A 72,089-nucleotide genomic window follows, 5' to 3' on the forward strand; every position below is an offset into this window, starting at 1 on the left:
AAATAATGAAGGAAAAATAAAGAACCTATACTTGGAATGTATAATTGCTCCTTCCATACTGATACCTGACAATAGTCCCTAATTAATGTACTTTACCTGTGTTAGGATGCTGTGTTGAAAAAATATTTTGTTCATTAGGTCATATCAATTAATGCCAGGAATGTGCTTAGATGTTAGGTGATTATTTCTGGAAATTCAAAGATTCCAGGCTTTTGAGTGTGGTCACTGCTAATCCCAATGAGAAGGGTAGTCTAAGTGAGATTTGGAAACTCTTTTGGCAAGTCATCGCACCAAAAAGGCAGAGGCTAATTAACAGTTGTGACAGAAGAGAAGGAATAACTCCAGATGGAAAGAAAAAATAATAGTAACTATGGTATAGCAGAAAGCGTTCTAGGGAACTATTTTTGGTTATTGAAAAACTAGTTATCAACTAGGTTTATTCCTCATTGCCTTTAGCATTCAAAATATCCTAGGTTAGTTCTTAATCTCTGTGTGATAAATGTATCTCGTTCTATGTTGTTCTTTCATACCTGATTTCCTTTGCTTTCTAAAAATCTGTCTTTCTATATTTCTTTATGAACATTTTCTGAAATGGGATGCTAATATAAGAGTCCCATAGCTCATGAGTCATTAATGTAACAAAATGGGAAAGGATGACATATTTATTGCTACCTCAATTATTCTGAAAAGCTTCAATGTCACATCATTTGGTTCAGATTTCCATTCTTTGTCTACATAGTGACATTAAGTGCACATAAATGCAAATATGAGCCGGGTGCTAGTGGCTCATGCCTCTAATCTTAGCTACTCAGGAGGTTGAGACCAGAGGATTTTGGTTCAAAGCCAGCCTGTTCAGTAAGTCCATGAAACACTTATCTTCAATTAACCCCCAAAACCCGGAAATTGTGTTATAGCTAAAGTGGTAGAGTGCTCAGTTGAGCTGAAGAGCTGAGATACAATGCCCAGGATCAATGTTCAATCCCCACAACCAACAAAAAAGTGCAAATATGGCTTTAAGTTTCCCCCAAAGGAATGTGAAGTCAATAGTAATCGTCCCAAATGATTTAGTAGTGCACCTACTTTGGCTGAGTTATTTGTTATGGCTTCTTTGCTTAACATTTCTCTTCTTTAAAAATGGTCAGATATTAGCTATATAATAAACTTTATCTAATATTTCTTGGTTCAAAAGAGAAGTCCATACAGTTGATGTCACTGAGCTTTCTTACTGTCTTAGTTCAAAGCCAACCCAGGCAAGAGAGTCTGTCAAACTCTTATCTGTAATTAAATATCAAAAAATCCAGAAGTGGAGTTTTGGCTCAAGCAGTAGAGTAATAGCTTTGGGCCAGGTGGGAAAGAAAGACTACTGTTCAGGAACATTGGCCAGTCTCTAAGTTCAAGCCCCAGAACAAGCACAAACTAAACAAACAAGCAAACAAAACAAACCCTGGGTGTTTCTTTGGGACTCTCCTTAAAATAATGGTGATCTGAGAAGAGGTTGCTTTTGCTGATCATACTCACTGGATCCTGCTTTTCTGGAATCCTTATTGTTATGGAAAACACAGGACCAGAATAAAGGACTTGATAACTGATTCCTGCAACAAGAGAATCATCTCAGGAGTGAAACATCCATCCATAAGACACTTTAAAACCTCCATATCTTTGCTTCTTTGCAGTAGAACACTTTTAAAACAAAGTTACTTTCTTTTGTTCTATGCTGGCCTTTAAATGGTACATTGTTTCCTCTTATAATACTCTCAACCGGAAGTTTAAAGACAAGTTTTACATGAGTAAAGGACACACTCAAAAAAGTCAGAGACATAGTTTCCTTCAAGCCTTGGCTTCTTTTCTTCTGCAGTAAAAAGGAAAGCAATAGTTAACTTCAACTTTGTCATTTCTCTATGTTCAATTTCTCTCCTGGAATCAGTTTCCACATCCATTAACAGTTACTTCCATTTTCTTCCAGTAACAAACTATGGTGCTGCTCCAGGAAAAATATGAATGTTTTCTTGCTTCATTGAAATAGCACAAGGACACTTTTGGAAATGAGGTAACACGTGTTTCAGAGCAAACTTAGTGAAGAGAAATGAAATTTAAATTGCTTATAAATACATTATCCATGAGAACATTTTGTTCAAACTTCTTATGTGCTCTGTAAATTAAGGTGAATTTTAAATGGGAAGAATGTTCTCGATCATTTTTTTGAGTCCATGCGCTGTGCATTAATTTCCCAAGTGTACATGAGTTAACAGTAAGAGAAACAATAGCAATTATAGGAGAAAAAGAAGTTCTGTGTTTATGTATAAATGTTCACTACAGTATAGAAGACTCTACAAATAAGATAACGATAACATTGAAAAAATAAAGCCAAGTCCAGTATGTAGATTTATGGGAGTGATATAGAGAAAGCATTATTGATAAGTGGAACATGAAGCATGAGGCCACTCCTTTTCTAAATCACGCTTGCTAATCACCTAAATGTGCAAAAAGGAAAATGGAAGAATGATTCGGTTTCCAACGCAAGTCAGATATGGGAGAATAGATTTAACTGGAAAAAAAGAGTCCATCTTAGGAGAAAGGAATTATACTAGCAATGAACCTGGTGGCTAAGATCACATTTCTTTTTCTTTCCTTTTCTTATATTCTTTTTTTTTTTGTTCGTGGCACTTGAAATATGGGCCAGGTTGCTGTCCCTCCGAAATGCAGCTCAAGGCTAGTGCTCTTCCCTTGAGCCACAGAACCACTTCCAGTTTTCTGGTAATTATTAGAGAAATGAATCTCCAGGACTTTCCTACCCATGGTGGCTTTAAACCCAATCCTCAGATCTCAAAACAACTGAGTTTATGATCACATTTCTAACAGTGTACACTCAGGATATGTAATGTATATGTTTATCTATCTTTACATGAATTCTCAAGTTAAAAATCTGGGTTACAGGTTAGACTTTACACTCACAAAAGTGTTTGAAGTTTAAAAATTGATACTCCTGGAAAATAAAACCTAAGAATGTAAAGGAGTCTGGGAAGTTCAATTTGCATCTAGCTTGGACAGTATAGGCTTTGCGACACTACCTATAATTAACCAGGCAAAAGCTGGAATACCACTCACGAGCAAGATTGCTGAATAACAGCTTTAGGTTTTTGCATACATACGTACAAACATACACATACACACAGAGGCACTTATAGGTGCACACAAAAATACACAAATGAAACAACGCTCAGAATATGTAGAAAACATAGAAAACAATAGAAAATAGGTCTTGAGTAAGATTAGAATCAAGTGATAATTTTTAATATTAGCAAGCCCTCAAATGAACTTTCCCCCAGAAGTTGAGAATATTACATTGGGACGGATCAGAGATTGTAAGAGAGTCAAACAATCATTATTAATGGGATAAGATCCATGGAGGAATGAATCAGGGAACCCTGCAGATGCATCTGAAAATGTTCATATCCTTTGTCAAATGTTAAAACATCTTTGAAAATAGTACATAAACAGTCTCAGCAGTCAGTCTAATGGATAAGATCATAGGAGAAGTTCAGAATTGCTAGTCTGTTATAGATTAAATAAACAAACTATGGCAGGGCAATGTGCTACAAGTCTGGAATTCTTGCACTCAGACAGGAGATTAAAGAGTGGAATTACATAAGGATACCTTCCCTGGAACACGTGAATAATTTTGTCTCAGTAAAACAAACCAAACAAAAAGAAAGGAATATAGAGTTGGAAGTTTGGGCTAATTGTGTCATTATGTTTTGAGAAGTCAAGGTTCCTAATGAATGCAACTCATATATATCCTCACTTGTGTTTTAAATATTCTCAGCATTACAGAACATTCCTAGATGCAAAATAGCTCATGATTCCCATCCAAAAATTTGCAAAAGTAAGAAAGCCTCATTCTGTTGGATTCCAAATAAATGTTGAAGGATTACAAAAGCTTAAATCTGGAGAAATAGTAACGTACGCCTAATGTAGGACTTTGTAGACCTTGTTTAATTAGAATTTAAATTTAAAATATATTTTTTGGTTTTGTTTGTAATTTCATATTCTATAGGATACTACAAAATTCTTTTTAAGTAGAGAGATTAAGTGAAAATTAACAAATGATTCTGGCATTCTATTTGCCTAGATATTCTTTCAAGAGAGTTATAATTAGAACATAGTTAATAGATAATTCACCCAGTTCATGTATACCATGTTCATGTGAATAATCTAGACAGAGTTGCCAACAAATGGATGACATTAATTTATAAATTTAGAAAAACCAATATTTTAAGGGTTTACTTTAATATGGTATGAACAGAGTAATTGTGTGACATTTACTTTCTTCTACCTCTGTATACATGGAGAAAAATGCTAGGTTTGGGTTTTGTTTTCAGTTTTGTTTTTGTTTTATTGGTTCGTCCTAGAGCTTGAACTCTTGGCCTATGCAGTGTCTCTGAGCCTGTTTATACTCAAGGCTCGTGCCTTACCACTTCAACCTCAGTGCCACTTGAGTCTGGCTTTTGTGGAGTTTTCTGGAGATAAGATTCTAAGAAAACCTTCCTGCCTGGGTAGGCTTTGAACCATAATTTTCCTATCTTTGCATCCTGTATATCTATGATAGTTAAAAAACTGTAAATATAAATAATATTTGCATGTGTTCTGATCTCAAGAATACCAGTGGAGGAAAAATGATGCAGTTCAGTTTATTGTGGTGTTCTTTTCAGAACAAGGAGGACCTCACATTAGCAGAGGTATAGTATCTTTTCAAAATAGAGATAAGGTATTCATGATGTGAATTAAGGAATTTTAAGGTGCCCCTTACAAGTTGGAAACTGTTGGGCTAGGATGACTTTATCGCATAAATCTTGGGATTGAAGGTCATAGAAGTAATAGCTTACTCTGATAAACAATTGTTTACTCTTGAATTAATTATTACACATGCTTCATAGTCTTATCCTCTACCAGAATGTGGCTATTTTTCTATTGACTTCTCAATCTGTAACACCCCATTAGAAAATGCATCTATTGCAGAATTACATAACAAGCAAACAGATACTGTTTTGAATCTCTCAGGAATGTTGCGAATTTAAAAATGAGTAGTTATTAGTCATACGAATTTTGAAGAACACATATATTCTGTCCTCTTAACAACTTACTTACTTTTAAAAGTTATGGGTTTCCATAGCATTAAACTGTTTTCTGTTTTAGAATGAGAAAGTACTAAATTTATTCTTTTTTGAAAAATTTGGCAATTATATTGTGAAAATATTTTCTAGTTGGATAACATTCAAGTTGATGACCCGCTGATAAAGAAGGGGTAATTAATTCAAATTAGATGCCAAATATTATTGATTTTTAAAATATTACTACATAAAGAATATTATTTACTGTGCCAATACAGTGAAAGTATATTTTACGGAGCTTATTTTTTTCAATTTTATTATCAAAGTGATGTACAGTGGTGTTACAGTAATTGTACCGAATTAAATCATAACTTTTCAAACTTGTTAACACTCCCTCATTTTTCTCACAGTTTTCCTTCACCCCTTCACCCCTCACAAGTTGTAATGTACGTTTCCAACATATTGTCTTGTGAGTATTGCTATTGCATTGGTTTTCCTTTTGTCCTTTGTCTCACCATTATGCTTTTCCTCTTCCCTTTGCTAATTAAGGTAAATATATACACAATACAAAATGAAATACAGCAGGGATAAATCATAGGGGAAAATCCCAAAGAAATCAGAAATCACATAGTTCATCAAAAACAACAACCACAAATGAAAAAAATCTAGTTCCATATATTTGAATTCATTTTGCTTAGCATCAGCTAATATGTTTATATATATGCATAACAAAGCCACTGAAAAATAATAGCTGCATGGATACTATATCATGAAACAGCATGTTAACTTTTTGATGATAATGGTGGAATTAAGATTGATGAATTCATGGTTCTGGTAAAGGATTTTCAAGACTTTTAAAGTTATGACAGGTAAATTTTAATTGTTCAAAATTTTAACAACTTAGCATATTAAGAAAATTTAAAATGCAAAGAAATCCAAGGAAATTTAGTAGAGAGGGAGCAATGTGGATGAGGATGGCTCTTTTTCACACTAAACAATCTGACCTCAGAAACCTTGCTGTAAATCCTGTAGGTTCCCTTGGAATTGTCTTTACCCAGGAACTATATTCTCACCGTTTGAAACAAGGTTGTATTGCAATTTATATTCAAAGTTCTTAAAAAAATGAGGCTTCAAAATTTTTGAATTTACCTTTAATTTCCAAGCAGTTATTCTCTGAAAAAGATAATTTGAGTCAAAATATTTAGGGAGAAAGTGCCCTTCACAATGGAAGAAGGTGTTGGGATTACACATTTCTTTTCATAACACTTTCCACCATGTCTTTGGACGTAAAGCAGTGAAACACAGAAAAAAATCTGATTGTATACTTCAAACCAATGATTTCACATTTCTAAGTGACCCACAAAAAATAATATCCTTATTAATATCAGATAGTGAAGACTTCTGTTATTACATATGCCAAAAAGTTCAGAAAAGAATTGAGCAAATGGAAATATTAATTAAAAAAAGTTTTCTTAGAAGCCTTAGCTAAGTGTATTGTCTTCAGCAGTGAAGGGAGGCCAAAACTTTTTTATATAAATTGTCTTAGGATTTTTACTCCCTAAAGTGATTTTAGAGAGCCCATTTGGCTCACTACAATGCAGAACTGATTGAATGAAGACATGAAAATAAATTCCACATCCAAATGAGGCAACTTAAAGAGTTTTAAAAGAGAAATAATGAAGATGTAGCAGTGGTGGAGCCCATATAGTCCTTCAGGTTCACTAGACCTGAAGCCAAGAAGCTGTGATTAATTGGAACTCCGGCAAGAGCTAAGAGGAGGACATAGAAGTAGGACACAGAACCATTGTCCTTTTGTAACAGACAATGTCTTCCAAGGTATGGGTGATTTAACTCTATTCTCCTCCATACATCTTGGTGAAGAAATGCAAGACCAAGAGAAAAATAATCTATAGAAATAATTTTGCATGGAATAACTTCAGGGTTCCTGATATGGTATCTAAGGAAAATCTTAACAGAGAAGATAAAAGTGCAGTATTTTTTGGTTTCCTCTAAACATCTTGTTAGCAAAATATATCTTTGAGGTTAGACAATTCTGATTGAACCAACAAGTGATGGAGTACTTAATTTTGACTTTAGACACAAGAAGTCTTTCAAGGTCAAAGAAACAATATAGCCAAATATTTGTGATCACAGCTTCTTGGACGGTTTTCTGGAGACATTGTTTTACATTAGATTTCTCCTCATTAACATAGATGTTGTTTCATGGCAACCAAATGCAAGAGGAGTTTAATGGACTCACTTGGCCAATTAAACAGCATGAAAGAAGCAAAGGGCAAATAATATTTAATGAATTACTTTGACTAACAATTACTTTGCCAGAAGAAAGAAGGAAAAATATAATTCAAAATCAATTGACTTAAAATATGAAGAAAGAGTAGTGAAGAGAGATTAGAGAAAATATAGAGGATTGTTTTCTCTCCAGTGGAGTAATGGGTTCTTGATCTTGTTCCTTCTATTCTATCCTCACAAGCTACCAAGTGTGTCTCAGGATTGTATTATCCAGTTTAGACAGAAAACTCGTAGAAGAAAGATACTATTTGCAGCAGATGTAGGTGATTTATAACCTTAGATAATCTATTTAATTCTGTTCAAATTTCTCCCCTATCCCAAACTTCCCATTTTGAACAGCTTTGTTTGCTTTTCCCAATACTGCCCTACTTTAACTGATTAAAATTTTGAGATGTCATATTCATATTCTCTACAGATTGTTGTTAGGTTGTAATTTTTGTGTGCTTTTGTTTCTTGTTGTGTTTTTTAACTGAATTTTAAAAGGTTGTGCAATTGTGTTACAATTAAATATATCCAACTAATTGTCTAATGCTCCTAGATTAGAGTCACTCTTTCCATCATTCCTCACCAACCCGTTCTCCAAGATTTATTTCCAATTTACCACTTCCTTTATCATATGTGCACATTGAGTATTCTAACTGTACTTGCCACTTGTTCATTATTCATTCATTCTATGTCTTTTCTATAATTCCTCTCTGGTTTGAACTTCCTGATTGTCATTCTGTTAAACTGTGTATTAATACTTTGAAAGGTTTATATACATTCCATGGACTTTCAATCCTGCATATTCTTGAACTGATGTCAGCTTATATTTCCATAATTGATTCATCTGCAGCAACAATTTGCAAGACTGGAGACGTGAAGCACCTAAACATGATTTTATTCTCATTCATTTAATAGATTAATCTTTAGTCAAAAAGAAAGTTAAAAATGGCTTAGAACGTATTCCTAACTACGAATTTTTATAAATGGCTTTGTACAATGGTGAGATTCTTTTATTTTACATGGAATAATATTTTCTACTACCTATAAGTTTTGGAAAACGAAGAAAATATAATTTATTCCTAGAGAGGAATATGATAGAAATAGAAGACAGATATTAAGTTTGTCATATCTCTGAAGAGTACCGATATTCAAGACTTAAAGTCATATTTCTTACTATGTTAGACAGAGGGAAAACATAAAATAACATATGATAAGGCAACTATTTGTGACTTTTTAAAATGTAACTTATTAAATGATGTAATTTATTAGCTAATGTTTGGGTTTGAAATTTAGGAGGCTGATCTATTTATCACATTTCTGGAAGGCCCTTACTGAAAAACACAAATTGTGGGTGGTACTATTTCTACACTTTAATGAAAGGTTTAACGTGTTTTGCATTAGTGTTGTGTAAATATTTCAACTCTATTGTAACTTGCTCCCTACACTTGAAAAGCTTGTAATGTCACTAAGTATCATCAACTTGTCAAATGTTATTTTGGCGAATGTGATTTTGAAAAGTTTATTTGAAAAGGAATACACTTTTAGGAGATTCAATGTAGATTATCATTGGTTTGAGAGTGACATTTTTATACCACAGAACCATGTTGTACTGAAGTCCCAGTGTTTTGAAGCACTTCTTAGTGCTTCAAATGTTTTTTCTGAATTACATTTGACCACTAAGTCAAGTTTTCTGGGCTTTGGTAGATCAATTATGGATCAATCCTTCCAGGAACTATTTTTTGGCCAATTTATGTTGGAATAAAATCTTTCATTAATCATAGGCGTGGGGTATTAAAAATAATCTTATGACATTTTGTGAAATTGTTCACTCATATGGGCTGGTCATCTGTAAGTTGAATGTTTGAATTACAGTACTTTCTCTCAAATTTTGTGATCTCATCCTTCATTTTAAATTGCCTTGCATTTCACAATTGCTTACTGCTAATTCCTGCATCTCAAGGAATTGTGGCCCTGAAATGTAGGAAATGAGAAATTGAGATGGGTATTCAATTACTTTGTTTTGACATGTTGCATGGGCCTTGGTGGGAAGTCTTGCCCCTACTATCTGATGATGCAGGCAACTGGGACCTGGGATCCTAGGACCCGTGGTTACTGCAGAAGAATAATATTTTTTAGACATCTTAGCAAAATTTGGGCATAATCAGTAGGAATGCTTCAGAAATATGGAGAAAAACAGCCTGGGACAAGAGAGTTAAAAGTGTAAACTGAGCAGCAGAATAAAATCCATTTTAGATTAGAGGAAAACATTTTTTTTTACCATGTGGATTCAGAAGACCAAGAACAGTTACAATGTATCACAAGTTTATACTAAAAACATTGCATTGATACTTTTTATAGTTTAATATATATTTTAAACCTAATTATTTATATTCCAACTCTATTTATTGGAATAAATAAGTATCAATTTATTTGTCCAATTATCAACTAATTCCAGTAAGTTTCACTGTGTGAAATATAAAATCAGCACATATAAATAAAAAATATATAACTATATATAATATAATTAAAAGACACATGTTTTACATTGTTCTGTTGTAGTTACTGTATCAAAGGCAACTTTGTTTTAAAGTATTATTCCATTATCTCTACCTCAGTGTTTGATAGAGTTAGACCTAAAACTTTACCATTTGTAGATTTACAGCATGGAGGCAATAGGAAACACTGTGATTAAAACATTATCAATTTAATGCCTAATAATGAGGAGAAATATATGGACTTCTGAAAATATTTGGTGATAAAAAGGCAGTAGTGTAAGTTCCTGCCTGGTTGGATGGTAGACAGGCCAGGACATTAAGTAATCATGCATCCCAACAATTTTTTCACCTTCTTGGCTTTAGCTACTTTTGAAATGGAAGGTATAATAAACAATTATATTTTGATAAAATACCTTCTAGTCTGAACAGTTCTGTTTGAACTGTTCATCTCTCTATGATCCCTTGTAACCAAGATTAGTTTTGTTCCAGTAAGACAATCTATGCTGTCAGGGTAAGATATTCTGGTTTGTCTGTTCCCATATGGAAAAAGGGTAAAGGCTCAGGTAGACATTTGTGCCAGTAACACCTCATTTGGGAAAATGTCAGCTGAAGAAGTTTAGAAGTAGCTCTCAAGCAACGCTTACTTTGAATCCATTAGGTCCACAAAGCTAATTCAGTTGGATAAATAAATACTTGAAAAAGCCATCACTTTTGGACCTATCTATAAATAATTAAGAGTATGATCAAATTCCAAATCAAAAGACTTAAGATAGTCATTCACAAAAAAATTTGCAAATGTGAGTAATCAACTGTTCAATATAATTTTTTCCACTATTCACAGAATTTAAGGGAAATAAGATCGATAGCATTGTTAGGAACAATAAGGTTTCCTTGTTACAAGTAGGCACCCATAGGTATAAGCCTGTATAAAGATTGCTTCATTGACTACATAATTTAGAGGATACTACATGCTTCAGCAGCATGTATACTCAAATTACAATACAGATATTAACATGGCACTTGAACAAGGATAATATGAAAATTTGAGAAGTATTCCATATTTTTCATTCTTCAGATGCAAGAAATGAAAAACAGTTATTAAAAAGTTGATTCCTGCCCATGTAACTGTAACTCTTCTGTACAGTATGTTCACAAATAAAATTAAATTAAAAAAAATACACACAATTCATATAATTAAATTTAGTTTGACATCAGTGTATTAAATCTTCACCTCAGATAGGCGTTTACATAATATAAACTTTACAAAAATTTTCAAATTAGACAACATTGTCATTTTATCCCAAAGAAAAATAATATTAAGACCTAGAAAAAAAAGGAATAAAACTGTTTCTATATGGAATTCAATCGGAAAGGACATGTTAATGAACCTATATATTATAAAATAATGTAGTATTCAAAGTATATCTAGGAGAAAATAAAATAAATTATGAACATTATGCAAAAATAGAATATAGAATATTTTAAAATATACATTTTCATGCAAGCACCAGAAATATTTTATCTTCTGTACAACTAAAAAATCACAAACCCCGAAGAAATCATTGTACATGTATACAAAAACTATTGAATACATTTTGACATCCAATGCAGGCAATTCACTTGGAAGAATTCTGCGGAATCCATGAATTTTTACAGTAAAATATTGGTGTTGCCAGGCACTGGTGGCTCATGCCTATAAACCCTAGCTACACAGGAGGCTGAGATCCGAGGATCACGGTTCAAAGCCAGCCTGGGAATGAAAGTCTGTGGTACTCTTATCTCCAATAATCCACTAGAAAACTGGAAGTAGAGCTCTGGCTCAAGTGGTAGAGCACTCATCTTGAGCTGAAAAGCACAGGGATAGCTCCCAGGCCCAGAGTTCAAGCCCCATGACCGACCAAAAAATAAAAAAAGATATTGCTCTTAGGACTTAGGTGAACAATTTGTGCAGCCTTCCACAACTTCATAGAGGTAATGATACATACTTATCCTTTTGGCAATATCAAATGCAGTTTCTTCTATGTTGTTCTTCAGGCCTGGTTTTATATAATGGTTCAAAAGAAGGAGATCAAGTGTATCTTTGCTATCTCAATTCTCAGCAGCAAGATGTGAGGGTGTCAAGAGGCCTTTAGTTTGGGCATTGGTATCTGTATCATGATGAAGTAGGAAAGAAGCCACTCTGATATTATTCCACGTATATGCACTATGCAGGGATGTCCAGTCATCTACAGTTATTGCATGTGCCTCTTGAGACACCAACTCACTGACAATGCCTAAGTGTCCACTGTAGGCTTCTCGATGAAGAGGGGTATACACATCGTCATCCCTACTATTCACATGAGTGGCCTTTTGGGAAAGAAGTCTCCGCACTGTAGTAAACTGAATATTTTCGGCAGCCCAATGAAGAAAATTGCTTGGATCCTTCTCCATTTTTTTCTTGCAGTTGATACCATTCCTTACTTTTTCATGTTGTTCCTCATATTCCGAAGAATTGTCTAACCAGAGACTTTGAGTGCCAGTGGGAATGAGGTGTCCATGTATTTCCCTAATAGTTCATATTGTTTGAACTGGTCAGAAATATTCGGTGAATTTTCTGCATCTGTTTATTCACCATTATTTGTTTTCTGTTTTTCCAATTTTACTATTCGAAATTATTCTAACTGGAGAGTAGGGAATTTATGGAGAGCAGAGGAAAGATGTTCCTCCGTATTCAAACATACACACTGAAAATGAGGACCAGTGATGTCTTCATGTGCAAATTATTCTAGGAATGAGAAAATAGGATCTAATGCCTTCTATATAAATGATTTGGGAAATGGCAAAGCAAAAAGTGAAATGATGCAACCAAAAATATAAAAGCAAAATAAATTAGGATAATTATGGAGCAATCATATTATCCATGAGAACCAAGAAAGGGAGAGAGAGAGAGACAGATGTGCAGTGACCTAGCTAGCCACAAAATCTATGCCTCTGATAAATTTATAGAGCAAACAAAATTTTATTTTTTAAAAAAGATGGAAATAGAATTCATGTATTTACTTGAAATTAGTAAATACATTTTTAGTAGCCTACATAAAGAGACATAACTTTGATCAAATTACAGAAAATCAACTAAATCCTTAATAATTCTAGTAACAGATCTGACTGAAATCAGTTGAATCATGCTTTTCCTGTACAATGAAGGAATAGGAGGGTAGTAAAGCAGCTAGAGAAGGCAGGGAGATGGTATCTGACAAAACTTTGTGGAAACAGGCATTGAGGATTTCTTACTCATGATTCACTTGCACTGGAAGCATGATTCTGAACTATTGCTTGCTGATTCTGAACTAATGATTTGATCATTATATTCTCCAAGAAAAAAATGTGAATTGATAGTTAAGGACTACCAATACATTTTGACCTCCTCACTTTCAATCATCAATATCACATGAAGACGATAGACAGGCCTACTTTTTATATGAAAGCAAATGTCTTTTTAAAAAACAAGGAATGTATGTAGTCATGCAAAGGACTTCTATTTTACCAATGCCTCATGTATTTTTCTAATGTTGGGTACCAATATATAATGGATCTATTAGAAAACTCTTAACGCTCATATGTTCAATAGTGATTCTCTTACACTATATCATGGTATTTTTTGTGTATGGTCTTAAGAATAAATTTACATTACTAACTTGTATTTCTGACAGGACAGTATCATCACTGTACACCTTGCTTCTATACTCTCATTTTTAAATTAATATCTAAATATGTGCATTAGATACCTATAGAGGAAAAAGTAGAAGCCACACTCATGGCTTATGTCTTTAGTAGTAATTAATCAGAAAGATTAAATGTGAGGATTGTGGTTTGAAAGCAGACCAAGGAATAAAATGTCCATTAGATTCTGATTTGAAGGTAACCAGCAAAAGCTAGAAATGAAGCTGTGGTACAAGCAGTAAAATGCTAGCCTTGAGAAAACTGAAACAAAAAATAAATACTGGGACAAAGCCAGGTCCTGAGTTCAAGCCCTAGTATTTGCACCAAACAAACGAATTAATTAATAAGGCAATTAATTAATTAAAAATAAATTAAGTGGTCACATGTGGAGAGGCAGATAAAATGTAACATGTGTGGTGATGGTTTATGTATTATTTTGCAATAAGGCATATTATCATTTGTCCTAATCACTAATATTTTATTTGAACTTTTTTGTACAATAAACCCTGAATTTAGCATGCATGTATATGTGTGTATACATGTGTGAACATGTGTGTATGTGTATATGTGTGCGTGTGCTGTTGCAATGTTGCTTGGCAATGTGGACAGGGTGAGGCTGAAAAGAGCTAACTGTGTTGCAATGTTTTTATTTATCAGTCTTCTGTCATGTCATTTCAGTGGAACCACCGATCTGTACATATTATTTGTCTAATAATAACGTCATCATAATCAAAGCATTTACAACATTAAGTTAGATAAAGAGACTGCTTTCAGCTCTTATTGTATGTTAGGTAAGAAGATACAGACATAATTAGGTAGTAAGTTATTGCTGTAAAATCATTTTCAGTACAAAATATATATTTGACCTCTTAAATTGGTTATACTTTTTTTTTTTTTGGTCGGCCATGGGGCTTGAAATCTGGGTCTGGGCGCTGTCCTTCAGCTCTTCAGCTCAAGGCTAGCGCTCTACCACTTGAGCTACAGCGCCACTTCCGGTTTTCTGGTGGTTTATTGGAGATAGGAGTCTCACGGTCTCTCCTGCCCGGGCTGGCTTTGAACCGTGATCCTCAGATCTCAGCCTCCTGAGTAGCTAGGATTACAGGCGTGAGCCACCAGCGCCCGGCTTAAATTGGTTATACTTTTAAGATACACTCATGGAATGATTTGGACCGACTTTACCAAACAGATATTACTATCTGGTTATTCTTGTAAAACACAAATTGGATAAACTCTTTCCGGATTTCTGTTGAAAATCACTTTCTTTGCAAGATCATATCTATTCTCACTAAGAGATAATCAAACCCATATTACGTTTGAATATCCCATCTTATTGATTGAAAGTAAGTATTGTGGATATGCTTGTTAGATATTCCTTTCAAAAATGAACAAACAAAAAGCATGTGTCATGTCCAGATTGTGCACGTATTTGAAAGTGTTTTGTACATGCACAGGGATCTTTACTAATGGCTCTTTTGTGGGAGTAACTATGGCAATTTTAACAAATAAGGCTTACATAACATCCCAGAGCAAGTCTTGCAATTTCTGAAAATCCTTTGAATATTTTAGTTTTATTTCAGTTCATTGACTATAGAGATAAAATTTCTGAAATAAAAGTTGTTAAGATCTGTAAATGTAAGTGGGTATATAGGCTTTTTTATGCATCATTTTATGAAAACCCAGTTTTTATGAAAGTAAATGGAATAGAATAAAAGAACGTAAGTGAATTGGGTAAGCTAATTATTAGTATAACTTTGTTTTCTATTAACAGTCCATTGGAGGTACATGATGCACTTAAATTATTTCCTTTGTGTCTCTGTACTTCAGTTAGTTTTAGACTGTCTTTAGTTATGAGTGAACTTTTAGTATAAATAATGTTCTTTTAAAATGATTAGGATTAACCTTGTGTTTTGTGTCCTACTCGCAAGAAAATGAATTATTTTTAAGTGTTAATAGTTTATCATTATCATTATCATTATCATAGGGAATCATTATTATGGTCATAGGGAATTTAAAAATGCAGTAGTATTGATGTCTTTTTAAACCAATTGTATTCACAAGTTGGAGAGTCTTAAATTCATACTTAGGTCTTGGTGTCTATGATTTTTACCCTCTCGTTCCTAACATTAATGATAGGTCAGACTGCATTTTTGGGTATATGAAGGGTAAAATATTTATCTGGGGTCAAAAGTGATTTTTATATCAGTCTTATTTTAAAAACATTTTAAAGTAGTACATTTCTCTCAAAATGTTGGGTATAAAAAACAATGAAAATACTTCTAATGGTAAACAATTTAGGTGAGCTACAATGTGGAAACGATTGCTCCAAAAGACCTGCCGTCTGTTTTCATCAGGAATTGGGCAGGTCATTCTTTCAGTAAGAATGGGGTAAGAGATGGGGTCCCCAGGCAGTACAGTGTTGAGTGAAGGAATAAAATATGATTTCTACTATTTTGAGCTAGAAACCAAGAATGTTATAGTTTAGTAGTTCCTTTCACCAGAGAGGTATAAATTGATTATGAACTTGGAATTTTCGTATTACAGTTACTTATTTTCTTTTTTTTTGTTGTTGTTGGTCATGGGGCTTGAACTCTCGGCTTGGGTACTGTCCCTGCACTCTTCCACTCAAGGCGAGCACTCTACCACTTGGACCACAGTGCCACTTCCAGCTTACTAGTGGTTTATTAGAGATAAGAGTCTCACAGTCTGTCCTGCCCGAGCCGGCTGTGAACCTCAATCCTCAGATCTCAGCCTCCTGAGTAGCTAGCAGTATAGTTATGAGCCATTGGTGTCCGGCTTAATTACCTATTTTCTAAGAAAGATAATGTGAAATATTATTAGAGTGTGCACAATAATTTTGGGAAATTTTCCTAGAATTAGTAGCCTGAGTTCTGTTATTTAGTTATAAAATAGAATGAGGTTATTTGATATGGATGGAATGGACCGCAGGCTAACACTTACTATGTGTGCAATGTTGTACTAGTAATTCCAACTCTGAAGACTTAAATATCATCAACTTAGAATTAAAAATAGAAGTAGTTCCACTTTATGGGATTATTGTAAGGATTAAATTAGATACCAAAAGTAAAGTACTTGGAAAAACAATCAGAGTTTGATACTTTGTACCTGTTATTTTATCATGTGATATATTCTAATATTTTTACTGTGATTTTTATATTGTGTCTATTTAGGATATGCAAAGAGATGTATTGACATTCATTGGGTTGTTCACATTTTTGTCATTATGAGGATAATACCTGCAAAGAAAATTTCTGAGAAGGAAATTATCATATTGACTCATGGTTTAAGATCAGATGTCTCCATTGTTTTTAATTATATTTTTATTAAATAGTTGTACGAAAGGTTTTCCATTCAACGAATCAGTTTATAAGAACAATGGATCTTTACATAACTTTCTCACATCCTTCCAAACCTCACCCCACTTTCATTTTTTCTAGTTTCATACTATCTGCATTGAATATTATGGCTTCACTCTCTACTTTCAGAAGTCCCTTTATTCCTTCCCTTTGACTTCCCCTCACATTTTCCAAGTGATATTTTCCTGGTATTCATTTTGTTGCATTAAAAGTTCAATTTTATAAGAAATTACACCTTTCAAATACTCCTCTGCAAATATCATGCTTTGATTAATATTGTTGTTTAACTTGCATAAAATTCTGGCTTCCAAATAAGCGTCCTTTGTGTGTCTGGCTCTGACCTCGTTTATTTAAAATAATTTTAGATCTATCCATTTCTTTGCAACTGCTGTAACAGTCTTCATAATGGATGGGTGAAATCCAATTGTGTATATGTGCAACACTTTCTCCAACTATCCCTCCGCTAAAGGGTTTCTGAGCTGTTTCCATAAGTTCTCTATGGTTAATAGTGCAGTAGAGAACATGATTGTGAGAGTGATTTTACTGTAAACTTTTGGAAGAATTCACCACTATTTTTCTGGGAGCAATCCTCTAGCCAATTTTCCAGAATAAGCACATCCCTTCCATCATCTCCATCACAATGTTTTTCAAGACTTCAAAAACACACTACCCCCTACAGTTCTCAATCAGCTAAAACCGCACTGTGCCCATATTCTTCGTTGTTGTTTTTTTTGTCCAGTCTAGGGGCCTGAACTCTGGGCCTGGGCTCTGTACCTCAGCTTTTCTGCTCAAGGCTAATGATCTACCACTGGAACCACAGAGCCACTTCCAGTTTCTTCTTTTTGCTTATGTGGTGCTGAGGAATCAAACCCAGGGCCTAATGCATGCAAGGCAAGAGCTCTACTACTGAGCCACTTTCACAGCCCTGATGTGCCCATATTCTTTTAATACATTTTTTTCATAATTTTACACATGATTTAGTAAGAACCTTCTATGTACTTTCCTAATGTGGGAATGAGGGATATGATAATAGAGTAAAAGTAAGAGATATGGAATTAATTAGCTATTATCATATTTAAAATAATTTTCAGCTCTAACTCATAGCCTCACTTACTATTATTTTAATCTTTATTTCATTACTTCACCTATCCACTAAATTATAACATGTGATTTAAATACAAAGGCAAAAAAAATGTGGTTTGACTTTGACACTCATGTGTGAGCATGTACAATATGGGCAAATAAAGGGATTGGAATTAAAGCCATTATCCATTTTGTTAAATTGTTTTCTGAAACTGATTCTCACAATTCATATTTCATTCAACAACAAGAAACGTGACAATTCCCTTTGCTTTGCTCCTCGTTAAAATTGTTTCCATGTTATTTTATAATGAAGGATGATTTCATAAATGTACTGTAGATACAAAAATATGTTAAAATATTTCTATATGTATGCATTGATATAAATATACACACATATACAAGTTATAATGATAAATTATAACTTCTGTAACTGTAGAATTTACTAAATTATTAAAAACATGGACGGCTCAGGTATGGAATCCTGGCTAATCAGGAGGCTGAGATCTGACGATCATGGTTTGAAGCTATCCTGGGCAGGAAAGTCCATGAACCTCTTATCTCCAAACAACCAAAAGAAAATCAGAATTGGAACTGTGGCTCAAAGTAGTAGAGTGATAGCCTTGAGAGAAAAGACTCAGAGATATCACCCAGGCTCTTAGTTCAAGAACTAAAATCTACCCCAAAAAAGTATTTAATTTACACTTGTGAAGAGTATTTCCTTCACCCAAATGCACATCCATGCTCATTTGCAAGGTAACTCTGTTATGTCTGGAGTACCACATAATATTACCACTTAAGTAGAAAACATTGCAACATGGGTAAACTCTCTCTCACGGATTTTTCTCCACTCAAATATTCAAATCTTGCAATTATTCCCATTATTTAAAGTCATAGCTTTTTTTCTTTAATACCCATAATATTAGAATTTGAATTGAGTGTCTTGTGTCTTGTAAATGGATTTTCTTACCACTTTGGCATGCCCCCAACCCTAAATTATCCTGATTAACTTTCAGATAGAATCTCGCTTCCTACTTGTGTATGATCGTGGGCTCAGTCTACTTCCTGTTATTCTTCCTGGAATTTAGAATAATGGGTGCCCGGCATTGTGAACAGATCATTCTGACCAGTCTGAGCTTTAACCACTATCCTCACAACTGTAGACTTCCATGTAGTCAGGATTTTCAGAAGCTTATCATAGCAATTTTTTTAAAAAAATCTTTGCGTTTCCTGCAGGTTCTTGAGTACTGAGTTAATTTTTGTTCTCTTCGGTTGTTTTGTTTCTTTTGAATGTATGTGTTGAGTTGTTCCTAATTTTGCCTTTTGTTTCTTTAATCTTTTTTTTCTTACTCTTATAACTGTTATTTTAGGTGAAAATGTGTGTGTGTGGTTTTTTTTAAAAAAGTATCTACTGACGTTTTGGTCTTTTTTGTTCCTTCTTTGTCATTCTTTTTACTTTGTCATCTTTTGTTGTTTTTGCATGAATTATTTGCCGGGCGTGGTGGTGCGCACCTGTAATCCCAGCTACTCAGAAGGCTGAGCCCGGAGGAAAGCTTGAGTCCAGGAGTTCTGGGCTGCAGTGCGCTATGCTGATTGGGTGTCCGCACTAAGTTTGGCATCAATATGGTGACCTCATGGGAGCGGGGGAACACCAGGTTGCCTAAGGAGGGGTGAACCGGCCCAGGTTGGAAACAGAGAAGGTAAAAACTCCCGTGCTGATCTGCTTGAATTATTTGTTGTTCTGCTCATCCTCATACATACCTGTCATTGATTATAAGACTTTATCCCCCATTGTGTACATATTTAATCTAAAAATGTATTACTCAATTCAATACATGTTAGGATTAAATTCCTTAATAGCAGTATTATTTATTTACACCTATACAATATTGGAAGTATTTTTATTTTTTTTATTTTTTCAGGTCTCCTTTCTATCCCTCCCCTCCTATCATCCTATCCCCGTTCATCTCTCAATATTACTTCTTTAAATTTTCATTACTTTTAAGAGTTTCACTTTTTACATTTAAATATTTGTCTTTTCATTTTTTTGTCTTTTTTTTTATTTTTTTCTCTCTTTCCTATCATTCTTTCCAATCCATTTCCCTCTGTGAGATTAGGACTTGGTTAATTTCACTCTCCTTTTACCTTTCCACATCCCTCTAAACCTATTTTTCCCCACCTTTCTCCCTAAACAAAATAATTTCTGGTTTGTCAAATTCTTCTTTGCTATTCTTAGCCCATTAATACATAGTTGTTTAATGTTGAATAGACTTTATCTCTTGAACTAGATTGTATCTGCAGACTTTTGACTATGCAATTACAGGACTTTGGTTGATGCTTGCCTTAAAATGGTGTTCTAGCACAAAACTGGCATTACTTTCATCCCAAAGGGGAAGAACAAGCAAGAAAAACACAAGGAAAATGGCAAGTCCGGGTATCTCAATGCCCACTCAAATAATCAGGTGATAGAACAGATAATGAATAATCCAGAGGAGAGTTCCCAAAAATCTCTACAAACGCTCCTGTAAACATGGTGAATGAAAAGATTGAAACCCTGCAAAGGACTCAGTGTGAGCGTGATAGGGAGAGAGAGGAGACAAACCAAAGATCAAAACAGGAAGCTCATGGGCTTGAGGAATCTACTCAAAGATTGATACTGGAATTGTGTGAGCAAGATGGGAACACTCAAAGAGAAATGAAAGTATTGTGTGAGCAGGCTGATATCAGTCAAAGAGAACTACAAAAGTTGCATGAACGTGAGAAATCTAATCAAAGAGTAATACAAGAATTGCAAGAACAGGATGAACATAGACAACGATCAATAGAGGCATTCATGGAATCAATAAACAGACACCTGAAAGGAGGGAGGGAGCCCACAAATGGAATGCTGAATGGAGCCCAATAGAAGGAATGGGAGTCCAAGGAAACCATAACCCATCAACTAAGTGCTTTGGGAATAAACACTGAACACCAAATTAAGGAAGTAAAGAATTTCATACAAGATCTAAAACAAAGCTCCAACAAAGAATTTGAAGCCATAAAAGCTGATCAATTAGAAGGAAAAGAAATGAAAAATAAAGTAGAAAGTCTTGACAGTAGGTTAGACCATGCAGAAGATTGAATCTCCGGCATTGAAGACAGCCTAGGCATTATAGAGAAAGAACATACAACTATCAAAGACAAATTCAAGAAATATGATAGATCTATTCAACACTTGGAAGACACTATCAGAAGGCCTTATCTGAGGGAAATGGCTGTATAGGAGCACATAGAGACAGAAGTTAATGGTCTAGAAAATTTGTTTAACAGGATCCCAACAGAGAACTTCCCAACACGCAAGAAGATAGGCATATTCAGATACACGAAGCTTTTAGAATTCCAAATAGACCAGACAAGAACAGGACATCCCATTGTCACATTATAATCCACACAGGATCAATTCAGACCAAGGAAAAGATCCTTAAAGCTGTGAAGGAGAAAAGATCACTCACCTATAAAGGAAAACCAATTAGAATCACCTCAGATTTCTCAACAGAGACAATTAAAGCAAGAAGAGCCTGGAATGATGTATGCCATGCCCTAAAGACAAACAACTATCAACCAAGAATAGTGTACCCAGCTAAACTCTCCTTCATAACTGAAGGTAAAATAAAAATCTTCCATAGTAAAAAAAACAAACAATATATCTCCACCAAATCAGCTCTACAAAAGATACATAAAGATGTCCTACACATAGAAGACCAACAAGACCACAATAAAGGCCAAGAAACCACACGCAAACCGAATCCAAGTACCATAGGAAGAACCCAGTAGGCGTAGCTCCCAAGAAGGTGGATAAAATGGCAGGAACACCCAAATAACTTTCAGTCCTATCTCTCAATATTAACGGATGTAACTCTCCAATTAAGCGACATAGACTGTCTAGTTTGTTTAAAATGCAAGATTGTTCTATCTGCTACCTTCAGGAATCACAACTTGCTCCCCCCAAAAAACACATTTTGAAAGTGAAAGGCTGGAACAAAATCTACCAAGCAAACGGACCCCATGAACAGGCATGAGTTGCAATCCTAATATCAGATAAAAAGACTTCAAATTAAAATTATTGAGAAGAGATAAAGAAGGTTACTATACACTAATTAAGGGATCTCTCCTACAGGAGCATATTGAAATTCTAAATATTTGCCAAACAATAGTGCACCAAAATTTATCCAAGAAATACTACTTTAAATCTCACATAGATCCAAAGAAATTAATTGTTGGGGACTTTAACACACCACTACCCCACTAAATAGATCAACTCGACAAAAACTCAACATAGAAACCGCCGATCTAAACAAGTGCATACATCAACTGATTAGCAGACATCTAGCGAATATTCATCCAGCAGCATCAGACTACACTTTTTACTCAGCAGCACATGGAACATTTTCCAAAATACACCACATTTTAGGTCACAAACAAACTTGTCAAAATTCAGAAACATTGAATTCATATCTTGCATTCTCTTAGACCAAAAGGGAATAAAATTAGATCTCAACACAAAAAGCCACCAAAGAAAGTCCAGTAGTACATGGAGGTTGAAAAACACACTTTTGAAACCTCAGTGGGTCATGGAAGAGCTGAGAAACGAAGTTCAAATGTTCATGATATTCAACAAAAATTGGCACAGAGATTATCTGCTCCTCTGGGACACAGCAAAGGTACAATTCAGAGGCAACTTTATAGTTCTGAGTTCCTACATCAAAAAATTGGAGAGATCTGAAACCAACAATTTAATGAGATCTGACACTCCTTGAAAAAGAGCATCAAGATAAACCCCAATCCAGTAGATGGAAAGAAACTACAGAAAGCATTATACTCAATGGTGAAAAACTAAAGCTATTTCCGATAAACTCAGGAATGAGACAAGGATGCCCACTCTCTCTATTGCTCTTCAATCTAGTATTAGAATGCCTATCTACAACAATAAGACAAGATGCAAACATAAAGGGGATCCAAATAGGGAAAGAAAAAGTAAAACTCTCCCTCTTTGCAGATGACATTATCTTGTATTTAAAGACTCCGCTCCCAAGTTACTCAAGGTGACTCAAAACTTTGGCAAAGTAGCAGGGTATGAAATTAACCATCAAAAAAACAATGGCTTTTGTGTATGCCAACAATGAGAAAATTGTGTCTGAAATTAGGAAAGCATCTCCATTCGTAATAGCCCCATAAATAAAAATACCTAGGAATTAACTTAACCAAAGGCGAGAAGGACCTCTATGATGAAAACTTTAAATACCTGGAAAAGAAAATCAAAACAGATTTAGAAAGTGGAAAAAATTCCCGTTCCTAGATTGGAATGATCAACATGGTGAAAATGGCAATACGTCCCAATGCTATCTACAAATTGAATGTGATACTTATCAATATTCCAACCTTATTCTTCAAGGAAATAGAAAAGGCAATCCAAAAATTCACATGGAACAATAAAAGACCCCGAATAGCAAAAACGTTCCTTAACAGAAAGAACAGTGCTGGAGGAAAATCAATACCAAATTTCAAACTCTTCTACAATGCCATTGTAACCAAAACAGCTTGGTACTGGCACAAGAACTGACCTCGGGACCAATGGAATAGAATTGAATATCCAGAAATGAACCTGCCACTAAAACTCCATCCAATGATTATTATAGTAATATATTCTGATTTATTACTTTATTTGTAATTGTTTTTAAACATTTTGCTTTTCTGCTGAAGTTTAACTATTTAAATGGTATCATCAAAGTATATTCCTTGGGTACTTGGGGCAGTTTTTTATAAAGTTTTTAACTAATGGCTTCTAAGAATTCTTAATTGCTATAATATTTGTTTTATTTTAATTTCAATATAATTTTATTGTAAAGGTAATGTACAGAGGGGTTACAGTTACATAAATAATGTAATGAGTACATTTCTTTTGGAAGGAACATTGGTATCCCCTCCATCGATTTTTTTGTACACTGAAAAAATTACTGATGCTTTTGTTGTTGCTATTGATCAAATGTACTTTTGCTTTCTTTGTTCACGCATTTTTTATTATAAAATTGATGTAAAAAGGGATTACAGTTACTTACGTCAACTAAAGAGTACACTTCATTTTATTTTCTATATTTCAAATTTTGGTCTTAATTACCCATTTTCTTGTTTCTTTAGGATAATTCTTTTTTCAGAGGTGTAGGGTTAGTTAATTTAATTTTGCATGATTTTTACACATGTAAATTATTCAGACACATATATGTTGCTTTTAAAATATTTAACATGTGAATATTTAAAATTATTTTCTTAATTTTATATGGTTAGTAAATTTAAATAAATAGATTTTCTTATAGTTCTAAACATATTTTTCCAGGTAACAAATAATTACTGTATTTTCAAGAAGCACATACTATATTAAGAAAGCCTTCATTTCCTGGTCACTTTTTTGTAAATATTTGTACTTGAATTAAAAAAAAGTTTGAGCTGGGCATGGTGATTTGTGGCTTCCATTTTCTGCCTATGGTAGGAACTGCGAATAGGGTTTGTAATTCGGGAGAGCCTGAGAAACTATGAGACCTTATCATAAAAATATCCAGAGTGAAATGATTAGAGATATAGCCACCCATAGTGAGACATAGAGCACCTGGTTATCATATTCTAAATCTTGAGGTTAAAACACCAGTAACAGTAATCGTTTGTCAAAATTAAAGGATACATGTTTCAACATGTTTATTATTTAAAAGTTATTTGCAAAGGTTCTCATGTCTTCTTTTTCTTAATTTTCAATTTACTTAATCTATAAGAATCCAAGTATACTGTGACTATTTGATTTCTAGTAAACATTTAAATAGTATGAGCAATATTATGATTACATATATTAACCTATTTTTATTATTTGTGATAATTTCCTCTATTTAATATTATAATATCAATATTCCAAATGTGTGTATGTGGTGTGTGTGTATGTGTGTGTGTATGTTTTTGTGGTTTTTGTGTGGGTATGCTTTGTGTGTACTTTGTAATGCTTGGGAGATCACATCATTATTTCACATACGCTATGTCAAGATTTCACCACTGATCTATACTGTGTAGTTATAATGTAAATAGTGTTTTAAATTATGACTTTTAAATTTTCATTCCTAGTATGTTTTTCAAAATTATATATGATAAAATGTGATCCATTTTCTATCCAAGTTAGCAATTTTTATTGTTATTTTATTGGTATTTAGAATATTTCCACTGCTTTTTCACTTCCAAATTCTTGTGTTTGTTATTGATAAAGGTTTTACTTTGCTTCTTTTCTCTCTTCATTCTTTTTGCCTTTAGAGTTTACCTATTGTTTCCTTTATTTCTTTGGAAATTAATGATCATATTCCTATTACAGTTTATTTACATTGTAAGAGGTCTATACAATGCTTTACTTCTCTGACTCTCAGTCCACACTATTAGGTGGATTAAAAAGAAACTTGATTAAGGACACTGATTATTTTCCTCCTTCTCTTCTCTGAAGTCTTTCTGTTTTTGAAAAACAATAACAATGGCATACAACTCTTAGGTGGACCCACATTCTATCCCCTCTCACTCTCCTCTGTAGTACAGCTCAAGTCGTTATCATTCAACTTTATTATGCTATAGTGTTATCTAAATCTTAACTCATTCCTAAATTAATTTTAGTTGTTTTAAGCATTTTCTAAAGACAATTTTCCCTATATAATATCTTGGGTCTTGTGTTTTCACAAGGTGCAAAATATATGTGACTATCAAACATCTAGATATCTGTAGAATGTTGGTCCACCTGCTGAATAAACTTGTATATAAATTCAAGGAATACAGGTCAGTCAGAACAATCTTGTAAAATGGTGTAGCTTGAGCACTCATACTAGATTTGAATCTTATTACCATTTTTTTTAGTGAAAGACCCGACACATAGAAGAATGTAACAGATTTATCAAAAATAAAAATTCTTAGTTTTTTTGTCAATAGATTTTGAAAAGAATCCCATAACTTAATGAAATAAAAATAGAATCTTAAATGGGTGTATTGGTACTACTGCCTTTCTAGTTTTAAAGAATGAACTTAGACTACTACCTCAAAACTTATACAAAAATTTAAAATAAAAAAATGATTATTAAACTAAATGTGAGTTGTAAAAACCTACAATAAATAAATGTAAAAATTCATGACAATGGATCAGTAAAGGTTTCCAAAAATTTGACACGAAAGCACTAGTGGTTAAAGAAAAGCAAGAATAAACTAATATCAAGTGATAACCTTTCTTAATTCCATGAAAGTAGTGAGAACATATCCAACAGATAGAGGGCACATAATTGTTAATGCTACAATGTTAATGCTACAATGATCCTGAATCTTTAGTACTTTTACATCTTCTCATTCTGTATAAATTTTTCCTGAACAGGATATTCCTATAAAGAACATAGGTAAATTAATAGTCAATAGGAGGTGCATATGAATTAAGCTCCTATTTAGTATCTAAGAAAAAAGAAAAAGAAAACTCACTAGTATGACCATAATATAAAAAGATGACACAAAATATAGTAATGCATTTGTGGAGAAATTGATATGCTCTGCATATCAGAATGATTTGTGTAATACTGCAATCATTTTAGCAAGCACATTTTCAAGTCTTCAAAAGGTCAAAGAGAATTGTATATGTTCTAGCCATTACAATTCTATGTATGTATTAAAGAGAAGTAAAAAACTTGTATGGATCAGTTATGTAGTTCATTGACAGTGCACTTCAACAGTATGAGTGAGAACCTGGAAATAATTCCCCAAAACAAATTTTGAAAAGACACCCTATAGAAGATATATGCAGGACAAATTCCGGTAACTCAATTTTATATCTATTTTAATATCTGTTCTAAAATTTATAGCATTTCTATTTGTAAACATTAGGCTTGGAAAAGCTATGATTGTACAATTCACTTCCAAAGCACTAAAATGTATACAATGAAAGGAGATAATATAATGCATGCGAATTTCATATCAGCAAAAAAATAAAACTATAGCTAAAAATTCTTCACACAAAATCCAAAATACTTAAAAAGATGTTTTTGGTGTTGGCTAAAAATTCTTTGTAAACTACAGCTACTAAAACAAAGATGTGATTTCTGTTTGTTTTTTTTTTTTTTTGAGTTTTTTGAGTTTATGCAGAGATAACCCAATCAAAAAATGTATGTGATAACTGGAATATCTAGGAATTATACATCACTTATATGTAATTGATAACCTTTTCTGGAAGAAACTTTTAGCAAATGATAGAAAACACAAATCTGTGCATCTGCATTTTATGATAGCCATATGTTACTTGCTCAATACATTTGCTTTTCTCTACTTTGCTAGAAAAAAGTATTCTCAGGATAAGAGCCAATAACCTGAAAAGACATAATCATCTTGATTTATTTGTGACAAAAACAAATGAAATAAAACAATTCCACTTATTATTATTAGTAGTATGTATGACGATGATCCTGAATGCCAACATCCATTGAATTTTTGGAATTTTAATTTCTACTAACATATGAAAATTAGAATAAGTAAACAAATATAGTCTTAGAGCAAACCAGCCTTGGAATAATTTTCCTAATTGTTTGAAATTACAAAAGAATTAATACCATTAAAATTATCCTTTCCTATGGAAATCATTTAAAATTTTATCATTTATTATAATTAAAATACCAAGCAAGAGTAATTTTACAGAATAATTACAAATATCATTTTATTACTATCATAAAATAGAATAAAAGACCAGTCCAAATATATTATCATTATTTTTAATTTCGAGTCATTACGTAAATATCTTAAATAATCTAAATAGTCATGTCTTTAACCTAGACATAAATATTCTATACTATTTTACCTAACATTTTTCATGGGCATGTGTTCATGTTTCTAAGAAATGCTCACAGCAGGTAAAAGATGCTTCTGTGAAATTAATGTGATATATTTTGTTGTTGTTCTTGATGTTGATTGCAAGGTTAGGCATTGTCCTTAAGCCATTTTGTGCTCAAAGCCAGCACTCTACATTTTGAGGCATAGAGCTAATTCCTGTTTTTAGTGGTTAATTGGAGATAAGAATCTAACAAGTACTCTTCTGTCTGGGCTAGTTTCGAACACAATTCTATGACCTCATTTCCCAGAATAGCTCGAATTATAGGTGTGAGTCACTGGTACATGGTTTAATGTATTTTTTAATTTTAATTATGCTTCAAGATTTTTGTTTCTCTATAATGTACATCGTTCTACACATACATTTAGATATATGTACATATTTCTGATGACAAATAATCTCTAAAAATGTATGTCTTTCTACACATAATATATATATATACACACAAATATATTTCTGAAGACAGACTCCCTCTAAAACTTTTTATGCTACTATTTTTTTACCTTTTTATTTCAAAGATATACAGTGTATTTTTCCAAAAGTTTCCTAGAATAAAATAAGTAATATTTGAATGGAATGTAGCGTTTGTTACTTTTAAGGGAATTTTAGATATAAACATGATATTGTAGTAATATTCACAGTATATTACTTGAAATAATTCTGTTCAAACTTTTAAATATTTGTGTGTAGTGGTGGGGAGAGAGGAAGTTAATTCATACTGCTTAGGAAATTGCAAAACTTCAAAAATCTATTCTATAATTTGTTATAAGCACATAGTCAAGCTACCTGTTATGGTTTAGTTATTTTTTGTTTCTTTGTTCAAAATTTTAATATGGATGCATGCACAGTGGTAACATTAAAATTATTAATCAAAAGACAAATAATCGCAAAATCACAGATACATATAAGAGTTTCAATAGTTAGCACTTATGATGCTAATAATAATTTTGATGAGGATAATGATGACCACAGTATACCCTGATAATGACAATATTGTGATTGAAAAGGAAAAAAAAACTTTACACATTTTGAAGCTGTATTTCCCACATTGAATATATAGTAATAAATAGCGTTGGATTACATACAATAAGAATAACAAGAGGAGAGTTTCAATATCAAGAAATACTATCACATAAACAGGTAGAGACAGTAAAAACCCTAATATTATTCCTGCAAGTCTCTCTAATGTATACACACTTTTCTTGGTGGTATTAATTTCTTATAAACAAACTTTGTTATTTCCAAATTTTGATGGGCTAAGATGTAGTTTTCAGCTTAGTGTGATTAGTTCAAAAATATTCTCATATAGATACTACTCAATAATCAATGTTTCCAATGATATATTAAGGGTATGTTTTCAATACATCTGAAAAAACATGACACTATCTACACAGTACTACTTACATATCTGTAGTTACCTTAAAAGGAAATAGACCTTAGAGACAGGAGGTGAAATTCATTTTTATTTCTGCAGGAAACAATTTGTGACTTTATACCAACAAACTGAATTTGACTCTTTCCTTAATTGTAAGATAAGCTGGAAAATGTAAGGACTCTTCACTTTTCTTTTTTCTTGCTCTAGAAATCAACACATATATTGTTCATTATTTCTGGTATATTACATCCATTTATAGATGAGAAATGTAAGGCCAACAGTCAATGTGGTGAGTAAATGATACTAGAATTTGTGTTTGTGTTCTTCACTCTCTGTGCTTACAAAGAGTGTAATTTGGTGATGGAGAGGACCAATATGAAAAGACTATGGGGAAAAAGCATAATTTGGAAATGGTTGTTTTAGGACTAGTTGACAGTGTTGATTAAATGAAACAGGCTGGTGTCAGGGGCATAAAAAGGAGTATATAGAAATCATTTGAGTAGGGGCTGGGAAGGTGGCTCAGTGGTAGAGCGCTTGCTTTGCATGTATGAGGCCCTGGGTTCGATTTCTCAGCACCACATAAGCAGAGAAAAGAAAGCCGGAAGTAGTGATGTGGCTCAAGTGGTAGAGTGCTAGTCTTGAGATGAAGAATTGAGGGAAAGTGCCCAGGCCCAGAGTTCAGGCCCCACCACCCGACCTACCCAAAAAATAGAAATCATTTGTGTTACAGAAATAGAAAATCTTGATCAACTTATCTAATGGGAAGGAGTAGAAGGGTCAGAAGAAATCTAAAAATCTAATGTGCTTCCACACGTTTGGCTGGCAACTGTGTTAGTGCTACTCTTAGTTATAAGGACCACAGGTGGAAATGATGGATTTAGGAGAAAAAATCTGATAGTTCTAAAGTTTAGATGCAAAGATGGGTCTGTTTAGATATCATCAAAATATCCATGACCATGAATATGAAAAAGAACAATAAAATTGGGGATAGTATTGAAGGGAAAAGGAAAAGGAAAGTTCTGACACAAGTGTGAGCAATGTGGGCACCACTGTAGACAAGATTGGGAGAAAGAGATAAATAAGGAAATAAAAAACTAATAAACACAAATTTACAGAAGGAAACGAAGGAATTTGCAAGAAGATATTGAAAGAAATATGCTACTTGGATTTGAAAAGTAAAAGGACATAGACAAGCTCAATAAGAACATTGTTTTGGTCAAAGTCATATTGATAAAATTTTGGGATATGAATATGAAGACATATTATTATGGATCCATAAAATCAACAGATCCTGTTGATTTTAAATGTTGGGAACCAATGCTTTTATCCTGACCTTAGAAGAATTATACATATATAACTGTCATGAACTTTACTTATACGTATTGTGTGAATATATTTGAAGACTTTGTTTATTCAGGAGTTTATACATTGAAATACACACAGACAAGCCTAATTTGTCCTACAGTTCCAATGTGTGGCACATCTATCCACATCAGTTTGGAATTTTATTGAAATATCTTTAGATATGTTTGGATGTCTTATCAGCCTATTCATTATAAATGTAGGGCAAGTAACACTAAGTATTAGGTTGAGCATACATCATTACTGATGTGACTGAATGCCGCGGACCGGCTCTGTCGGGACAACGGAGGACACCTAGTGGAGGAACTGGAATAGGTGGGGAGATGGCAAACAGACAACTCACACACAAGAGGAGTGGATGCTGAGTGCGATTTAATGCAGAGGATAACAAACTTTTATAGCAAAAGTGTCCATGAGAAAGGGCAAAAGTTTACACAATCTTGTTGCAGGGCTTCATTCTTGGGTGGTCACCAGCTGGTTGCCTGATAGGCACTTGTTTCCAGCTTATCTCTATTTTTAAGAAATACAATGGATTTTCATGTTTATCACCAATTAACCATTACTTTTTTCTCTAGAGGCCTTAACTGTCCCATAAGATCTTTTCTGTTCCTTCTTTCATAGTAAGCACCACAGAGGCCTATATCTAGCACGTCTTTTAGTAAATGAAAGAGAGTAACAGGAAGTTCTTTCTCCTAAGAAGTTATCCCAGCAATTGCCATACATTCTTCCTGTTCTAGCCTTGCCTAAAGCTTCTTGTAAATCTCTTACAAACAATTCCTTCTGCTGAAGTGGCATCATGAAACCCCCAATACTTTTATATTTACTTATGACTTGTCTATTAGCCTCTGTAAGAGGGGCTTTCAGGGTAGCATTTAACTCTGGTGAGTTAGTCATATTTTTAAGACACTCATCAGATGTTGGAGTCGTCAACACTCTTAAGAAAGAGCCTTGAATAAGAGAACGTTGAGCATGAGTAAGTACAATGAGCACCAGGAACAGTAAAAGATTAATAGGCACTCCTATACAGTGAAGAAAAGAAAAACAAGAACAGAAACACATCTTTCCCAGGGGCTTGCCAGCCATTCCTGGAGGTCGGCCTCTTTGAAACCCCATTCTCTGAGGTAGATTTCGGTGAAGTCCCATTCTCAGAGATAGGTCTCTGTGAAGCCCCATTCTCTGAGGTAGACTTCGGTGAAGTCCCATTCTCAGAGATAGGTCTCTGTGAAGCCACATTCTCAGGTCTGAAAGCAGGTTTCCCATGCTGAGCAGACTCCACCGGAGTAGGCGTGGCAACTCGAATTGATTCTTCTTTAGAATAGAAAATGCCTCAATAGCCATTGACACATCATAACTGCCATATACTCTATTTAACTCTAATTCTTGTTAGGGATATCTCCATGGTGAAATAACCCTGTCAATCAACCTGCCACAAATTCTTATATGTAGAGAATGCTTTTATGAACTTCAATCTTTTATTGAATGGACGAGTTCAGACTTTACCCTCAGCAGTATGACTGAATGCCTAAAAAGATAAGACATTTTGCTTTAATGCCTTTCTTTCATTTTCTCATACCCATTGGCAAGTAGGGAAGAATTCTGATGTAACAATAATACAATGGTGACTTGTACTAACACAACATCTAGGATCTAGTGTTAATTCGGATACTTACTAATTAGCTCTAGATTTTGTGTCTATTTATATTTCTCATGGGAAAACTCATGAGTTCCAAGGAAATTGACCTAAGGAGACTTTCAATTCTAATATCAGTTGTCTCAAAATGCTTTAAATTCTACATCCTCTAATGTGGGCATAGGTTTACAAATTGGAACTTTTCTCCTTAAAGAGTGAGAACTACCCTATTGCTTAATAGGGACAAAGTACTTTCATACATAGACTGGTCTTGTGCAAACAAGAAGTGGTAGTTGAACAATGTTCTTAGCAGTTTATATAGACGAAATGGAAATAGAGCAACTATGAACTCAAAAGGAATGTGCAAAAAAAGCGAGAGGTTCAAAGTAAAATGTGCCAAGGAAATGCTGAAGTATAATTTCAGCTTAAGAAAAAGTAGTTGTATATCTTGGGGAAAAACTGCTTTAAACTCTTCTGGGATAATTGTACAAGTAGAAGCCCCTAACTCTGACTCTAATCAGCCACGTCATCATCAACTTAGGGACTATTTTCCAAGTGCAAAGTGAGGAAAAGAGGGCTCATCACAGTTAGTGTTCAGGTTGAAGTAATGGAAATAACATAATTTTTTTTATAAGACTTCACTTATTTTGGAGGGTTAAAGTAAGAAAAACCCAAGTAAATATTTTGCATGTACCTAAATTAAGTGGGAAATAGTATATTACTCTCTTTTTAACTGGGAAGTTGTACATTATGGCATTTTATACTCTAACTGGGACAATGATCTGCTGTCAGTCATTTTCTTCCCCCTCCCATCTTTTGCCCTTCCAATTACATAATTTTTATTTAAAGAGACATACTTGAGCTTTCATTTCTAAATCCTTCAAAATTATCTGAACTAATTCATACTTCTGGCAGCCTCCTATATCTTTCTCAAGGGAATATTTTGTCACTACCATTTTAACCCATACGATATTGGATATCTTCCTGCCTAATTCAGTGCAAGATATACATTAGACTCATCCAGATATCTCAACACCTGTACCAACATGAAATCCTATCTTCATAAAAACCATGATTTTAGAATATCTGGGGAGGTGGCATCTGTCATTTTTGAATGACCCTAAGTGATACTTACATGTAATCATGTTTTAAATCAGTATGCCTCTCAGTAGATGAACGAATTGACAAAATGTTGTGATATATATATATATATATATATATATATATATATATATATATATATATATCCACTGTGCAATTCTATGCTTCCAATTCATACGGAAATGGAAAAATCTTACTAAGTAAAATAATCAAGACACAAACAAAGAGATTCCATGGTTTCCCTAATTTGTAACAAGTAGGAAATATCTAGGATAGTCCTAGCAGATGAGCAGAATGGCTCAGTAGCTATGTGTAAGATGATGATGAGCAAAATGAACTCCTACATATGGAAACAAAGGTTTTCTTTGTGGTTGTTGTTTTTAATGAACTCTGTGATTCTTTTTTCTTTTGTGTTTTCCTATATGGTTTGTCCCCTGCTATATTTGATTTCAGTATCATGTGTCATTGTATATATATTTATCTTAATTAGGGAAGGGAGGAGGAACAACAACATGTTGTGACAAAGTACAAAGAACAAACCAATGTAATAGCAATGCTCACAAGACAACATTATGGAAATTTACATTATAACTTGTGAAGGGTATTGGGGTGAAGGAAAACTGTGAGAAAAGTGCGGTAGTGTGTAAAAAGTTCTACATGTTATATATTCACCATCTTATAATTACGGCAACCCCTTCTATATATCACCTTGACAATAAAATTAAATAAAAAAAATAACTTACATAAAAGCCCCTCATCCACCGGTCCCAGGGCTGCGTGCCTAAGATTCAAATTAGAGTTGACAGAAGACATATTCTCACACTCAAGACAGACAGCAAGCGCATCAGACTGCTGGTCCGACAGTTTGTCCAGAAGGGCTTCCAACCAGAGAGAATCGGTCAATCAGGGGGACTCGAACCCCCTCTACCCGATCTCGAGGACAGCCCCACCCAGGGGTCCAGGGGACATCTCCCACTGGCCCTGCTGGCAGTCTTATAGCGCGTCCGCCAAGACTCTCCGCCAGCCCCAAGACCACACCTGCAGGCTTTCACCATTCCTGAAATATGAAAATTGTATCAAATGATCTAATTGTTTCTTATTCTCTTGGGGAGGGGCTGGTTGCCCCTCTGTCCGTTTTTTGTTTCCTCTTGAAGAGGAGTTCCGTCTTTATGGAACTTAGATTTACATTCACTTTTTCAATGGTTCCCTTTTTCCTGCGGGAACCAAGGATTAGTTTGTTCTCCCACTGCTGCTGTGGAGGCTTTAGTGCCTCATGCTTTTAGCATATGTTTTAAAATAGAGACAAACTATCCTTATTCTTAGAAGATGAACTCCCCATGATTTACTCGTTATCTTTCCCAGCCGCAACTGAGGGGCCTGCAGCACCACAACGAGTTTCTGACTACTATTCCAGGTGAAAAGAAATGAAGATGCTTACCTCCCAAGGTTCCTTGACTGAAGAGACTGCTTCCTGCCCAGCTTCGAGCCCCACGTTGGGCGCCACCTGCCGCGGACCAGGTTCTGTCGGGATGATGGAGGACACCTAAGGGAGGAACCTGGAATGGGATGGGGAGATGGCAAACAGACAACTCACACACATTAGGAGTGGATGCTGAGTGCTGAGTCCTGAGTGCGATTTAATGCAGAGAATAACAAACTTTTATAGCAAAAGTCTCCATAAGAAAGGGCAAAAGGTCACATAATCTTGCTGCAGGGATTCATTCTTGGGCGGTCACCAGCTGGTCTCCTGAAAGGGCAAAAGGTTACACAACCTTGCTGTAGGGCTTCATTCTTGGGTGGTCACCAGCTGGTCTCCTGATAGGCACTTGTTTCCGGCTTATCTCTAAGAAATATAATGGATTTCAATGTTTTGTCATCAACTAACCATTACCTTATTTCTATAGAGGCCTTAACTGTCCCATAAGATCTTTCCTGTTCCTTCTTTAATAGCAAGGTCACGGAGGCCTAGATCTAGCAAGTCTCTTAGTAAATGAAAGAGAGTAACAGGAAGTTCTTTCTCGGAAGTAGTTATCTCAGCAATTGCCATACATTCTTTCTGTTCTAGCTGAGCCTACAGCTTCTTGTAAATCCCTTACAATTCCTTCTGCTGAAGTGACTTCATGAAACCCCCAATACTTTTATATTTACTTATGACTTGTCTACTAGCCTCCATAAGAGGGGTTTCAGGGTAGCACTTAACTCTGGTGAGTTAGTCATATTTTTTAAGACACTCATCAGATATTGGAGTCCTCAACACTCTTAAGAAAGAGTTTTGAATAAGGGAACGTTGACAATGAGCAAGTACAAAGAGCAGTAGAAACAGTAAAAGATTAATAGGCACTCTTATGAGGAAAATAAAGGCAGAAACACATCTTTCCCATGGGTTTGCCAGCCTTTCCAGGAGTAGGCCTCTTAGAAGCCCTATTCTCCAAGGTAGACTTCGGTGAAGTCCAAAACTTGGAGATAGGTTTCTGTAAAGCCCCATTCTCTGAGGTAGACTTCGGTGAAGTCTCAAAACTCAGAGATAGGTCTCTGAAGCTGTAAGGTCCGCTCCTGGATGGCTAGCAGACTCCACCCTCCTCGCAGCAAAGTCTCCACCCATTACCTGCGTTACCTAGGCAACTGGGACACCTGGAAGAGGTCACATCTGCATCCGCTGAGGTCATATCTGAATTTGATGTGGCCACACCTTTCCCCACCCATACCGTACATAAGGCCTAGCCCAGGCCCAGAAGCTCTCTTGCTCTTGTTTTCTAGCTCTTTTGCTCTTGCTCTTCTTTTCTAGCTCTCTCTGCTCTCTCTCTGCTCTAGCTCTTTCCTCTCTCTTTCCCAGCCACGTGGAGTGCCAAACTTGCCTGGTCCAAGCAGGTCTTCTGAATACCTGAATACCACGTGAGTGCTACTGTTCTTACCCCTCTCTCTGCTCTTTTCTAGCTCTTTCCTCTTTCCCAGCTCTCTCTCATTGCCAGGCCTTTCAAAACCACGTGGAGTGCCAACCTTGCCTGGTCCCAGCAGGTCTACTGAATAAACCTACCCCTTACCTGAATACCACGTGCGTGCTGGTGCTGTTCTTACTCGGTTACCTCTTTTTAAAAACCTAACAGAAGCCCCTTTCTTAGGTCTGATAGATGGTTTCCCATGCTAAGCAGACTTCAGTGGAGCCGGCGTGGCACACTTCTGCTGTGATGCCCTCCCAATTGTGTGAAGAACACTACACTAAACTTTTCTGCATCATTTTCCCTCCAGTGGTATTCTTGAGATCAGAACACTTGCAAATAGTATTTATATTATTATTTTATATTAATTTTATTATATATTTTTATCTAATCATAGATATTCAGGAGATCTGAATATCTGAATATTAAGATCTGAAGATTATGGTTCAAACCCACCGAGGTAGCAAGGTTCCTTAGATTCTTATTTCCAATAAACTCATAAGGAATAGCCAGACAAAAGTGGCACTGAGGTTCAAGTGGTAGAGCACTAGCCTTGAGCAAAAACAGGCTCAGGGACAGTACCCAGACCCAGAGGTCAAGCCCTAGCATAAACTAAACAACAAAAACAAAATAAAAACAAACATTAAACCTAGCTTTTTTTCCCTCATTGTATGAGTAATTAAGAGGTACGTAAGGAAAATTCTTCTTCTGTTATGTATAGGTAGAAGAAAAAAGATGTCATACAATTACTCTCTTCATACCATATTACACCAAAGTCTCAAAAATTGCTCTTTTTCTAAATTTATAAATTAATAGCATCCATTTGTTGGCAACTTTGTCTAGATTATTCAGATTATCATGTTATACATGAACTGTTGCAATAATCTATTAACTAATTTCTAATTATACCTCACTTGAAAGAATATTCTAGGCAAATAGAATGCCAGAATCATTTGTGAATTTCTAAATTAAATATTCTAATTGAAAACAATTTTGTAGTATCCTAGAGAATATGAAATTATAAACAAAGAACATTCATTCCAAATCTAAATTCTAATTTAGGCAAGTCTCCAAAGTCCTACATTAGATGAACTTTGCTATTTCTCCAGGCTTAAGCTGTTGTAATTCTTCATCATTTCTTTGGAATCCAACAGAATGATGCTTACTTTTTCAAATTTTTGATTGGGAATCATGAGCTATTTTGCGTCTAGCAATGTTCTGTAATGAAGAGAGCATGTAAAACACAAGTGAGGATTCTATATGAGTTGCATTTCAATAGGGAACTTGACTTATCAAAACAGTGAAAAAATTAGCCCAAACATCCAACTGTATATTGCTTTCTTGTTGTTTGGCTTGTTTTATTGAGACAAAATTATACTACCTGGTCCAGGGAAGGTATCGCTATGTAATTCCACTCTCTAATCTCCTTTCTTAGTCTGAGTGCTAGAATTCCAGGCTTGTATCACATTGCCCTGCCATAGTTTGTTGGTTTATTTAATCTAGAAACAGACTAGCAATTCTGAACTTCTCTGATGATCTTATACACTAGACTGACAGCTCTGACTGTTTATGTACAATTTTCAAAGACGTTCTAACATTCGACACAGGATATGAACATTTTTAGATGTACCTGCAGGGTTCTCTGATTCATTCCTCCATGGATATGATCCCTTTAATAATGATTACTTGACTTTCTTAATATCTCCGGTCCTTACCTTTGTAATATTCTCAAGTTCTTTTTAGGAAAGTTCACTTGAGGATTTTCTAATATTAAAAATTATCATTGTTCTATTCTTACTCAGGACATATGTTCTATTATTTTCCAACTTTTTCTACACATTCTGAGAGTTGTTTCATATGTGTGTTTACACATCTAAGTGCCTCTGTGTATGTGCATGCTTGCATGTATGTATGCCAAAACCTCAAGCTCTTATTCAGCAGTCTTGCTCATACCTAGTATTCCATCACTTCAGCCATTCTTACAATGCAGGTTTAGGCTGGTTAATTATAGGTATTGTCGCAAATACTTTTTTTTCCCCCAGGCTGAATGCAAACTGAACTTCCCAGAATCCTTTACATTCTTAGGTTTTATCTTTCCAGGAGTATCAACTTTTAAAATTGAAACAGTTTTGTGAATGTAAAGTCTAACCCAGATTTTTAACTTAAGAATTCATAAAAAGATAGATGAACATACACATTACATATATTGAGTGTACACTCTTAGAAATGTGATCTTAAGCCTGGTGACAGTGGCTCACATCTATAATCCTAGCTACTCAGGTGGCTGAGATCTGAGGATTGCAGTTCAAATCCAGCACAAGTAGGAAAGTTTCTGAAGCACTTTTCTCTAATTAACAACCAGAAAACTGGAAGTGGCACTGTGGATCAAGTGGTAGACTCCTAGCCTTGAGCTGAAGAGTAGAGGAAGAATGCCCAGGCCCAGACTTCAAGCCCCACAAATACCAAAGAAAAAAAAAAAGAAAAGGAAAGAAATAAAAAGATATATGAACTTAGCAAACAGTTCATTGCTAATATAATTCCTTGTCTCTCAACATGGCTTTTTTCCAGTTAAGTCCATGCTCTTATATCTGACTTGCTTTGAAACTAGAATTGTTCTTCCATTCTACTTTTTACAAATTTGTATGATTAGTTGCCATGATTTAGTGCTAGTAGAAGAAACAGAGTGGCCTCATACTTCATGTTCCACTTAGTAGTAATGCTTTCTCTATATCACTCCCGTAGATTTACATACTGGCCTTGGCTTTATTGTTTCAAATTTGTCTTATTTGCAGAGTCTTCTATACTGTATTGAATAACCTTACTTAAACACAGAACTTCTTTTTCTCCTATTATTCATATTGTTTCTCCTACTGTTAACTTATGTACACTTGTGAAATAATGCACAACATATATACAAATATTTCTGAGAACCTTCTTCTCACTTAAAATTGGTCTTAATTTATAGAGCATTTAGGAAATTTTAACTTAATGTACTCCAAGGTAATGGTTTTTTCATGCTTTTTTAATTGTAAAAATGTTGTACAGAGGGGTTAGAGTTATATATGTAAGTTAAGTAGTACATAATCTATCAAGCATTGTTACCTCTTCTTTTGTTTTTCCCCTGCCTTCCTTTCCCTCCTCGTCGCCCCAAATCCCCACTGCCCTCCTCAAGTTGTAAAGTTCATTTTCTACATAGTCTCTTGTAGAACTCATTGTTACAATGGGTCATACTGTATCCTTGTTTCAGCATTTTGTTATTTCCCTTCCCTTCCCCACATTAGAAAAAGGTATATACAAGATGCAGATCACCGACATCAAATACAGTAAAAACAGGGGTTATACCGTGGAGGTAGAAAATAGAAGAGAAACAAAAATTTCACATATTACCTGTTAGGTGACAATAAAGAAAAATCAAGTTGTGTCCTATCTTGGAGTCCATTTCACTTAACACCATTTTATATGGCCATATGTACATGTATAATGTTTTATAAACGATTTAAATTCCGTATTTTCTCATTACTAAGTTGTTTCTGAAACACATGTTACCTCATGTACAACGATTTACTTGTGCTATTTCAATGAAGCCACAAAACGTTCATTTTACCTGGAGCAGCACCATAGATTGTTACTTGAAGTAATTGGAAGGAACTGTTACTGGAAGTGGAAACTGATTCCCAGAGAGGAATTGAACATAGAGAAATGACAAGTTCAACTTCATTTGTGCTCTCATTTTACTGTACAAGAAAAGAATTCAAAGCTTGAAGGAAACTCTGTCCCTGACTTTTTCGAGTGTGTTCTTTACTCACATAAAACTTGTCGTTAAATTTCTAGTTGAGAGTATTACAAAAGGAAACAATATGTCATTTGAAGGCCAAAATAGATAAAATGGAAATAACGTTGTTTTAAAAGTGTTCTACTGCAAAGAAGCAAAGATATGTAGGTTTAAATGTACCTTATGCCTAGATATTTCACTCCTGACATGATTGTCTTGTTGCAGGAGTCAGTTATCCATTTCTTTAATCTGGTCCTGAGTTCACCATAGCAATAAGGATTCCAAAAAGCAGGATCCGTGAGTATGATCAGCAAAAGGAGCCTCTTTTCAAACCAGTGCTGTAAGGATGGTCCCAAAGAAATATGTGGGTTTTTTTCCGTGCTTGTTTGTTTAGTTTGTGCTGCTTCTGGGGCTTGAACTCAGTCTGGACCCTGTCCCTAAACCGTTGTCTTTCCTGTCCTCCTGCCACCATAGCTAGTACTCCACTGCTTGAGCAACAACTCCACTTCTTGCTTTTTTGGTATTTAGTTACAGATAAGAGTTTGACAGACTCTCTTGCCTGTTGGCTTTGAGATTGTAATAAATCCAAGTGACATCAACTGTATGGACTTCTCTTTTGAACCAAGACATGTTAGATGAAGTTTATCATAAACCTAGTATTCAACAATTTTTTAAAAGAAGAGAATATGTTCAGCAAAGAAACCATAATTTAACTCAGCAAACGTAGGTTCACTGAATTATTTTGGAATTATGTTCTCAGCTTGGGAAGATTAATATTGACTTCATCGTTCTTTTTGAAGAACTTTTTCTGTTGGTCGTGGGGCTTGAACTCTGATCTTGGGTGCTGTCCCTCAGCACTTCAGCTGAAGATGAGTGCTCTACTACTTTAGCTACAGCACTACTTCTGGATTTCTGATGGTAATTTAAGATAAGTTTCTCATGGATTTTCCTGACCAGGCTGGCTTTGAACCACAATCCTCTGGTTTCAACCTCCTGAGTAGCTAGTATTACAAGTGTGAGTCAACAGCACCCAGCTCGTATTTGCATTTATGTGCACTTAATGACACTATGTTGACAAAGAATGGAAATTTGAATCAAATAGTGTGACATTGCAGCTTTCAATAAAATGGAGGTAGCAATAAATATGCCCTCCTTTTCCATGTTCTTACATTAATGACTCATGAGCTGTGGGACTCTTACATTAGCATCCTCTGTTGTCTGCGTATGTGGACTTAGTATCAGAAATTGTTCATAGAAAAATAGAGAAAGACAGATTTGTAGGAGATCAGGTATGAAAGAGCAGCATAGAAGGATATACAACTTATCACACAGAGATTATGAACTAGTCTAAGTTGTTAGAATGCTAAAGGCAATGAGGAATAAGCCTAGTTGATAACTTGTTCTTCAATAACCAAAAATAGTTCTCTACAACAGTTTATGGTATAACTTAGTTATTATTTTCATTTATTCCTTCCATCTGGAGTTATTCCTTCTGTCAAAACTATTAATTAACCTCTGCCTTTTTGGTGCCTTAGCTTACCAAAAAGATTTTCAAATCTCACTTATACTACCCTTCTGATTGTGATTAGCAGTGGCCACTCACGAGCCTGGAATCTTTGAATTTCCAGGATTAATCTTCACTGATATCTAAGCACAGTCCTGGTATTAATTGCCATGACCTATTAACACAACGTTTTTTTTTTTTGTTCAACACAGTATTCTAATATAGGTAAAGTACATGAATTAAGGACTATTGATAGGCATCATTTGGAAGGAGCAATTATATATTCCAAGCATGGGTTCTTTATTTTGCTTTTCCTAGTTAAATGACTCTTTTGCTAGTACTAGGGCTTGAACTCAGGGCCAGGGAACTGTTCCTGAGCTTCTTTTTTTGTTTTTGTTTTTGTTTTTGATCAAGGCTAGAACTCTACCACCTGAGGCAAAACACCACATCCAGTGTTTCTTTTTCTCTTTATGTGGTACTGAGTAATTGAACCCAGGGTTTCATGTATGCTAAGAATAACTGTTCCATGAAACCACATTCCCAGAGTCCTAAATGATTTTTTTTTAATAATTTTTTGTGTTAAAATACAGTACAGAGGGGTTATAATTACATGAGCAAGGTAATGAGTACATTTCTTATCAAGCATTTTTGCCTCCTCCTTTGTTTCCCCTTACCTTCCCTGCCCACCGATCCCCTCATACCGCCAAAGTTGTAAAGTTATTTTTTTTTAAATAATGTCTTGTTGCAATGGGAATTTCTTAAGATGGCATTGCTTTTTCATTCCGTTAATATGTATTACAATTTAGGCCAGGTGGTAGAAAAGGAAGTGGAAAACAATACTAAGTCCAGTAAGGCTGACATTCCTATCACATCACTAAGGAAGTAGTGTCAAGACCTGCAGGACTCTTAGGGCTGTTGTATGTGATATTATTATGTGAAACACTATTAACTGTCATCCCCGACATCCATAACATTCTGCTTCCACTTTCCTTGTCAAGAACCAAATATCTACGCCTTTTTACTGATTGGAAGTGTTTCCTAGGAAGGAAGAAGGAGGATGTAGTATGTGATGGTGGAAAAAATATGTATATTGGCTCTCTGTCCACATTTTTTGCATTTTTAAAAAGTGCTACTGATGAACTCCCACTTACATCTAATTGACTTGCTGTTTGCACAAGATGCAGATAAATGAAGACATTTATTCTGGTGGATAGTCACATATATTAACAAAATCCATTTCTGGAAAAATAAGATACTAGGTAAGAAATTATAAATTATTGCCTATAAAATGGTTTCTTTTCTTGGAGAACAAAAGGTAGCATTGAAATGATTACTCCAAGTTTCTTTGAGATTTTATGCTGTCTCAGTATCAAAATGTTCTCTAAATTCTGTAACATCCAAACATAAAAGACATGATTTGAAGATCTCAGTAGTTTCAGAAAATAAGGAACGTAATAGCATCCTTCCTGCAGACACATGTGATGGCAAGTATGATTGATTTTATTATGGATCTCTTTTTTTTCCTGTTTATCTCAAGTGTTGCATATCTTGGCATATTACTCTATGTCCTGAATCAGCTTCCTGTAGGTGAGATTTACCTCTACTCTGCAATGTCAAGGTGGGTCATGTGACTTACTTCAGCTTACAGAAGTGAACCAGAAGTGGTGAAAGGCTATTTCTAGGGGAAGATTTCTATCTCATTATCTGTGTCTTTTTTCTCCTTAGCTATCAAAGTAGCATATTTCCAGAGGGAGCCTACTTTCAACTTATATGTTGGAAGAGTATAGCATGTGAAATTGAGGCAAAACTCAAATACAACCTCATACATATAACACAGGCAGAACTAAGCTAATATTAGAATATGATATTAAGATGCTAGTTTCTTACCATTCTTTTATACCTTTATGAGAGTTGACTATAGTACACCAGAATTGACAAATCCTAAACAAGAACTAAACAAATTGATAACATTTCCTATTGGATGATATTACAATTTTTAATAAATAAGCATTCTCCATGTGATCACTTGTGGGATTATCTATTTCTATAGATGTGTTTAATCACTCTAGAGCACAGTATCTAATATCCACAATCATTATCCAGACCTTGTGATTGAGATGAGGAAGAAAATAATATCTAGATTTCTCTTTCTCTTTTCCTCTTCTCCTTTTTCTAGTGTGGATTCTCATCTTTTCTCCAAATTCTCCTTTTAATAAAGGAAGAATGACACATTGTGGATATGAAGCAAAAGGCTTCAAAACCAGAATTTTATTCTTTCAGAAATAGATGAAGTAAATCAGAGTGGCTCAAGGAAGAATAAAACCATGATTATTTTTCCCTTTCTGGATTTCACCATATACTCTGAACATGACTCTAAACAGCTAGTGAACCATTGCCTTGGCTAACGTTATAAAAATATAGTTTTTAAAATAAATGATAATTAAAAAATTAAAAATGATTTAAAAATAAATAGTAATTTGTTGTTTGCTTTGGGGAGGCATGAAATAAGACTGCATTAACATTGTGTGAGTTGAGAGGCTAAATTTTATGAGAATGTAAACATAATGAAAAATAGATGATTTTAAGATAAATAGCTAGTAGATACATTTTTACTTTGACATACCCACAGAGATATATTTTTTTTCTTCTTTTCCTCTCCATGCTGATTCAACTTCAATAAGCAGTTAATGTAATGCAAATGGCTGTGTTTCTTTCAGAAATAGAATAGATCCAAAAAAGTTAGAAAAAGAGAACCAGTATTGGGTAATGCATTCTTTAAAAATAGCAGTCAAATAAATATTAACCATAATTCCAAAATAATAACAGTCCAATGCTCTTCAAACGAGAAGACTGTAAGCAGAATATACAAAAAGTGATAGTGCCACAACTACTTTAGTTGTTGCTCTCTGGCATTTAGGATTTCTAGTACATGACAATGTTTTAATCAGGATTAATTGCTTTCTGGGACTAATTTTTTTTGTTTAGTTATATTTCATTGAAGAAATATATTGTTCAAAATTAATGAAAGTGTAACAGTTTATAGTAGAAAGAATGCTACACACTCATTTTACATAGCAAAATACCTTTCCATAATATCTGTCTTCCCCAAATAACTAATCTCTCAAATGTACATTTGCATTATATGTATATTAGTTTGTAAAATAATCACCTTTCATAATCCAAGGAACACAAATATGAAGAATTATCAGATGGGGGAAATATATTCAAATGGGTACTTTAAAGTCCCATGTGTAGTTCGAAAGGACATGATGAGGTTAGAACCATCAAAGACATGTGAAGATGCTACATTAGAAAATAAAACAACAACAACCCAGATTCTGAATTTCTGGAAAGAAGAACAGCAGGTAAATGTTTTTTCCACTAAATTTATTTGAAAAATATTTTAGCTCTGTAGGTGGCTCGATTTTAATCTAGTGAGACTTCTTTTAAATTTCTGTCCTTTAGAACTGAAAAATGATAAATACAGATTATTCAAGCCAACTAAGTGTAGAAATATTTTACAGCAGATTTAGCTTAGTAAACTAATTCAACTACAGCCTTTTCCTGAAGCAACTACAGGGACACAACATTTCCTAGTTTTTGAGAATAAGAAAATGTTGCCACTGTCTTTGTACACATGTATGATGTGCATACTACTTATGGGCCTTACATAGAGAAGTCTTGAAATTCTAAATAATATTTAAATAAGAAGTTTCCTATCTTTATTTTCTCATTTGGAGATCACTAAATACCAAAATTATGTAGAAGGCTAGGGTAAGAATGTGGAAATGAAATGTCTCCTAATATTATAGAGATAATATATGTCGTTTTGAGTTACAGTTTCTAAAGTAATAAAAATAAGGTAAAACTGATTCAAAACTCACTTTTCTATCCTTCCTAACTATCCAACAGCAATTAGAGAATCCAGTAAATGTCCAGCCATCCCAGGATGGTATAGGATGGTATAGGATCACTAGACGGTGAAAAAGAAGATAACAAAAATGGTTCCCCTGAAACAATGGGAAACAAAATCTACATCTACAGAGTGTGATATAGCTAGAAAATAGTTTCCACTATTTTAAGTCTTTGATATTTTAGGTTTGTTTACACAGCATCTTTCTACTCTTAGGAAATGACCCATTATTAATACTCAAGTGTTTGCAGCTTATAACCCAGAAACAAACAATGCTTCTAAATGTAAGAATGATATTAAGAGTAATTAAGGCTACTTCCATAGCTATAGCTGATAAATAAGAATGATATTGGGGAATAGTCCAATAATCTTGAACTTTTTCATACCTTTCTCTTCTCCAACACGAGAAGTCCTAGTCAAAATATGATAAACATTAATAGAGGATTTTTATATTTTTTATTGTTCACACCAAAGCAAATACACTTTCCTCTTTGCAAGCCTGACTTTAAAAGAGTCAGACCCTCAAAATTATTTTATAGACAAAAGTTTACTGCTTTGACTTAGGTGTTTTCCTGCCTTTGGGTGTTGTTCTCTATTATTTTAACAACTGCATAGAAAAACAAGATAATTCCATTATGCTTGTGTTGAATTGTTCAAAGTCAAGCTGTCTTCAAACAAAGCTTTCTGTTCCCTTCTTCACTGCTAATTAAAGTTTAATTAATGCTCTTTAAATGCAACAAAAAGTGATATTTTAACGTACATTCTCATCAAAATTGATGAAAACAGGAGTGTCTGTGATTGCTTTTTTAATAGTTTTCAAATATTTTCCTTGGCTGTTTTCATTATTGCCTTTGTTCCAGTCTTCTAATCAGGAACAGAAAGTTACCCAAAAATATCTTCTAAGATATAGGATGTTAGGTAGAAAAAAAAATAGATGGATAATTAAAGATTTTCATCTTCTTAAAGACTGAAAAGCTCAGAAGACATTTTGCTATTACTGGCATTGTTAAGGTGATTTGAATATTTTGGTTCTTAAACTAAGTGTAATACATGTGAAACGTTACTTGTTCCAACAATGATTATGGCTTATACTTTTCTGCTCCAATGAGATGAAACGTCTGACTATGTTGGAGGGCATATTGATTTTAGGGTAGGAGGGTTAAATATAGAAAGCCAAGGAAGATTCCTAAAACAGTATTGGCTTTCACGTATCACTTAATTATACTTAAGATATATAAGTATAGAAATATACAAAAACGAATTGAGTGACAAATGTGTGATTTACAAAATTGATTCAATGACAACTAATCCAGAAAGCAATTCTCTATATTTATATAAACTAGTATATCAAGTAAGGATTTAAAAATTTTTAGAGTATAGTTTTTAACATTTATGTCAAAATATTTGTTTATTTCTAACTGCTTATTTTTTAATTTTTGTTGGTCGTGGGGCTTGAAATCTGGGCCTGGACACTGTCACTCAGCTCTTCAGCTCAAGACTACTGCTCTACCACTTGAGCCATTGCCAGTTTTCTGGTGGCTCATTGGAAATAAGAGTCTCATGGACTTTCCTGCCTAGGCTGGTTTTGAACCATGAGTCTCAGCTCTCAGCCTTCTTAGTAGCTAGGGTTATAAGCATGAGCCACTGGCTCCTAGCTACACAATTATTTTTTGCATAGCTATGAGATATTGATTGATAATCTCATTCATTTATATGTTGTGTAATGATAAAGCTACATCATATCCATTAATTTCTACATGTAACATTTCTTTTTAGTGAGAATGCTCAAAAACATCTTCTGGCTAGGAAATATCTATTCTTAACTATAATCACTTTGCTTCTTGTAGTATACAATTAATATATTTAGTTTTAGTCCTGGAAGTCTGCTAATTAAAGTTACATAAAACATGAATTGTAAAGTGAAAGAAATTCATGATTCCATTACTTGTTTTAAGAAAACAATTATGCCTTTTGTTACTAATTATATTTCTGTGGGAATGTGGAATATTAATTGATTTACTGGTTAAAATTTATAACAGTTACATTATAACAAGTTGATTCCAACTTGTTTGGTCCCCGGGGCTTGAACTCAGGGTCCCTGAGATTTGTTGCAATTTTTTAACAATTTACCATTTCAGTCATGCCTCACTTCTGGCTTTTTTGCTGATTAATCAGAGATGAGATTATCAGGGAGTTTATTTTGTGGGCTGCCTTCAAACAGCAATACTCAAATCACAGCCTCGCAAGTAGCTAGGATGAGATACATGAGTCACCTGCTCCCAACTTCTATTCACCACTTGTATATGAGCTTTCATAGACTAAATTGTTTTACACTTTTATTGAGTTCAACTCTTTCATTTTCCTTTCCTATAGTTTTAACGCCAAATTTGACTGCTTCATCTCAAAATTGTCAAAACATCTTCCTTTCCTTTACATTTACATCTCTTTTTTGTTTTATATGCCACGTTTTAATCCTGCTTGAAGTTAACATTTGAATAAATTGCTATGTTTAAGTCAATGTTCACTTTTTAATTTTCCCAAATTCTGCCTAACCTATCACCTCTTATTAAGCAGAACGTCATTCCACAAACGTTTGGCTTTACCCCTTATTAAATACTCCTTGATAATATTTATGTGGATCTAATCTGGTACCCTACAGACCCATTGAGGTGTATAATCTTTCCTCTACAAATATAACAATTTTACACTAATAACTTTAATATTTTACAGAGAAATATATTCCAGTTTATTTTTTTTTGTCAGTGACTCAAAGAGTGCTAGTCAGGTGTTTTTAGAAATTGTCATAAACATAAATAAAACTGTGAAGCCGAGCGCTGTTGGCTCATGCTTGTAATCCTAGCTGCATAGAGGCTGAGATCTGAGGAGTGTGGTTAAAATCTAGCTGGAATGGGAATGTCCCTAAGACACTTATGTCCAATTAACCACCAGAAAACCAGAAGTGGCACAGTTGCTCAATGAGTAGAGCATTCACTTTGAACTGAAGAACAGAAGGACAGCACTAGGACTAGAGATTTCAATCCCCATGAATGAAAAAAAAAGGGGAAGAGACAATTTATATCTTTTCTCAATTGTATCCTCCAATCAACAAAAATTATGACTCCATTTATTTAGATTTTTGCTTTTATATTCAGCATTGTATAATTTTCAATGATGGTGAGTAAATAGCACTTTAATACATTTTGACAATGTGTGAAGGTAGCACAAAGAAATTCACAGAAAACAGTTGAAATATAAAGGACAATATGCCTCAGACCGGCTCTGTAGGGACGACGGAGGACACCTAGTGGAGGTAAATAGAACAGGTGGGGAGATGGCAAACAGACAACTCACACACAAGAGGAGTGAGTGCTGAGTGCGATTTATTGCAGAGGATAACAAGCTTTTATAGCAAAAGTCTCCATGAGAAAGGGCAAAAGGTTACACAATCTTGTTGCAAGGCTTCGTTTTGGGTGGTCACCAGCTGGTCGCCTGATCTTATTTTATAGATGACAAGCTATGATGATAGGCACTTGTTTTCGGCTTTACCTCTATTTTTAAGAAACACAATTGGTTTAGATATTTATCACCTATTAACCATTAACCAGAGCACATAGGCAAGGTGCTGGACAGAAAGGCACGAACTCTAGTACATTATTGTTACTTTTGTTTAGTTTTGTACTTTATGCGTTTCAAATCTTTTCTAAGCAATTTTGCTTCTTTGCCATTCTTTCAAGGGTCCCCAATTTGTGGCCAAAAATCATGATATTCAGTATACTTAGTTAAATCTGGCCATATATCAAATTCAAGCTCATAGTGTCTTCTCTGTAACCCTTTCACATAATCGATTACTCTTCTCCATAGAGGCCTTAACTCTCTCATAAGATCTTTCTTGTTCCTTCTTTGATAGTAAGCACCAAGGAGACCTAGATCTAGCAAGTCTCTCAGTAAATGGAAGAGAGTAATAGGAAGTTCTTTTTCATAAGTAGTTTTCCCAATGGTTGCCCTCCTTATCATACACACCTGTAAAAGGCTATGGATCTGGGGGAAGTCTTTGGGTTCCTCTAGATAATGGAGTATCCCACCATTTTCCTCTGATAAGCCATTGCCACCTTCCATCTACCAACCTTTAGGAATCTTATTTAGCTTTGGGTCTAAATATCCCTCTACATCTTTCTTATCTACAGGATATCTATATGAGTCTATTGTATATTCTTCAGGATTAAAGGGAAGTCTCCAATAACCATACACTCTTTCTCCTCTAGCCGTGCCTACAGCTTCTTGTAAATCTCTTACAAACAATTCCTTCTGCTGAAGTGACGTCATGAAACTCCCAATACTTTTATATTTACTTATGACTTGTCTCATGGCCTCCATAAGAGGGGCTTTTAGGGTAGCACTTAACTCTGGTGAGTTAGTCATATCCTCAGGACACTCATCAGATGTTGGAGTCGTCAACACTTCCAAGAAAGAGCCCTGAATAAGGGAACGTTGAGCATGAGTAAGTAGAACAAGCAGCAGGAACAGTAAAAGATTAATAGGCACTCCTATACAGCGAAGAAAAGAAAAACAGGAACACATCTTTCCCAGGGGCTTGCCAGCCTTTCCAAGAGGTAGGCCTCTTTGAAGCCCCATTCTCAGATCTGAAAGCAGGTATCCCATGCTAAGCAGACTCCACCAGAGTAGACGTGGCAGCAATGGGAATGGAGAAAGCCAGAATCAGGTTAATCAGGCCCTTCATCGATATGTGAGAGTGTAAGATATTTCAATAAGATATCTTCATATAATTAATATACACCAATTAATAACTACCTTCCATAGGCTTTGGTATTCAAGTATGACATAAAGGATATAAAAATACACATTCTGTGGTGAAATGAAAATAAAGATAGATGAAAAATGCATACTTATAATGATTGTGTAAATAAACTAAGAAATTCAGTTAACATTCTGAGGGCTCATGGCTCATTTGACTCCAAGATTGTTGGTATCTAAGATAATTCTAAAATGTTAGACTTGATCCTATCTTTAAGACTGCTTAATACTATTGCTTTTTGAGTCAGTATTCTTTTTCTTGTTGCTGGTTTTGGTGGTGGTTCTGGGCCTTGAACCTTGGGCCCGGGCTCTGTCCCTCACCTCTTCAACTCAAGGCTAGAGCTCTACCACTTGAGCCATAGTACCACCTCCGGCATTCTCCTCCAGCATTCTGGTGGTTATTGGAGATAAGAATTTCATGGACTTTTCCTGCACATGATGGCTTTGAACTATGATACTCAGATCTCAGGCTCCTGACTTCCTAAGATTACAGGTGTGAACCACCTGCGCCTGGCTCCTCTTTACAACATTTTAAACACAAAATAAAGTAAAATCAATAAAGAGCATGTTTGGCAAATAAAGTAAAACAATAATTTACAGTCAAATGAAAATAATAATATATGTACATGTATATTTACATGTATGTGCACATATTATATTTTATATATGTATACATATATAAGAATATATACACATATAAGAATGAATATATGCATTTGCACATGTAGTGTGTACACGTATACATTTATTTAAATAGACTTGAATCAGAAATATATTAATAGCATATAAATGCCAATGAAATACTTTAATCATCCTGAATAACTTATCCAAAAATCCAAATACATATCTCTATAGTAATATAAAAGTAATCAAGGAACATCTGGAAAGATCATAACATACCTAGACATTGCATACATATAGAGATTAGTGAAAATAGAAACAACAAGATAGTCCTGCACAACCATTATGTAGAAATTGCAATCCTTATACATTGGTTCTTGGCACTTAAAATGATATAGTCAGTTTCTTAAGCATACTGGAAATCTTTAAGACATTATACATAGAATTGTCTCTATGATCCAGCATTTTGAATTATAATTTTATATACAAAATAGATTTCAACATATGTCCAATGAGACACATGTACAAGATTATACATTGCAAAACCCTTCATAATAACACATAATAAAACATTGAAATGCCCATTGAGGATGTTATTCCAATATATGCATGCATACAAAACAATATGCTCTATCCATGAGAAAAATGTACATGGACTTACTGTGGAAACAGTGATATTACATGGGAGAAATGGATAAAATAGACTACATTTTCTAATTATATGAGGTTTTTAAAATTGACACATCTGTAGAGGTAGAATATGAAATAATAGCTGCTTAAGGGAAGAGTAGGTGGAAATGATGACAGGAAATGACTATTAATAAATATTTGAGTATTTTGAGAGGGTAGTAATGATAAAATATTCCTCATCTGAAGGTGATGTTCTTACTCCAATAATTTAAAATTCTAGGAATCATTGTACTTTATCGAAGAATTACAAATTGCATTTGCATTAACCTTAGGAAAATTTTTATAATAGTAGTGGGTGAATCTGAGTGATAATTTAGAATTTAAAATCACAGAATTCTATAATGCACAACTTTAGTTTGTTGATGAATAAGACTTTCAAGAAAATATGATCTGTGATATATCCTCTGAGTGACTATAAATAACATTAAGAGCCAGTGAATATTCTACAAATTCATGTAAATTGAGCTATGAAATAGGATTGAGAAGGATGAGGCATAATGATCATCAAGGTGCATTGTATTGCCCATGGAATGTGCCTAAGTGGTAGATGCTTGCCTTGCATGTGTGAAGCCCTGGGTTTGATTTCTCAGTACTACATAAAGAAAAAAGCAGGAATTGGCACTATGACACAAGTCATAGAGTACTAGCATGAGGAAAAGAAGCTCAAGGACATTGCCAAGGCATGAATTCAATCCCCAGGACTAGGCAAAAAAAGGTGCATTTTATTAAGCTGTGCACTAGCGGCTCACGATTGTATTCCTTGAAAATCAGGAGGCAGACAATTGATGTTTGAAGCCAGAAAAGGCAAGAAAGTTTGTCATATTCTTATCTCCAATTAAATCTCAGAAAAATCAGAAATTGCTGCTGTGCCTCAAGTGATAGAGTTCTAGAATTCATCCAAAGGAGCTCAGGGACAGCCCCTAGACCCAGAGTTCAAACCTCAGGAGAGGAAAAAGAAAAAAGAAACTCTCTATACACTGTTAATATACTGCTTTTTCAAACAGCAAGTCCCACACAACTACCTAAAATTATTTAAAAATATGATAAAATACAAGTCATTTTGGGAACCAGACAAAGATAGTATACATGGGACAAAGTAAATGTTATATCATGCAGTTTGAGTTGAAATTTGTTCTATAGTCTTGTTACATCATTTATGAAATTGACAATACTGCCAATTATAGCTCAATTTCCTTGAGGAACAGATTGTATTCTGTTGTCTTTTATATGAAACCATAGTAGTGATTTTTTGCCAGGTATTGAACTATATCTGATATTTTAAAGTAGATTTGTCCTAATATAATATTAATTTAATCAATCATTTCATTAGTGTGATGTTGGTTAGATTTTTTCCAGTAAATCTTATCCCCTATAAAAAATGAGAGCATGCTGTGACAGTCTCCTATTAATATGAAAAAATACTTTATAAAATTAACTTAAAGGGGGAAAGACTAAACTTGACTTCTGATTTTATACATTTCAGATTATATTTCTTATCCTCATTGACTTGGGATGGTGGTGGCACAGTACCCGATATCAAGAATATGTGTTGGAATATGTGTATTCATGGAAGCCAGGAAGTAAAGAAGAAGAGGAATAGGAGTGGGAGAGGGAGAAGGAGGAGAAGGGAAGAGAGAGAGGGAGAAGGAAAAGAAGAAGGAGAAGGAGACAAAGAAGGAAAAGAAGGAAGAAGAGGAAAGGACTTTGAACTTAAAACCTTTGATCACAAGTTCTCAGTGACCAAATCTCTACAACTATGCCAACATGAAAGGATTCACCTCTTTATCGCAACTTAGTGAAAGCTAATTATTAATCTCAATCATTTATGTTTTCAGGTTTAATTTCTAGAGTGGTGGGTAGATATTTCTATACATTGTGATAACTTCTGTTCCTAAATATTTACTTGAATTAATCAGAGAAGCTATTTGGCATGGAGGTGGTTTGGTTATACCATTGCTGGAGAAATATTTTGAGTGCAAATACATTTTATTTAACAGATAAGGAAGCTTCAGAGATTTCATCTTGTGACCTTCAAAAATGACTATTTCATCTAACTCATAATGACTTTAATTTTTCATAATTTTATGACATTTCTATTCAATTTTTTGTCATCTATAGTTAGGTTCTTGCTTTCTAGTTGAAGGAAAAATAAATACTATCACAAACATTTCTTTCTTAATTATTCTATAGAGTAGGAATAATATGAATTTCCTATCATTCAAAAATAAGTTATTTTCAAGTCTATAAGAATAATTGATTCAATTATTGATTGATTCAATTTCTAAAAATCACTGTTGACATAAAATACATGAAATTCAGTGTTTCTCTGAAATGTCTCGGTACTCAAACATCAGAAATAAATGACCAGTAATTAAGATTTTTATATACTCAAAAAATGTATGAATCTATATTTTATGTCAAAAATGTTTAGGTTTAAAAGAAGAGAAAATCATGTGACCACAGTAGATAATATAATTTAATGAAAAATTACTTCATTCACCCTGACACAGCCTATTGCTTATAGCTTACATGAGAAATTTGATCAACGATCCCTTCATCGCTTTTGAATATTATAGTATTTCAATTTGTGCAAAGATTCTGTAATTTAAACTTTTGAGTGTATATTTTTTCATAAAAATGAAAACTTTTTTTCACACTGCAGGTTCAGATTCAATAACTAAATAAATATCTAAATGTTAATTTGTTAAATTCAGCCTCTAGAATTCAAATAACAAGAAATTTATTTTATTTTTACATATATTATATCATTGCTGAATATGGGTATCTCAAGCTTGTAATCCTCACTACTCAGGAAGCTGGGGTTCAAAGCCAGCCTTGACAACAAAGAAATCATCTTATAAATATGTTAGAAAAAATTACAAGAAAAAAAACATTTGAATATTTATTTTGGGGTCCATTTCACCTAACATCAACTAATCTGACCTTTGCTGCTTGTCTCAGACATGTCCCTCCTTCAATGCTTTCATTGTATTTGATGTTGGTATAATTTGTGGAGAGGAAGGGAAAAAACAAATGGTTTAAATAAGGATAGAGGTGGACCCACTGCAAGTATGAGGTGTAAAAGTCGTTATGTTGAAAAAAAAGCTTCACAGGTGAGGGGCGGAGGGGGGGTAGATGTGAAGGGTTGGGAAGGGGAAACAAAGGAGGAGGCAACAAGGCTTGATAAGAAATGTACTCATTACCTTGCCCATGTAATTATAACCCCTCTGTACGGTATTTTCACAATAAAAAATAAAAATAAATTTAAAAAGCCAGACTTGGCAAGAGTTTGTGAGTCGCACCTCAATTAATCAAACACACATCACAACACACGCACACACACACAAAGCCAGAAGTTGATTTGCGGCTCAAATGTTAGAGGAATGTCCTTGCTAGGAAAAAAAATCAAGGGATAGGTCTGGAGTTCAAATCACAAGAACAACACAAACAAAATATTATGTATAAATTCTTATTTTAGTTTGAAGAAATAAACAATATTATGGAAAGTAATATTTGTTACATATCCTGAAATTTTATGAAGTTGTTTTTATTACAATTTGTCTTAAGATATAACTTAGGTTATTAAGATTAATATCAATATAGTATATTTATAATTACTCATAACACCTTGGAGTATAACAGTTGCTATTTTTTCTATAGCCATAAGAAATAGTCTGAGTAAAAAAAAAAAGGAAGAAAGGAAGAAAATGAAGGAAAGAAAGAAGGAAAGAAAAGGAAGGGAGAAAGAGAAAGGTGTAGGGATGGAGGGAAGGGGGAAGGAAGGAAAGAAAAGAAGGAAGGAAGGAAAAAAGGAAGGAATTAAGGAATGAAGGAACGAAGAAATGAAAGAAGGGAAGGAGGAAGGAAGGGACAAAAACAATTTAATTCATAAAATGTGCTATTTAGCCCAACATAAACTTGTAATTAACCCTTTAGTAAATGGAAGTTTGCAATTTTCATTTCTCTACATGTTCCCCATAAATGAATGAAACCAACAAATGAAGGTTCAGAAATAACCAGGTGAATCTGTTTGCATCTGTAGAAAATATGTATGCAAATCTTTTTCTCATTTTCCATACATCATCAAATAATTATTTGCAAACAATTTACATTTATTTAGGTAACCAAGGGATGTCAATATATTATATAATGTGAATACTAGTAATTATAATGCTATTAATATTAGTTTTCATGTTATATTAATTGTAAAATTTTTATTATATATTTTATCAGAGAAATTAGCATACTCTGATTTTGGTGTCTGTCGGAGTCCTAATAGCGGACAGTAATTAAAATGAAAGGAGATCTGTATTTGTTGGCACAAACGAATATTTCTGAAAGCAATTAACTCATTGGAGTTTGTTCAAATACATCAGAAGGGCCTTAGAAAGGCTGTACCATGTTAACATGGTTACCTATGATGTGATTCAAGAGCCACTAAACAATCATACTTCACTTTGCAATCACTATAATTATTCCCATTGTAAGAAAAATCATTCACATAATTTACATGATATAATCTTGTCCTTAATTTATTATGTTCTATGAAATAATATCCAAATGTACACCACACTGAGTTAAAGCAAAAGTAGCAAAGTGTTTTGGGTGATGTAACTCCTTCTAGATACACATGTTAAAATTCTATTCTCCTGTCTGGTGACATTAGAAACAACCTTTCAAAGATGACCCTGCAATAATTATCCTGACCAAAGAAGCCCAATATAATTACTCTGCCATTTGAACGTCCAGCAAATATATTATAATGAATCAGAAAGTAGACCCCCCCAGAAGGAAATGTATTGCTTTGAATAACCATTTTTAAAATCAATGTTTAAGCTTCTACAATATGAATAATATACTCCTGATGTTTTTAAGCCCCTTACTTTGAAATATTTTAACAGTTCAATGGCTGACAAAAAGCAAAGTTTTGATTTAAATTTCACAAATTCTGATAAAAAAGATTCATAAGGTTTTATTATTTGAATTTTATTCTCCATGTCTCCGGTTTAAATATATTTTTAAATAGGAATTGAGGTGCAACATTCAATTAACTCTCATAATTAATTTTTTGAATATTTTTATTATCTTTAGTTGTACAAAGGAGTTGCCATTCACTGAAACAGTGTATGGATACAGTGCATCTTGATCAATGTCACCTCTTTCAACACTCTCATCCTCCCCTACCAATCAACCCCAATCCTTATGTATCTCAATATTATGTTATGGGATTTCTTGCCATTTAACAAAGCAGTTTATGTGTACAATGCACCTGGAATTGTGTTACCACTTCAACACCTTGAACCCCATTTCACACTACCTCTTGCTTTGTATACTTCAATTCTGGGAAGTATACAATGGATTCTTGCCTGTATTCTATCCTTTTCCTCTTCAATTTCCTACCCCTCGCACATTGCCCCCCACTATCCTCTCTTGCACTACACATTTACTGGTATTTATTTTGTTGGGCTTTGACTTAGCCTTTTAAGAGAATTATAGTATTTTCACTCTCCATGGACCCTGACACTTCAGTTACTTCCTTGCATACCATCCAGTGTGTTTACTTTTACATTTATAGACACTCCTATCTACCAAAAGTGAGGAAAGTCATGCAAACTAAATTTCTCTGGGTCTGTTTTATTTCACTTAATATTATTTCTAAGTGTTTCATTTTTCCTTAAGAATGGTGCAATATTATTATTACTGATGGATGAACAGAATTCCATTATGTATGTATTTATATGTTTGTATACATATATGTATATATGTTTGTATACATACATTTATATACGTACATATATACTTGTAAATTGGGATCAATAAAATTAGATATATATGTATAAATAACATATATACATATATAATTCTTGATCTCTTTTTAAAATGAGAGGCATCTGGGCTGATTCCATATTTTGACTACAGAAAATAATGCAATAATGAACTTAATTATGCTGGTAGCTTCAGTGTGGCCTTGTTTCTGCTCTATTGGATAAACGACCATAAGTGGAATTGCTGGATAATAGGTAGGTAGTTCTCTATTCAGTTCTGTGAGCAATTTCCATAGTGTTTTCCAAAGTGATTGAACAAGATTACATTCCCACCAACAGTTTCCTTTGGGCCACATCCCTATCAGTATCTGTGATTGTTTGTTTTTTCATAATGACATTGTAAGAGGGGTGAGATGAATCTCAGTGTTGTTTGGATTTGCATTTCTTTTATGGAGAGAGACGCATCTATTTGTCATTCTTACTTCTTCTAAGAAGTTATCTTTAAGTCTTTATCCCATATATTAATTGGGTTCTTGTTTATTTGAGGGGTTATTTTTGTTGGTTTTAACGTTTTGACCTCTAAATATGGGTTAGTTATGAAAACACTTGTCTAATGCTTAGCTAGTAAAAATCTTCTTCCATTCTGTTCTCTTTCTATATATCCTGCTAACTTTTTCCGTTGCCATGTAGAAACTCTTCAGTATGATGCGATTCCATTGATCCAGAAAGAATGATATTACACCATTCATAAGGAAATGGAAAGACTTGGAGCAAACTTATATTAAGTGAAGAAAGACAGACTCAAATAAATATAGGTTGCCTAATTTCCTTCATTTGTTGTAGTAGAATGTGCCTCTAATTGTACAAGTAAACACAGTTGGATGGTAAAAGAGAAACATTACACTTGTACATGATAAATTTTATGGGATTCTAAACATTTATACAGTTATATCAAAGGAGGATGCCCTTTGGAAAGGATCACAAAGGATCAATAGCTGTACGAATATTGTCGTATAAAATAATGTTCATTAAAATGATCTCCAAGAAATGATTATGAGTGTTTGTTTATTATTTTGCTTTTTCCTTCAGTGTTCTGATGCCGTTTTTTTTTTTTAAATTTCTGCACCTTTGGTCTTATATGTACGTTTGGATAGGGCAAGAGGGAAAAGAGAAATGGTGGCACAAATGCTTAAATGCAGCAGTGCTACTCAATAGACACTACATTGTTAATGAACTATACAACTTAGGCGAGAGGGAGGGTGAAAGGGAAAAACTTTGAGAACATGAGTGAAGAGGTGACACTGTTCAAAACGAAATGTGCTCATTAACTCACTTATGTAATTGTAACCCCTCTGTACAACATCTTTACAAATTAAAAATGGACCTCATAATCAGGCTAGAGGAGCTATACTAATATTAGTTAAAATTGGCTTTAAAATAAAAGTGGTATGAAAGTAAAAAGAGACAAAGAAGGACATTAAATATTGACGAAGAAAACTCTCCATCATAGGTTTATAACAATTCTAAATATCAGTATCCTGAATCCTAGAGCTCTCAAATTAATCAGAGAAATACTAATTACCCTAAAAACATGCATACATCCAAATAAATTGTTGGTTGCTTGAACAAAACATTCTTACCTCTGGACAGGCCATCAAGGTAAAAATTTAGCAAAAATCTTTAGAGCTAAATAACTGTATTGACAAGTTATACCTAACAGATATCTACAGAGTATTTCACCTACTAGTGTCATAATATATATTCCACTCAGAAACCCATGGAATGTTCTCCAAAGTAGATCATATCTTAGCTCACAAGGGAAATCTTTCAAAATTCAAAAATAAAAATGAAATTACTCTTTGTATCCTGTCAGACCATGATGGGACCAAATTAGATCAAGACATCAAAAGGCATCACATAACATTCTGAAACTCACAGAGACTGAATAACACATTGCTAAATCATCAGTGAATCACTGAAGAGATATGCAGGGAAGTTCCAACGTTTATGGAATTCAGTGGAAGTGAACACACAAAATACTACCTCCTCTGGGACACAGCAGCAGCACAGACAATACTCAGAGGAATATTTATAGCTTTGAGTATGTACATCAACAAATTAGATCAATCTTAAATCAGCACCAATGGTGCACCACTAAGTATTTGACAAAACAGGAAAAACAAAACCAAAAACCAGTAGACAGAAATAATACAAATTAGATTAAAGAAATAAATTAATCAGTCTCAAAAACATACAATCATAATTGACTTTTATCTACTAGTTGCTCAAAATTCACCCAATGAATGTCAATGTAGCTATTTTCAGAGATAGACTCAACCAGCTCAAACCAGTGAACAAAACAAACTTCTAGGATTCTAAGAAACAATATTTTGTTTACCTTTTTAACAGAAATTTACTCTGTTGTTCTTATTAAGGAGATTTATAGATGGATTACAATTACAAGGGTCAAGTTATGAGTACATTTCCTTTTGTGAAATGTCTTCAGTACCCACACTTGTTCCCAATCCCACCCTCCTGTCCCTACTCATGTGTTAAATAGTTCACTTTCATCAATGTTCAATGAACTCCACTGTTGCAATTTTTCACTCTTTTCCCAAAAGCTCTGTGCCCACCCCTCACCTTCCTGAAGACATACAATGAATATACCAGGCATAAGTTAAAAAAGACAGAATTGGGCTGAGAAGGTGGCTCAGTGGTTAAAGCGCTTGCCTTGCATGCCTGAAGCCCTGGGTTCAATTCCTCAGCACCATATAAGCAAAAAGAAAAAAGGCGGAAGTGGCGCTGTGGCTCAAGTGGTAGAGCGTTAGCCTTGAGCTGAAGAGCTGAGGGACAGCACCCAGGCCCAGAGTTCAGGCCCCATGACCGGACCCAAAAAAAAAAAAAAAGACAGAATTATCACAAACTATAAACAACAACAAACACAAAACACAAAAGAAGTTTTCTGTTTCCATATCTCATAGTTAGTTTGAGAATGTATATCTTGTTATATTAATCTAATTATTTTTTATCATTAAGTCAATTCAGGGGTTAATGTGTGATAACGTAATTTTGCTTTCTATTTAATGATGCTTTTTATTTTAATATTAAATATGTAAGTAACACAATTCAAGTCCTAGTGAAATTTAAAAGTTCAGATTTAAATGTTCCAAATGTCTAATAATTCAATTTTGGCAACCAAAATGAAAAACTGGCATGTTTTATCCTCAAGAATGTCATTATTTCATGTGTAAAAAATAAAATAAATGTAATGTTAATTCAGTGGACATAAGGAATCAAATACTTATGCAATTCATCAGTACCATAGATTATGACATCTATTAATAAAATTAATAGAATTTGTTTTAAGTAGATTACTTAAGACAGGAAGAAAGTGATAATTTTCTTTTCTAAGTGAAGTTATATAGAAATCACAGTCCAAAGATTCCAGAATTCTGTGTGCTTTATACATGTCAATTTACACATATGCTAAGCTCATCTCAACATTATCTGAAGATAACTGAGAATAGAATTAGAATTAAAAAATCACGCAAATGGTTTGCTGTATTTTGTGACTAAATAGGTCTCTTTTATATCTCTTTATTTTATTTCAAAAGTCTGAAAAATTTATTTAAGTCACATCAAAAATAATGAGAAATAAACACCCTTAGCTCCTTAAAAGACAATCAATAAAAATAGGAAACAACAAAGAAAAAATTGAACCTCATTTTGAATGTGGTCTTTGTATATTGTGGTGCTTTGTTTTTGTGGATTATGTGACTATCCCATGAATCTGGGCTCAAATCACCAGGGCTACAAGAAGAAAATTTCAAAATCTAGAGCTGCTAATATAGCGGTGCAGTTGTTTGTTGGTTTCACTAAAGTCGCAGCTGGACATGAACAGTACAAAGGAAATAATTCTACTGCTTCGCAGGCAAGAATGTGATGAAAAGCATACTGTTATCTTCTTAGATGAAATAAGAAGTCCACACTTTAAAAGCTTACTAAATGATCAGCCCTTTGAATAACAGTGCCATTTTTAGTGCATTCTAGATAATTCAAATCCTTCATCCCTCCACAACCATTAATGACATTCACAAATCATTGCCGAGGGGAATTTCCAGTTCTATTTGATATTTCATTTGGATTAGGAGTAACATAAACAATAATTCAAGTTGTTGAGAATATTTAATTTAGAATAAGCAAACAAATCAGATTCAACTCCATAGCATACCCTTTAGGAAAAATGAATTAAGATATATGGCATGTCCTCTGTAATTTACTTATAGACATGAAACCAAAATGTCAGAAACACTCTGCAAGAAGGAAACAGAAGTTTTGATAAGATATATTAAAGATTACAAGTAATTTTACCAACAATTTCTATTACATGATAGCATATTTTTTCTGCTAATCAGAGACAAAATATTTTAATTATGATATGAAAAATGCATTATCATGAATAAATGAAATCAGGGTGTAGATGGTTCAAGTGCTGGTTGGTTCTCATTATTTTGAATGATCTGGTGTTTTTGTCTGTGTGGAATTATGAATGTATTTTACGTCTGGGCAGGAAAATTTGATTATTAGATCACTGTTGACACCCAATGTCAGGAATCTAACCTGAGTCAGAGTGGTAAATGTATATGTGTGCGTGTGTGATTGTGTGGGTGCCTGCAAGTCTGTAGTTAGAACGAAGTATCTCATTTTCCTCAGGGTATAAACTTAATTCTATTAGTTATACTTCATTAATGACAGCAGATAAAAGTAACTAACATTTTGAGACATATGTTTATGTTCCTATGATTGCATGAACAAAATAAAAAGTTGTATTTTGGGTATGAGTTTTGTGAAACGTCAGTTGAAAGTATAAATATCATGACAAAGATGTCAATGGCAATTATTTCTGTGTAGATCAATTTCAGACAACACTTGGAAGAATATGTAATCATTTATGAAAATGCAACATTTATTGATTTTCAAAAGCTACACAATTCGAGAAATATTTTGGAAAACAATTAAATTATGGAAACATAAAAGTAATGTGATTACTTATTGCATACAGTTTTATATTTTAGTTTCGTCAAGTAAAAATGCCATTTATTTCTACTGTATAGAAAGGAAAATCCTAAATATTACAGTTTGTGCAATATTTCACATTGAGAAGCTTTGTCTATATCTTTGTCTATTTCTTTTGTTTCTGCTTTCCTATTCATAATTCTGTGTCTCATAGTATTCTTCTAATGACTTTTTCTTTCTGCCAGTTTGGGGCTTGAACAAACATTATGCTCTCAGTTTTGTTTTTTTTTTGGTTTTTGTTTTTGCAAACAGTAGTCAGTCTACTATTTGAACCATGCCCCAGCCCAGAAATTTTTGTAGTTAATTGGAGATAGAACCTCATGAACTTTCCTACCAGCCTGAAAACCATTATCCCCCAAGGTTAGTACTTAATCATTGGGATTAAAGAGATGAGTCTTGGTGTCTTATAGCTTCTACATGTAATTGCAATAATAAACTAGCACAGATTGGGTAGCATTAACATTGTAAATACATTGTCTCTGAGTTGGTGGAATTAGAACTCCGGATTAGAGTTGGCTTCTGATTCCTCTTTCCTTGGCATATTCAAGACATTCTGCTTCTCTTGGAGTAGACTTCAACTTAAATGCTACCTTTGAGATTCTGTTTCCATATGCAGTCACTTTGTAAGACAATGGGTTTTTTTTATCTTTAGTCTGATTTCAGTGGGACATAACATATTACTTAATAGAAGAAAATAATATGAAATCATTTGTTTGGGGCAGGTAAGTTATGGTTATACTTTTTTAAAATAGCAAAAGAGGTAAAGGTTTTATTAGAACTTGTAAGACAAGTATGAAGTCTTGATCTTAGACATGCCACATTTAAATTCCCAGCGCTACTGGAGATTGAATTCAAAGCCTATACTTGTGAACCAGCATCTCTACTACTACCGTACCTGCAGATTATAATTTGACTGATTATTTTGAGGTAGTATCACTATGCCTGGTCCTGCTTGGACTGAGGTCCTCCTAACACAAGCATAAAACATTTTGCCTGGAACTGGAATTCTCTAAGCTCTGTTTTCCAAGTAGATAATATTATAGATTTGAGCCACTTTATCCGGTAAACGTATTCAATTACAAAATATCTTGACATTGCCTATATTTGTCCTTAACATATATAGCTAACCTTAATTTTCTCCCTCTTTTGTTTAGTACTCTGAGTTGAAAACATTGGCTTTCTTGATATACATGGCTTTGTTTTGGATGGAATCACATCACAATCAAAAAAGTCTCACAAAAGTTTATGTCAAAAATCATGGAAAAGAAGGCTTCAGGTTGGAAAAATCACTGATCTTTAAGTTATAATTGCAGTATTATTTATAGTGTTAGTCAATGCTTGCTTAAGTATCAGGAGGAAGGCAGAAATGTGAAAGATGTCAGGTCTCTGTAGAAATTTTGTAGTTGTCACTTCATGTTGTCTTCCTTCCATTAAGCTTGTTTCATTAAAACCCTCTGGGTGTATATTGGTTGGACTGATTGTTAATCATCTCTGGAAATAAAGCTGATTTTAAAAAGCTGATGGTGTTGTAAATAAAGGAATGAGCAGAATGAGCAGAGATATTGTCACAGATTGAGCCGACCAGGTTAACTGCTGAACAGCAAAAAAAAAGCAAAGTTTCAAGTTTGATGATCCACATTGGAACATATACAGGTATATATATATATATATATATATATATATATATATATATATATATACACATACATATACATATACATACATACATGAAAAATTAAATCTCCAGTAGATTATAGAGAAACTTGGAGTGACAGGTATTAAACTATATCAAACTGGTTGCAGGAAAGGTACAGTAAAATATAGATAGTTTAGCATAGATTTTGCATACATTTTGTAGAGGATGAAAATTCTTCCTTCATTATATACTTTATAAATATCCTTATTGTGTTTTAAGTTTTTTTCTGAAAATACCATACAGAGGGGTTACAATTACAGGGACAATGTAATAAGTACATTTTTTATCAAGCATTTTTACCTCCTTTCTATCCCTTTATCATCCCTTTCCATCTCCCTTTCCCGACCCACTCTCCCATCTTGAGCCAAAGTTGTAAATTTCATTTTTCTACATAACATCTTGTACATCTCATTGTTGCACTGGGTCCACCTGTATCCCTATTTAAACAATTTGGTTTGTTCTTTCCCCCCACAAATTATACCAACATCAAATACAATAAAAACTAGGTTAAGATTTTTCTTATATTGTAGTAGGAGCATCTATACAATGCTGAAAATTTGAATTACACAAAATATTCAACATGGGTAGGCACTGATGGCTCAAGGATGTAATCTTCGCTAGTTAAGTGGCTAAGATGTTAAGATCACAGTTCAAATCCAGCCTGCATAGGAAAGTTCATTAGATTCTTATCTCCAATTAACCACCAGGGCAAATGGAGTTCCAGTTCAGATTGTATGTTGAGCACTGGCTTAGGACACAAAAACATCATCCAGGCCCTGAGTTTAAGCCCTGGGATCAACAGAAACAAAAATATAAAATAAAACATGGAGTTAGATATTTTATAATGAAGCATAATTTAATATACTCTACATTGTTAGAAAGACTAGATTTCTGGATTAGCTTTATAACCTACCATAATAAGTGATGTTGTCGACTTATTGAACAGAAATGTTGATTCAGATTTACAAGTTTGAAGGTTTCAGTGTATGTTCAGTTGGTTTTATTGCTTTGGCAGCCTGTGACAAGACAATGGCAAGGTGGTGAGTATGTCAAAGAGAAAAGCTTTTGACCTAGACTGATTAAAAGATAAAATAAGAAAGTAGATGAGAGTCTATGTTCTCATAGCTTACACGCTGAAGAACTTAATCTCCAGAACTATTCAGATATTCTCCACAGTCTTGGAGGAAATAGAAAATCATTTTGCTTTAACACATAGATATTTCTTGGGCATTCTAAAACCAATTGGCAACACCTTCACAAATGATAATGACTTGTCCAGGGGAAGAAGTAAGTAAATATTTCTGTAAATTCTAATCAGAACTCAGCAGACTAAATATTTTATGGAATTCCTATTAAAATATTTTCTTGCAGACGGAGTGGGTCTTTATACTACAAATGTGTGTATCTGTGTGTTTGTATGTGTGTTGTGTGTGTTTGAATAAACTAATATAACAATGTAGCAGAGAAAAGTATTGATGGGGCTGGGAAGGTGGCTTAGTTGTGGAGCCCTTGCCTTGCATACATGAGGCCCTTGGTTAGATTCCTCAGCACCACATAAACAAAAAGAAAAAAGCCAGAAGTGGCGCTGTGACTCAAGTGGTAGAGCGCTAACCTTGAGCTGAATAGCTGAGCGACAACGCCCAGGCCCAGAGTTCAGGCCCCACAACCGGACCCCAAAAAAAAATATTAGTATGGCCTTTCGTTTTTCTTCTTATACAATGAAAGTCTGCCACAATTCCCAATCAAATCCTATCCAAGATTCAAACATTAATACTGTCCCAAAAGTTTTGCATGCACGAAGGGCTGGGAAGGTGTCTCAGTGGTAGAGCACTTACCTTACTTACCAAAAGTTTTGCATGCCAATCCAAGTATATCTACCTCATTTAAGATGGCCATGGTATATAAAATTTTAAGTCCTCCAATTACGTTTCACCAAGGTAACAACATATAATATTTCCTTAAAAATACCTAGATTGTAGAACACTTTACCCAGAAAATTGAAGGAATATACTTTATGGAATTTAATTTAAATATTTAGTCACTGAAATGGATGTTCTATATCCACAACTCAGAGCCCTATTAAACTACATAATTGCAAAACTATTACCATCTTCCATGAACACAGTCCCTCATGAAAACAAACCAGATGTGGTAAACAAATTAACATGTACGCCATTGTCAAATGCAGCTGTTCTAAAGCATGGAACTGACAGAGCAATTAATGCCTGTAAACAGCTGTTTCTAAGGAGTATGGAAAGTGATTTTTCCACTATAAGTGGAAAAGTCCACAGATGTTTCAGATTGTGTTTCATTGTTGGCATTTGTGAGATATATTTTGGAAAACACAATGAATGAAAGCATACTGTTTTGTAAAACTTTACTGGCTGACACAGCAGGGAAGGAAAACTTTTGAAATGTTTCAAATGAAAAGACAGACAATAGGGTGGGTAAGTTGTGGTATGCAGTTTAAATACAGACTGAAGCAAACCAAAGAATGGGAAAAATTCTTTTTCCTTAAGAAATGCTCTCTGGGTATATTGTGCTATACATTATAATGATGAAATAATCATTTCTTTGGAAAACTAAGGAATAAACACTCACCTGTTGAACTTCTTTTTAAAGTGAATCTTAAATGACAAGGATGAAGAAATTTAAATGGGTTCATATTATCCAGTATTACTTTAATTTTTGATTAAAAGTTAAAACAAACTGACAAACTATTAGTCCATGAAGATTTACAGAGTAAGTTTTTGGCATATATTTTATTTTGTTCCTCTTTTTTGGGGGGTGATATAAATATTTTATTTCAAAAAGCAACTGGTTTTAACCATTACCCACAAAATATGTGCAGTCATAGAACAAGATTTTTTTTGATTAATTTAAGACAATAGTAGGCTCAATTTATGCCATCAGAAATATAAAAACCAATGACATTTTCACTGAACAACCACTAATAAAAAATCATGAAATAATATAATAAAACTCCGTGTCAATTTTTTTTGTTGGTTGTGGGCCTTGAACTCTGGGCCTGGGCACTGTCTCTCAGCTCTTCAGCTCAAGGCTACCACTGTACCATTTGAGCCACAGTGCCATTTCTGGCTCTAAGGCAGTTTATTGGAGATAAGAGTCTCACAGACTTTTCTGCCCAGGCTGGCTTTCAACGACGATGCTCAGATCTCATTCTCCTGAGTTGCGAGGATTACAGGCATGAACCACCAAAGTCCAGATCCAAGTGACTTTTTAAAAAGCAAGCTTATTGAAACTTCTAGCTTTTTCCAGTAAACAATCTTATTTTTTTTCAGAATTAGCTTATAGCTGAGTAATTTTTAGATGTAACCATGAATTTTTTGTTTGTTTGTTCTTGGTCCGGTCATGGGGCCTAAACTCTGGGACTGAGCACTGTCCCTCAGCTCTTCAGCTCAAGGCTATTGCCATACCACTTGAGCCACCTTCCCCACTTCCGGCTTTTTACTTTTTGCTTATGTGGTGCTGAGGAGTCGAACCCAGGGCCTCAGGCATGCAAGGCAAGCGCTCTACCACAGAGCCAACTTCCCAGCCCATAACCATGAATATTTTTATAGAATGAATTATAATTCTATTACTCAGTATTTCGCAAAAATCCACTGTAATTGACTTTCCCCAAAATCAATTATTACATACTATCTCACACACTATAATCATTACATTCTAAATAGTTTGGACCATTTCATATAAATTCTACGTGCTATTTTACATTATAAATTCACATCTGTGTTTTTAAACTAAGGAGAAAAGATTTTAGAGGTAAAATCACATATGAATATGTAGTGTGGCTCAATTAAACCAAAAATTGTGAATTCATACAGACAAAATTATTTTCTTTCCACTAAATACGTTGAAGTAATACCATTGGAAATACTGAGGCAGGAAGTGGCAGTATTCAAATCTCATCAAACAATGTCTCTCTTATTCTGCTAACCCCTCCACTAAGAAGATGTCCCTTTTCCCAGTTGTCACAAAACTTGCAGTGTCTCTCTTAGAATTCTATTAGGAAAAGTTCTAAATCACTGATTCTTTTTTTGTATTTTCTGTTATATAAAACAAAATATAGGCACAAAACAATTGAAATAAAATGCACACATATGTTGAAGTCATCACAGCTGGAAAAACAACCAACAAATTGGAACTTCCCAAGAACAAAAACATGTTGTGCCCAGTTTATTTTTTAAACTACAAAACCTTCAAACATACGTTAATTTAAGTAGAGCTATAACTGTCTCTCAGAAATAAGGTTGTGTTAATTTGTAATTAAATTCATCTGAATCAACCTAATATAGAAAATCCCTTGAATGGATCAAATTGTTTAAAACAAATGAAGCTGTATATAAAGTAAGATCTGCACATATTTAAAAGAAAAAATGCTATGGTATTAAATCCCCAAAATCATAACATTCTTAAAAATTCGGAAATGCAATTAGTAATTCCAAAATATCCATAATGAGAGCTAAATACTACTGACTTAACAAGAACAAAATGTGCAAATAATAGAATCTGAGCAGTGTACATGAGTGTACATAATTTAAAAATACTCCAAATTATACTGTTTTTAGAAGATTGAATGTGGATTAACTAAAGGAAAACAGTAGCACATTATATAAATGAAATTAAAAATCTCATGAAAAGAGAGAAGAGTAGTAGTTTCTGGAAAATAATATTTTAATAAATGGTGGTCAAAATCTAGTACTGACTAAATTGTATACCTAATTAATTAGATCCAAAGAAGACCCAAGTTACTCGAGCTGATTTGAAACTGTGGCAAAGTAGTAGAATACAACTGTAACATTATTATGGATGTTGACTCTGGCATGGAATTCATTTCCTCTTTGATCTGACAAATGAATATATGAAAGAACATAACTTCTCCAACTAAATATCAAGACCTAATTAAACATATAAATAGAAAAGTCATCATGCAGTCCATATTGTAACTGGAATAAAAAGAAAAATCAGTCATACTGATTTTGTATTTCTTTTATATGTTGGCTTTTTTCAAAAATTATATCCTTTGTCTTGCATTTTTTAAACATTGTGTTAAATGATTTATATTTTGGTAACTAATTTTGGATGCCTCCTTAATATTTGTTCTGGGTTTAATATCTCACTTCAGTTCCTAACCCATGAAATGTTGTTGTTTACAAAACAAATGCTAATAACCACTGTTTATAATACATAACATCTCATAAGCATGATTTCAGGAAGCATAGGTTAACATTTTGATATCATGGTCTCATGACTGATGAGGCCTATTGCATGAGTAAAGTTGTACCTAGATTCCTCAGCCTAAATTTAGCCACTTTTAAAAAATGTTTATACCTTTATCTGTCACCCATCAGAGGTTAAACCTGAATATAGAGTCTAAGGAAAATCATAAGGTAAGAATTGAGCTCTTCCGGATATAAAGTAAACCAAAATGCAGCATAGAGTAACTCATTGGACTAAAGTCAACATACTTCTCTAAAACATGTTAAGCATTCCCTTACAATGTGTATTATTCTCAAGAAGGGACTGAAGAATGTGAGAAGAGGACTAAGCAAGTATTGTCTTCAAATATACATAATTTAAATTTACCTCTTTATTTCGTTATAGGAATTTTTGATAAAAACTGTTTGAATAATTGATTTCCTGGTCAGGTATAATATATCCTAGTTACATATACCAAACCACATTCAGAAAATGGTATGTAGTAATTGAGTAGAAAAATATTCCATAAATAACAAAAAGTATATAGCTATAGGTTAATATTGAAGAGTCAGTTGGAAATATTCTAATATAATAATTTGAACAATTTCACATTGACAGTAATTATCTAGAATACTTTAATGCTAATTTGACAAGATTGTCCTTCTAAATGAGCAAAACCTATTTCTCCTTTTACTTTATCAGGGAAATATCTGAGCTAAAAATGGAAAATAACATATGAATCTATAACAACTGGAATGAACTTTACTTTTTATTAGCAAATATTAATTTCACAAAAGTATTTTATTGTGTTATACACATATGTCCACATAATGTAGCTTGTTAAATTTTATTCCTTTTATTAATTTATTATCCTGTTTTTATACTTGTATTTTATTATGTCATCATACTAACTTATGAAATATTTGAACATATTTACTCCACAATATTTCTCTTCATCTCATCTCTTACTTTTTTCCAAACTTAATCAGTTCCATCTTTTACACGTGGGTCATTCATTTTATTTTCTGGGTCTAGAGTCTGCATATGAGAAATCTAATATTTGTTTTTCACAGTATCGCTAATTGCTTTAATATGAAGGTTTCCAATTCTATTTTCTTGAAGATGATATTATTTCATAATTATGTGTGGCTAAATATTATATCATTGTGTGTGTGTGTGTATATATATACATATATATATATATATATATATATACATATATATATATATATATATGTTACAGTTTCTCTCTTCATTGAGTGATTAAGGAACATGTAGTTAATTCTGTAGTTATTTATGCTTTTTTATGTGGGAGAAGGAAGGATGGAAATAATGATGTTTGGAATAAGAAACATGCTCTTTAGACAGGCACTCCACTATAAGGATACAGGTGGACCCGTTGCAACAATGAGAAGTACAAGTTGTCATGTTGAAAACGAACTTTACAACTTTGGTGCAGGGGGGGGGAGGACTGGGTGAGGGGTGGGGGGAGGTGGGAAGGGATGAGAAGGGGAAACAAAGGAGGAGGCTACAATGCTTGATAAGAAATATATTCATTATCTTGCCCATCTAAGTGTAACCCCTCTATACAGCATTTTCACAATAAAAAATAAATAAAAATTTTTAAAAAAGAAATATCTCTCAGCTGTTCTTTCATCAGTATTTCAATAATGCATTGTATTTAAGAATAAAATATAATTACATTTGCAAAGGTTTTCTTTTTCAGTATATATATATATATATATATATATATATAATTTTTATTACAATGTTACCTTTAGTATGTCATGTGAGTATGGGGATGTATGTGAGCATGAAAATCTAGGCATGTTTATACATGCAGCTGACTCAAAGGAAACTGATTGTATGTGAGATACAGGATTCAAATGAAAGTTTGAGACCTGTAAGTTGCTAAATTGATGTAAATGTCCAGTTTGTGGAGTGTGATTTCAAGATCACATTTGGGTAGGTTTTATACCAAGTAAGTAGATGTTTCTAATCCAAAATCGTAAGGAATAAAACAACAACTCTGTTTCATAATCATTCAGTCTTAGTACTCCAGACATTGTAATAAGTGGATAAAATGATTGAAAGTAAGGTGGTAAGTAGTAAGCCTTTAGACACTCTACATTTTCCCCAAAATCTTCAGATGTACTCTTTGGATATAAATTAAAAGTATATTTATCAACATACAGATATAATATGATCTTATGTATTTAAATATATGTATATATTATAAATACATCATATATTTACTTATATTTTAAATGTTTATCACAAATATTGATTTATATTTAAACGTAATTCATCTCATCATAGACACATAGACAGACAGATAGACAGACAGACAGGTAGACAGACAGACAGACAGTCAGATAGATAGATAGATAGATAGATAGATAGATAGATAGATAGATAGATAGATAGATAGATAGATAGATAGATAGATAGATAGATAGATAGATAGATAGATAGATACTTTTTTTTGGTCAGTCGTGAGGCTTGAACTCTGGGCTTAGGTGATGTCCAAGTACTCTTCAGATCAAGGCAAGAGCTCTACCGCTTGAGACATAGCGCTATTTCCCATTTTCTGGTAGTTTATTGGCGATAAGAATCTCATGGACTTTCCTGCCTGAGCTGGCATTGAACTATGATCCT

At 33.9% G+C, this 72,089-nt stretch overlaps 1 pseudogene; it reads left to right on the forward strand.

The window, feature by feature from the left end:
* The first annotated feature begins 10,866 nt into the window (after nt 1–10,866).
* LOC122122092 lies at nt 10,867–10,963 on the forward strand (annotated as a pseudogene).
* Nucleotides 10,964–72,089: the final 61,126 nt, after the last annotated feature.

This window comes from Dipodomys spectabilis, unplaced genomic scaffold (assembly GCF_019054845.1).
Source record: "Dipodomys spectabilis isolate Male_0828 unplaced genomic scaffold, ASM1905484v1 ptg000203l, whole genome shotgun sequence".
Taxonomy (NCBI): Eukaryota; Metazoa; Chordata; class Mammalia; order Rodentia; family Heteromyidae; genus Dipodomys; species Dipodomys spectabilis.